Genomic DNA, 72,089 nt, shown 5'->3' on the forward strand with positions numbered 1-72,089 from the left:
CAGACCGCATTCTCATTGATTAAAAAGTCAGGTCTTTAATAATTTGCGAAAGTTAATAAGAGTGGATGCAGTTTTAATGTGCGAAGGAAGTAAATTCCAGAGCACAGGCGTTGCTACCAAAAATCCCCTGTCACCCCAGGTGACAGTTCTTGTGCGGGGGACAGTCAAAAGATGGCTAGCTGATGATCTTAGATTTTTTTTAGGGATATACACCTGAAAAGCCTCTTTTAAAAACTTAGGTCCTTTTTGATGAATGGCCTTATAGGCTATACAAAGGGCCTTAAATTTAATCCTGCTCTCAACCCTTAGCCAGTGAAGATGGCGTATGGCTGCAGAAATGGAATGTCGCCTAGGGATGTTAAGCAGGATCCGTGCTGCCATGTTTTGGACGGACTGAAGCTTATTTAAGATGTATTTGTGTGTGCCAAGGAAAAGAGCATTCCCATAATCTAACTTTGAGAAAGCTAGTGTGGTAACTAGCGTTTTTCCTGCAGAGACTGGTAAGTACGGCAGTGATATTGCACATGTCTCCTCATGTATTTGCACAATTGATGTGTGATGACCTGTGTACACATGTCATGTGTGATGGGGCACTATGTGGCAGACTTCCCCTTCACACTTTGCACATGTGTGCATGTAGTACAAACGTGTCAAGCACAGAATCACTGGCATGGGACAGTCACCACCACCCGCAACTGTCCCCTGATGCCAGGGACAGGGACACTAACAACTGACATTTAACGACCAGCGTGCAACGATGTGACTATGTCATGTGTGTGTCATGTGTTCCATGTGTTCCCATGAGCTTGCTGTTGGTGTCCCGTCAACTGCATCTGCTGTTGCTGCATCCAACATGTGTCTGTGTCTAGATGGGTATGGCACACATCTACGCACACCATGCCACATGTGGATTTCCATGTAACGTGTGTCTGTATGCATCGAACTTGATATTTTGACATGAGGACATATCTGCGTCGTCTCAGTGTCTGTGTTTTCTGTTTTCACGTGTACCCCTTCATCGCAATGTGTATGATCTGTACATTTGACATTCCATGTGATCTGTGCATCTAGCTTGCTGTCAGCTGTCTGTATGAGATGACATCCTTAAAATGCTGAAATGTGGATGTATGTCACTCTTGTGATTTCTCTGGCTACTCACTGACACTGGCCCACAGCTTGTTTCAGGGCATGTCATGTACACTTGCCAATCAACGGGTGTAGCTGGCTTTTTGTAGGAGTATCACCTGGCTGGCATACGTGTCCTGGATGTATTGCACAGACCAGACTCTGTATTTAGCAGATGTGTATTAGCAGTTGAGCATGTGCTCAGTTCATTGACATTGATGTTGTTATGTTCTCACTCTTCGTTATTTATTCCCAATTTCTGCAGGGCACCACCTGTCCCCAGACCAATGCCAGACTTGGGTGCCATGAGGGAACGTGACTGCATACGCCGTTACAGATTCACCCAACAGTTGATTGAGGACCTGACAAACAGGCTGGCACCACACCTCCAACCGCGACACAGTTATCCTACTGCGCTGACCCCCAAGATGAAGGTGATGGCAGCCCTACATTTTTTTGCCACTGGTACGTTTCAATTCACCATAGCTGATGTTGGTGGCATGTCCCAGATGATGTTCAGCCGTGTCCTGCATGTTGTTTTGGCAGCCATGTTGGAGCACCTGGATGAATTCATCCATTTTCCCACTCCTGAGGAGTTGACAGGTGTCAAGGGTGATTTCTATGCCCTGGGAGGGATGCCCCATGTCATTGGGTCCATTGATGGGACACATGTGGCTTTTGTACCACCACAGGCACAGGAGGTCACCTATCGCAACCGTAAACATTACCACTCTATAAATGCCCTTTTGGTGTGTCTTGCTAACATGCTGATTTCCCATGTCTGTGCACGTTTTCCAGGGTCAGCACACGATGCCTACATCATGAGGCGTAGCAGGGTGCCAGAAATGATGCTGCGACTGCGCAACGAACGCGCATGTCTTGTTGGTGGGTATACTCTGTTTGTCCTGTGTTTTGCGGTATCTTTGTATCTTACGGCATCTCCTGACCCACTTTTTTACATGATGTTTCCATGTAGGGGACTCTGGCTATCCCAACATGCCATGGCTGATGACGCCTCTACGCAACCCAAGATCAGCTGCTGATCACCGTTACAACGATGCACACGGGCATACCAGGGGAGTGATTGAGAGGACGTTTGGCCTCCTGAAGAGCCGATTCCGTTGCCTTCACAAGACAGGCAGGTCCCTCCCATATGCACCGGTGAAGGTCTGCAAAATCTTCCTCATGTGCTGTATGCTGCACAACATGGCAGTGGAGAAGGCAGTGCCACTCATCCTGGAGCAGCATGAGCAGGAACATCCACCCGTGGAGGATGAAGGGCTTGGTCACGAGGCAAGTGAGGAGGAGGAGGAGGAGGAGGAGGATATCCGGAGTCAGCTCATACGCAACTTCTTCTCATAATGGTGAGTCACTGGGTCTGAGTGTGCACGCTTGGAGCCTTGTGTGGCATGTGTTGCAATGTGTGTGTCCAGCTGACTGTATGCTAAGTGACTTAGATGTGTGTTCTGATGTGTCACTCGAGTGATGATGTCATTCCAATCATTTTAGCTGTGACCCTAATTTTTCTAACCGCATGGTGACAACATTATTCCTGTAGAGTAAATGACCATGTATGCGGATAACAATCTTTTAGCTGACTGCTTGTGTGTCTGTCGTCCACAGGTTCTTGCGCATGTTGTCTGGTCGTGTCTTCGTTGGCCTCCTGCTATTCCTCATGTGTATTGCAACGTGTGCTGAATCAGCGTTCCATGCACGGACATGTGGAAAAGTCATTTTGGGTGAGGATTGCAGCAAGGCATTTTGGGGTTGTTAGGTGTTTGGAATGTGTGGGGAATGCTCCTGTGCATGTTGGGTTACCATGCATACATGCCGACTCACCATGGGGCACATGACATGTAGCATGACTCCCATGAATTGATAGTCTACCTTCGTGACAGTCATCTCTAATGGTTTGTGGATTCTGATGAAGGCATCAATGTGTGTATGACTTCCCTCAGAAACTTATGGGATGCTACGGGTGGACATGGTGTGGGACATCCCCATAACAGGCTCAATGGGGAATTGCAGCCTTTCCGTGTGCAGAAGGGGGTGTTTGGCTCATCCCCTTAACTTGTGTGCCAGGCCATTAGGATTTACTACATCTGTGTTGTGAAGGGGGTGTCCAGTGTAGGTCCCACATGTTCAGCCAAATGACCTGTGTGTCTGATCATATTGATGCTTTTCCCTTAGTGTGAGCCTGAGTAATAAAGGGGTTCCTCACCCTCCAAGGTGCCTCATCTCTGTCAATGCAGGTCTCTTGCCACTTTGCATGCGGCATCTCTGGCATAGTTGTCAAAGATTGTGCATATGAGTCTATGTATAGTTTGGCTACATGCATGCAGGTCTTCATGGGTCAGAATCTCGATTGTGCATGAAGTCCATGGTTGTGTATGTATTTGGGCATGTTGGTCCCCACGACGGGCCGTCAACGCCTGCTGAGGGTGTGTCTCCTGTGCGCGGCTCGGCCTTCTGTTTCCTGATCCTGTGTCAGTCATCTTTGGTGATTGTGCATCCATTTTCTCTGGGTGTTCCATGGGTAACCGGACACTCCTTCCTTTACTTACGCCTGTTGCATTTGTCATTTCTGACATCCTTGTCTTTGTGTGCTACTTTTGGCATAGTTTCAAGGACATGCCGCCTGCTGCTGCGGCCCCTGCAGCAAGGGCTCACAAATTGGCGGGATTCGGCAACACACACGCCTCAAAGATGCTCCTCCCTGCCTACCTCCAGCCATTCATTTGGCTGTCATCATCTTGTCTGTGCCACTGTTGGGTCCACGCGGTGCCAAAGGCAGGACCGTCAGCACATGCAACGTGCACATTGCACGACCCTCATGTCCTTGCATGACCCACATCACTCTACAGTCTGATGTTGTAGCCACCCTCCAAGCAATGTCTATCCGAAACTCAACCGCCTGCTCTCAGCCATACCCTAAGCGCACACATGACACCTTTGCATGCTGAGTGTGCAACTCCAACTGCCTACGCAGCGCTGCCTCACCTTCCAGGCCCTGTCACACCAACCAGCTAATGTCCCTCCTGCTCCACACCGGCTCTGTACACCAGCAAGGCCATGGGAGTGGGACTCAGGCCTTCAGCATGTGGTATAGTGGTGTCATCTGGCATATGGCCCAGGGATCATCTCTCAGCGTGTCAAACTTCAATGTGTCCAGGACCCCCCTCTACACCATCACATGCGCACACAACCTCATTCATCATGTCGTATGCCATTGACAGCCAGGTGATCCTCCCCCTCACCAAAGACCCAGCCATTGCCAGTTCCAACATTCAAGAAGGCATGAGGTCTGTGGATGAATGGCTGAACATCAGCCACCTGAGGCTGGACTTGTACAGGACTGAGGTAAGCATAGGAGGATTGTCCCCTTACAGCTGGCTCAACTCCTTGTGTCCCACCCACAGGGGCCCTACACAAGCACCCAGTGGCCACGCACACAAGATGTTGTGCATCATGGATTTGTCACTCACATTTGCCATGCAAATCACCATCATCTGTACCTCATGCTGCAGCACCCTCTGCATGATGCACATGATCGTCTGATAGATCCACTCCAAGGAAAGACAGACCATCCCCCAGGTCCACGACACCAGCCATGTCAACTACTGCCCCGCCCTCTACGGAGCAAGTACATCCTAACTCACGGGAAACTTGTCCACATCCAGGGTGCATCTGCACAACTCAGCTTCAACATCCCGCATCCCATCAACATCACCGTCCACCTGAGATAGCTGCAAGGGATCACTGTGTGCTGCAGGATGACCTTCACACTCCTCACACACACTCAGGAGGCAGTCAACAACCCCAGACCCCAAAACCAACCTTGTACGTCTGTCATCCAAGACCCCGTTGGCCCAACTCAATGCATCCGAACTTGGCCTGGCCACCATTCTTCACATCCACAACACTCCAGCATGAAGGAGATGGTTCTCCCACCTGGCCAAACATACCTGGGACTCACTCCCCGGGAACCTCCACATGAGCCATGACCTCTAGGCCTTCATCATCCTCTTCCTGATTGGTGTGTGCGCACAGTATTTCAAGCCCTCCCTCAGCAGCATGAGGCCATCACGGGTGATTATTGGGCTCCCAGGCTGTATTGGATGATACATTGTGACCCATGTGTGTCCTGTACCGGACTCAGATCCCAGTGTATGGATGGCTGGAGTTAGTTCAACACTCAGGCATAGTTTGACATTAACACACACGTATGTTGTGGACTAATGCAAAATGACGGCAACGCAACATCTCATGACAAAAAAATTGTTTTATTCTCGGTGGGGTGCGTGTTTTGGTAGATAAAATAAGGTACTCTACCGGGTGCATAGAATCCAAAGTTCACAGGGGAGATGCTATCCTTGGCATTTGAAGTCATCAGAGTCCAGACCACAGTGTTGGTCATCATTGGTCAGACTGTGACCAGCAAGTCCATGTGGCAGAGAATGTCAGTGAATGATGTGCTGCTGTTGCGCATGAAGGCCAGGTGCCAGGCCAGGTGACCTGGGAGATGTGGATGGTCCGCTGCCTCTCACGGTCTTTTACGTGGACGACCCACCTTCCTCTGGGGACCCTCAGATGCAGGCCTTGACGATGTTTGGGATGCTCCGTCGGACGAATCCTCCTCCTCCCTCCCTGTGGCTGGTTCTGGTCTGCGCCTGGTGTCACAGGGAGGGTTGCCCATGTTGTCGGCGATCCGACGGAGTGAATGGCTTATGTCCCTTTGCACCGCCACGAGCTCAGCCAGTCTTGCCTCCATCCGTCCTTGGTGTTGTTGTTGACTGGTGTGTTGCTCGGCCTGCTGATTCTTAATGTCTGTGAGGGTCGCCACTACCTGACTGATGGCCCTGGTGTCACGCCGGTATGCCTCCATGATGTTGCGGACGTGTGACATACCGGTCTCCTCAGCTGGCTGGTCAGATTCTCGCCTCCGCCTGCCTCCACTCCCACCACCCCTGCCCACACGAGCCTGGCTTGCCGTTGTGGGCACATCAGGTCTACGGGACCCCTGAGGGATAGCAGTGTCGGTGTTGGCTGCCTCCTCCTGGGTGCCCGGCGAACCTTGTCCCTCCAGGTCAGACTGGCTCAGTTGTTCAGTGTGGGCAGGGCTCCTGGGTGTCTCCTGAGATGTGGCAGGAATGGGGGTGGTGGTTGGCACAGATGTACCGGAAGCAGGTGCTGCAGGGGCTTGGACACCAGAGGGGCCAGGTGGGTTGGGGTCATCCGCGGAGTGTTGTGAGGTGTCGCTGCCGATGGGATCCAGTTCCTCCAGAGCCTGTGACTGTGGTTCTTCTCCCCCATTGTTGCCCTGTGTGTGAGAGAGAGACAATATTAATGCTGTTTAATGCGCCATCCATGTTTCACACATATTCTATTTGCCACAGTTCCTCCAGGTAGTTGTATGTGCCTAGCATTCACATCAATGTTCACTTGTGGATGGGTATGTTGCAGGGGACTGATTGAAATGTTCTCCAGGGTGTTTGACATGTCAAATTTGGGCTTGGATGCTTCTTTGGCTGTGGCTTGATCTTGTTGTGTCACATGTCCATTGTGAGAGTGGGTAACTCCATTGGCTGCCCCGGGGGTGTGTGCTTGTGTAAGGGGTGAGTGATCATCCCTCAGCCCGACACTGTTCAACATCCACATGGCCCCCTCACACAAGTGGCTCGCCCCCACCACCTCAAAACCATCACCTACTCCAACGACACCCAGCTCATCCTCTCCCTCACCAAGGACCCTCACACCGCCAAAACAAACATCCACAAGGGCTGAGGTCCATCGCCGACTGGATGCGGAGCGGCCATCTGAAACAGAACTCGGACAAGAGGGAGGTCCTCATCCTGGAACACACACCCTCAGCCTGGGACGACTCCTGGTGGCCGATCGCTCTGGTCACAGCACTGACACCCACCCACCACGCACGCAACCTAGGATTGATCCTCGCATCCTCCCTCTCCATATCCAAGCAGGTCAACGCCGTCCCCTCCTCCTGCTACGACACCCTACGCACGCTCCGCCGGATCTACTGGTGGATCCCGACCAAAACAAGTAGAACAGTGACACAGGCCCTCGTCAGCAGCTGACTGGACTACGGCAATGCACTCTATGCAGGACTCCTATCCAAACACCAACGTCGGATACAATGCTTCCGAAAAGCCTCCGCACGACTGATCGTCAACGCCCCCCGCCACAGCCACATCACCCCCCTCCTGAGTGACCTGCACTGGCTCCACATCGACAAGAGGATCACCTTCAAGCTCCACACCAACTCACACAAGGCATTCCACAATGCCAGACAAGCCTACCTGAACATCAGACTCAGCTTCTACACCCCCACCCGCCAGCTCTGCTCCGGCAGCCTCGCCCTCGCAGCTATCCCCCGCATCCAACGTACGACCACCTGCGGGAGATACTTCTCCTTCCTCGCAGCCAAGACCTGGAACACCCTCCCAACCCACCTACGACTGACCCAAGACCTACTTGCCTTCAGATGACTCCTCAAGACCTGGCTCTTCGAGCAGTAGTGGAACCCCCCCCCCCTCAGCACCTTGAGACCCTCACAGGTAAGTAGCGCACCTTACAAGTACCCTGATCGATTGTTGATTGATTGACAGTGCCTGCTGGTGGGTGTAGTGTGATTTGGCAGTGGGTCTCCCAGGTAATGTATCTGTCCCCCCATGGAGCATGCTGCCATGTCAGTGAGTGTGAGTTCCTGTCCTAGATATCTGAGCTGATTGTGTTTGTGTTAGATTTTGCAGTTGTCACAGGAGGGCCTTGTGCTGCCTACAGCAGGGCCAAGTGTCAGCTACCTTGTCAGTACTTTGCCAGTCCCTGTGCATTGCGCATGGTGCATGGGTATGTACCTGGGCCATATGGGCTGAGGGCAATGGTGTCTGTTTCTGAGTTGTACAATATGTTTAGTGATCCCCACCCTCCCAGCACCCCGGACATCCAGTCTTGGGTTTGTGGTTTGTGTAGACTGGGACATGGCATGGCCTTGCTTTGGGAATGGGGCATACACATGTTAGTGGCATGAGTATTGTTTTTGAGTGTGGTTGTGTCCAGTGAGGGCTTGGGGGTAGGTGAGTGCATTTGTTGTAGTTGGGGTGTGGATGCCATTACCCCCATGTTACGTAAGTTGTTTGTGTACTCACCAGGCTCGGCAACTCCTTCGACTCCGTGTACTACCACCGGCGGAATCAGGGCCATCACCTTCTCCTCCCAGGGATAGTAATGTACCGGTCTGCGGGGCAGCCCACCTCCTGTGATGTTACTCTGGACGTAGTCCTCGTTCATTTTGTGCTTGACTGCCCTCCGCAGATCGTACCACCTGGCTTGGCATTCATTCCAGTCCTTCTGATGGGCGCAACAGCATTCACCCAATCGACGATCCTCTGCCACAGGCGTGATTCTTCTGCTATGCTGGTCTGTCTGACCAATGTTCCAAAGAGCTGTGGCTCGACTCTGATGACTTCGTTGACAAGGATGTCCAGCTCCTCCCTTGTGAACTTTGGATTCTTGTCTGTGGGCATGGTGTAGGGTGTGGGTGTGGATGGTTGTGGGTGTGTGGGTGTGAATGTGTAGGTGTGTGTGTGAATGTGTAGAGGGGGTATGTGTGAAGAAGGTTGTGTGATGGTGTGTAAGTTAAGGTGTATGGGTGCTGTTGTTTATGTGTGGTGTCTGTCAGCAGTGGGTCTGTTGCAAAGGCTCATGGTTTGTGAGTGTGTGTCCTTTTATTGGTCCATTTGTGGGTGTGGCTGGGTTTGAAATTTTGGTGGGTGTGTTATAAGAGGTGGTTGTGAGTTTGGGCCTCTGTTTGCCTGTTTGGGTGTGCCAGGTCAGTCTTTTAGATGTTTTTAGTACTGTAGATGTGTTTTGTGGTGTTGTGCGATTCGAATTGACCCTCCTTGTGCTGTTTTGCAGTGTCCTGGTTCTGTACGAGTCGTTTTAGCGTATGTAACGTGCGTACATACGCGATGTTTTTGTACAGTGCTCACATATGCAATGTTGTTGTACGGTTCGTACATACGGGATGCTGGGATACGGTGGTGGGGTACGGTGCGTCCAAGTATGTGGCTGGGGTACGGTGGTGGGGTACGGTGCGTGCAAGTAAGGGGCTGTGGGACGTGTTGGGGTACGGTGCGTGCAAGTAAGGGGCTGGGGTAGGGTGCGTACATGTACGGGGCTGGGGTAAGGTGGTGGGGTACGGTGCATCCAAGTACGCGGCTGGGGTACGGTGGTGGGATACGGTGCGTACAAGTAAGGGGCTGGGGGACGGTGGTGGGGTACGGTGCGTACATGTACGGGGCTGGAGTACGGTGGTGGGGTACGGTGGTGGGGTATGGTGCGTCCAAGTACGCAGCTGGGGTACGGTGGTGGGGTACGGTGTGTACAAGTAAGGGGCTGGGGGACGGTGTTGGGGTACGGTGCGTACAAGTAAGGGGCTGGGGTAGGGTGGTGGAGTACGGTGCATACATGTACGGGGCTGGGGTATGGTGGTGGGGTACGGTGGTGGGGTACAGTGCATCCAAGTACGCGGCTGGGGTACGGTGGTGGGGTACGGTGCGTACATGTAAGGGGCTGGGGGACGGTGGTGGGGTACGGTGCATACAAGTTAGGTGCTGGGGTAGGGTGGTGGGGTACGGTGCGTACATGTACGGGGCTGGGGTTCTGGGCTGGGGTACAGTGGTGGGGTACGGTGCGTACATGTACGGGGCTGGGGTACAGTGCAGACATGGGGGGTACGATGCAGACATGTGGGGGGAGAGGGGGGGGCTATACGACTCGTATCCCGGGCACAAGTTTACCTTGATACGAGTGGTACGGCGTTCGATCCGTACGGAGCCTTTTCCATGCGCTTGTGTTTTCGGACGGCCGGTACGGATCATACTTAAGCGCTCGGACTTCAGTTTTACAATTTGTATGTAAAAATGTCCGGGGACGTCTCGTATACTTTACCCGAAGTCATTCGTATGGATTTTTCACGTCCGAATCATACTTCGCCGTTTGTACGGGACTTGTAAGATTCGTACATAAAAAAATACGGATGCGAGTCGGACGGTAATTTTTTTTAACGGATCGGAATCGGCACCTTTATGTCTTGCACAAAATGTCACACTTTTGTACCTCCTATCTTTTTGAGGATCACGGCTTCTGATTGATTGGTTTTGTTGGTCGCCCCATAAGGGGGAAAGGTATGAAAATAGTGGGGGAGGGGGCGAGAAAAGAAAAGGGATGGGAGGGGAAAGAAAAAAAAAGAAGGGGGGTTGTCGCCTAATTATTGTAACCAGGTGTGGTTTGGTGATAGGAGTTCACACATGCTAACCATGATTCAGGTTTGTCCTGACTGCTTATTTTGGGGGAGGGTTGGGGGGAGGGGTAGGGGTCTGGACTGCAAGTAGTGGTAGTAGAATTGTTGGACTGGCTTATATTTTTTCCTTGCTGGCTATTTTTGGAACGATCACAGGAAAACTGTCAGGAATGATGAGGGGTGGTGACAATAAGGGGATTGCATGGTGGGTGCAGGGATGGGGGTTGGGAGGGCTGAGGGGGAGGGGGTGGTCAGTGGGGTGGGCGAAGGCTATTTAATTCGTGTTGGGATGTTGATAGATGTTGGTAGGATGATGATGATGTTTATTGATGAAGCTACCGGGTTAAGGCATTTAAACTCTAGTCACTAACAATTAATATGTTAAACAAACTTAGAATTGTTTCGCTCAATATTTGCGGTTTAAACGATCCCTCGAAAAGGCATAAAACTGCTCAAATCTTGCGAACAATGGGGGCAGACTTTGTCTGCTTACAGGAGACACATGTTGAAGGAGCCCAGAAATCCTTGTTGAATACTTTGGGTTATAAGGTTATTGGAGCGACCTCTCAAGGTGCCAGGGTTAAAGGAGTCGTGATTTTGGTCTCAAAAAGATTGCCCCTAGTTGTCAACCAGGTAAAATCTGACTCACTAGGGTGGTGGGTGATTGCAGGATGCTCTATTTCCTCTCCGCCAATTAATTCTGTTTTTACAATCTGCTCCGTCTATGGAAGTAATCTCGACGATCCAGGGGTAATTCATGGTGTGAACGAGGAACTGGTACATTGGCCATTGCCAATTATACTGTGCGGCGATTTAAATTTAAATCTCCCTAGCGCCTGGCTTTCAGATGGGTCCTGGGTCTATAGGGGCAGAAAACTTAAGGTTTTTCAGGCCGTATTAAATTTGATCCAGACTCATGGCCTGAAAGATGTGTGGGCCAAGACGAAACCCAGCCAGGATGGGTATACCTTCTTCTCCGCTCCCCATCTGTCATTTGCTCGGCTGGACTATTTTTTAGTTTCTGCATCCCTGGTGCATGACTGTGCTATTGATACCGCTCCTCGCTTTTTATCAGATCATAACCCTCTTATTATCAACATAGCGGGACTGGTAAATAGTAGGTCAAGCTCTAATTGGACCTTTGAAAAACCTCTCCTGTACGATAATGAATACCGAGAAAATATGAAAAAATGGATACAGGAATTTTTAGAGATTAACTCCGGGTCTGCCCCGGTAATGGTTGTCTGGGACACACTAAAAGCAGGCATAAGGGGAGAGATGCTTAGATTTTCCATTAGAAGGAATAAAAAGGAGAAAATACAGGCTGATTCCCTATTTAATCAAATGATAGAAGCTGAAAGAAAATGAATAAGGGCTGTCCAGCTGGGCTCTAGAATTGAGGAAGCACAGACTAACGTGGCGGTCGCTAAAGCAGAAATGGGGACCGTATTAGCAGAAAGAACTGCTGCAAAATGGGCCTCGGCTCGTGAAAGGCTCTATGAATGCAGCAAACTTATTGGGCATCAATTGGCCATTTCCACCAGGCAACAGGTCACCGCTAATTTAATCTCTTCTATTCAAACTGTTTCTGAAGGGATAACTAATGATCCTGTAAAAATAGAGGAGTCTTTCAGAGCCTTCTATGAAAAATTATACACAGACGAAATTACTAAATTTAGCGAACTTAGAGAATCCAAGATTAATATCTACTTAGATGCTATTCCGGTAGCGGAACTTGATAGAGAGAGTAGCATTCAAATAGAAATCTCCCCTGTCTGGGAGGAAATTGCAACCGCTTTGGCTAGCCTCCCCGGTGGTAAGGCCACTGGAGATGACAATATTCCAGTGGAATTTTATAAAATATTCTCGCTACGAATAAAAGACTTATTTACTAATGTAATTTTTTCCATTTTTAATGGCTCATCTCCACCGCAGTCTTGGTCCTCTGCAAAAATAGTAATATTTCTCAAAAAAGATAAACCCGCATTGAAAATGTGCTCATATAGACCAATAACTCTCATAAATACCGATTATAAGATTTTTTCTAAAATTCTTGCATTTAGACTGTCCTCAAAAATTGAGTCTCTGGTTTCAAACTGGCAACATGGATTTATACCAAAGAAGGGCACCACTGAACACGTTCGCTGGACTATCACCCTATTTGACGCCGCCAAGGTGACAGGAGACCCGATTGCACTAATACTCTTAGATGCCGAAAAAGCATTCGATCGGGTCTCCTGGCAATACTTGTGGAGGGTTATGAGGCGGATAGGCTTCGGTCCCAGGATCCTGCAGGCACTACAGGCTCTATATCAGGGCCCGACTGCTAGAATTGTGATCAACGGACATCTGACAAGACAGATAGGAATAACCCGCGGAACAAGACAAGGATGTCCCTGCTCACCGCTACTATTTGCTTTATATATTGATCCTCTGATCAAAAATTTTTTATGTAATCCCGAAGTGGTAGCGGTGAGCAGGTTTGGAATTAACACGAAGATCATGGCTTATGCTGATGATCTAGCCTTAGTAACCCCAGAACCCGAAAGAGCCATTAGGGCTATTGAACAGGAGGCTCAAGAATTTGGGAAGATATCCGGTTATGCCATCAATAAAACCAAAACTCAGATCGTGTTAAATGGTCATATAAATTGGAAGGACGATAGACTAACAGAGAAGGCTAAATATCTTGGGGTCAATATAACCGCGAATTTAGATCAAATCGTTAAAGAAAATCTGACACCGCTTGCAGCCGATATGAAAAAGGCTCTTAAAAGAATTGACAATATGCATTTAACAATAGTGGGGAGGTGCAATGTTTTAAAGATGACCTTTTTCCCAAAACTTCTATATTTTTTTAGGACTATCCCGCTAGAATTTAATAATACAATGTTTCAGACATTCAATCGAATATTTTCCCAGTTTATCTGGGCATACGCACAGCCAAGAAGAGCCTTAAAACTTCTTTCATTACCCAGAGAGAGAGGAGGGTGGGCTCTCCCTAACCTAAAACTTTATTACTGGGCTATTGTTTCGCATTATAGTCCCGAGTTATTGCAAGACTCTCCTATAGTGAACCCCTCAGGCCTTCCATCTCCCTATACTATACTATTAGGGGAAAGAGTAAGAGGATGTCTCTGGCGTCAACTGGATTATCGTTATTTCAAACGGGTTAGATTTAAGACTCTTATGAATGCCTATAGTGTATTCTTTAATATACGAAAATTATTTGGACTGTCCAAATTTAATTATTATACCCCTACTCGGAATAACAGCAATTTACCACTTATTTTTCAAAATTCATACCTTCCACAGTGGTACCTAGCGGGCCTCTATAAACTGGGGGACTTGATTACCACAGAAGGCATTTTGCCTTTTAATACTTTGAAAACCCAGTATAATTTAGACAATAGCCAGCTATTTCAGTATAACGCAATTACCAGATATCTAGCTAAAAAAAACAGTGGCCCAGCTGGCTTTGCTAAGCTGGCCCTCATAGATAAAATCCTGGAGCCCAGCATACCACAGATCGGAAGCATTTATAAAATGCTAAACGAGCGTAGGCCCGATGATATTAGTAAAATTGATGAAAAGTGGCAGCAGAAACTGAATACACCCCCGAACACCTTTTGCCATGCCCTAAGCCTTGCACAAACACACCTACTGTCATCAAAGTTGCAAGCTCAATTCTTTAAAACTGGCTTCTTCTTATATATTACACCAAGTAGAGTGGCCAAATGGGGTACTGGCAGTGGAACAACTTGCCCGAGATGTGCTGAGTATAGTGCTGACTCTATACACATGTTTGCCACATGCTCAAAATTGGCCCCATTATTTGAAAGGGTGCAATCATTTATCAGTAGAGTGCTTCTTCAAGATATACAACTGCTGCCTGTCACTGTAATGTTAGGATTAAACAACACGCTCAATATGAAATCCGGGGGTGCCTTTCTGTTTCTGGCTATGATCATTCTCCGGATTTGTATTGCCTCTTATTGGAAGGACCCGAACCCTCCCTCCTTTGCTCAATGGCAGGTTCGACTGCTCTCTACTTACAAACTTGAGACAGCTATATATGCTAGACAAGGTAGGGTCGGGAAAAAAAGGGGATTAGAGATCTGGGCACCTCTAACCAAGTGGCTCAGCACATTGAATATACAGGAGGCGTAGTTACGCTGGGTTATTTGGATGTGTATTATATTTTTCACCTCTTTTTCTTTTCTTTGCCTTCTGTCCTCCCACTCGCCTGCCCTCGCCCCCTCTCTCAGCTCCTGCTCTTTCCTCCATCCGCTTGGATTTGCTATCCCTCTCTTCTCTTTTATTTTTGGTCATGAGTTGTACTGTGCTGCATCATTATTTCTTATGTACTTATTTGTTGCTTATTGATTCTCGGTTAACTTGGTCAGTGATCCCACTGCTTGCAAATACATATTGTTATGGTTTCCAGACGTGGGGTGGGGGGTGGGGGGTTCTTCTTGGTCCGGAATTGAAGCTCTATTTTGTACTGTAACTCTTTGTTTCAAAATAAGAAAAAAAAATATTTAAAAAAAGAAATCTGGAGTGTGCTTCAGACATTTCATACAGGGTATATGTGCATCTAGGACTACAACAGTGTTGATTTTAGCATTTCTTAATTTGTGATAAAATATGCCGAAATATTTTATTCCGGAAAAGTATTTGATCACATCCCCAGAATATATGTACCAATGGTTCACAAACTGCCTTATATGAACAAAAAAATTCCTTATCCTTCATCTGATATCTGATAGATTTCACTGCGTCATTTTTACTAGGCTTTTTAGTGGAGAATGCCACCCTGCTTAGATGCGACACTTTGTAAATAGGGCACAACATGGCACATTTTTTATGCCGCCAGTGAGTCACAAAAAGTGACGCGATGGCAGCGCAAAAGTGTCACATGGCCTCATAAATAAGGCCCGAGTGTAGATTGTTCTCAAGTATCTTTCCAAAGATATATAATTTTACTTGAAGCTGCAATAATGTTTGCTCTGGCACGTCGAGTAGCTAGACAGGATGATTTTGTTTAGACTCCTGTTCGCACGGTATACAGATATTACTCCATTCAGATGTCCCAAAGGATGGAGAAGACGTTGAAGACACTTAAAGAGCACTGAAACATACCAACAATGACCATTTGGGAGAGAATCACTGTAGACATGTTTTAATCATGTACAGGTTGTTAAAATATTTTTTGTGTTTCTGAAACATTTGTACCTGTTTTTTCCCCTTCCTTCTTATAATTCTTTTGCTATTCTGGAACAGATTGGGTGTATGCTGTAATTAATATGACCCCCCCTCACATATCTTTTCAGTGAGGCGCCTGGCACGTTATATAATTGAATACTTTGTACATTATATCGCAGGTTCATTGCCTCAACCTTGTGAGTTCACGCCCATTTGCCAGCATCAAATATCTTTTATCTTAGTGATTTAGGTTGAACAGGATAAATCCATAAGCCACTCATTATAAATGGTGTCTTATTATTAATGATTGTCTGGGTAGGGAAAAAGGGTTGGCTATCCCGTGGTTAAAATATGTCAAAGAGTCCTTTGAGGTGTTGGGCCATTCTGAATTCTATTTTCACCCAACAAAATTGCGGGTGAGGGACAAGGAATTTGTGAAGGGAGAGATGCTGAATCAATTGGGCTCCTGTAGAGAAGACAATGAGAATATTAAACCAACAGTGCGGGCCCACCTGCTAACCAGATCAGCCTTGCATATGGAACCTTATTTATCTCTCATTCACAATGCCCAAGACAGGTTTTTAATGACACGTTTTAGGTTGTATCTAGTACACCATTGCTTGGCTGTCCCAGCAGGTTTTACGAGGACTCTGGAGATGAAGGGTCCCCTTCGGCTGCGATCTCCGATCTCCGAAGGATACCCTTCACTTCGTATTGTTATGTCCTTTGTATAGGCATCCAAGAAAGCTTTATTTGAAAAGCATTTTAAAAAAACAAGGGTTTAGGCAGGCAAAAGTGGCCCTCTTGTATCTTAAAATATCATCTGAGATATTAACCATGCATTGCATTATAAAGTTTCTTCGACTGGCGATGCGCCTTAGAAACACTTTAGGGACGTCTTGAATAGAATTAGTTTAATGGGGCGTGGAAAATGATTTATTAATTTTGTGTTTTAAATGATTTTTAACTGGGAAAATATTAATTATTAATGTATTGTTTTTTTTTAATTGTATTAACTTGTGCTTTTATGGTATTGTGTTATGATGCCGAATAAAGTATTAATAATAATAATAATAATAAAATAGTGTCTTAATTCCAAAGATGCTGTTAACAGCAGTTACAGGTCACACTGAAATTAGGGGATCTGTGGAACATAGCGGATTTATTTATTTCTATCCCGATTTCCAATGCTTAAAGTAGCTGAAATTTCTGGGTAAAACGTGGGGAGAAATTAGGACTAATCACCGGTATCCTTCCCTAAATTATATTTTCCTGCAGTCATTCCTCATTTCTCAGTAGAACCTCAGACTTCCAACTGTAATCCATGTTAATTCTACTCGGGGTTACTCAACTCAAAATGACAATTTCCCCAAGTACTTCCTGATTTCTCAGCAGAGCCACTGAGTTCCACCTGTAATCCTCTGTAATTCTACATGGTATCCCCGATATTGCTAACCTCGGGGTGGGGGTGGGGTTAAATCTCGGGCTGTGCAATCCAGCCCTCTCATAATCAGGACATTACTAAGCAAGAAGATTTTGCGTCTGTTGTTAGACATTTTGAGGGCTTCACCGTTACTTGTTTCCCTTGGCCTCCCTTGTTGGTTGTGTGAAATTAGGAACCCAAGAGGTGTTGACTTGGAAAACACAATGAGTGACTATAATAGAACTGACATAATACTGACCAGAAACAAACCAGTAGCTACTACGAGTCTGTTAGTCTTCCTAAAGTTATATTCTTAACCTTTTTATGAACTGTCATGGATGTAAGTTCATACACAAACATATTATTACGGGTTAATCAGGAGTCATTGTGCATTCATCGGGGCAGATTTACAAGCCCCTTGCGCCTCATTTACGCTGCCGTTGCGTCACTTTTGTAACGCAGCGGCGGCGCAAATCCTGCGGCATGGTGCGGGTTTCTTACAACGGAGATGCGTCACGTTGTAAAGCCCTGCACCACATGTAGGCATTCCTGCGCAGGGGGGGGCGATCCGGCGCAGGAACGCCTCCTACAAGTGGCTGAGTGAAATCTACAAGATTTCACTCAGTCACTTTTAGGCCCATGCTGCGTCAAAACCCTGCGCCTGCCTGAAGCAGACGTAAGGATTGACGCAGCATTAACAAGATAGGGCCCCCCAGAGCATTGCTGGAGCTGCGTCGCGCTTGCGACGCAACTCCAGCCATGCGCCACTTTTACGGCACAGATGCGTTACGCATCTGTGCTGTTTTTGCCCCATGGTGCGCCGCATTGTAAATGCGGCGCATCCATGGTGGCGGAGCTGTGGCGCACAATAACTGGCGCAACCCTGCTTAAATGCAGGAATGCGCCAGTTATTGTAAATATGCCCATCTTTAAAAATGAAGTAACCACAGAGCATTAGAAAACTCCTACCCACACTGTCAGGAAACTAAACTAGGACTATACCCACATAATGACCACTTTAAAGATGGCGACCAAAACGAAAGCCAAACTCGGCATGAGAAAAAGACAAGCAGTGACTTTACTCCCTAAGGGAGGACTAAAAGGCTTAACCCGAGTGCACCGTAGAATGCATTTATATGTTCTTACATGGAGTTACTTAGATTATTTTTAATAGACGTGTAATTACAACCCCAACAGTAAAATGTAATTTAATTTCCTTTGATACCAACAAAATGCACGCTTCCCGACCCACAGCATCGAAAGAAGCAACTCGAGTAGCAATGTTTTCACATAATAATCTCAAATGCTGTGTTATGTCATTTTTTAGCCACATGGCACTCTTTCCTGAGAAGTGCCCAACTGTTGCCCGATAGCTACGTGGCTTTGCGACCGACAGCGTTGAATGAAGGTATGCGAGAAGCAATGTCCTGAATCAACAATTTCAATGCTGCTTTATGTCCTTTCTATGTCCATAATTTTTTGCCTCAGCACCTTTCACTCTAAGTGGGATGGATATGCCCAGACGTGGGCCCCTTGCTATATGTGCCACTGGATTAAAGCCAACCTGGCTGATTAGGGGTAATACCCCAAAATCAGTCCAAGGATGCTTGTTTCTGGACCAAGGAGAACCTGCCTTGGGCATTTGGGCTGGACTGTTCCCATGAGTAACATGGTCAAGACTGATTTACATATGGCTGGGTCTAAACTGGGGTGGCATGCTGAGCAAAAGAACGCTGGATTCAACCCAGATCTCTTGACTGGGGGTGAATGTTTGATTGATTTAGCTTTCCATCCATCATTTGTTGCCTCAGCACTTTCTGAGTCGCATGGCACTTTTTTTTGAGAAGTGACCAACTGTTATCCGATAGCTACGGGGCTTTAATAATGTTACCCATTGCCATGACAGTACTGCTCTCCTAAGCCATCAAATACACAACTAGGAATGTCAGTATTTGTGTTTTGTGGATTCAGTAAATATACTGTGAGTGCTGATTTATACATAGTTTCAAACTGAGCTTAATAATTTCCTCCACAGATTTTTGGGGCATAATTAGAGATCTGATATTTGCACTCTGACACTGGAAAAAAGGTACAGAATAATACGTCACTAGGGAGTGCCTGTGTTTCACAGCCTTCCTTTCTTCTTTCTCTTCTATCTTACTTAACTCTGAGCTTCGTTCTAAATAATCAATGACCCACATGAGCTCTAAACATGCCGACCCACATGAGCTCTAAACATGCCGATATTCTTTATATGTGCAAATTAACTCAGTCTATAATTTCCTTAAATACCAACAAAAAAACTTCTCTCTCAAAGGGACTGTATAGTTATTCTAATGATGTTTCATTTGAGCAGAGCACGATTTCATATGATGATAGTCTACAAACACTTTTTCTTTATCCTTTTGGGCACTATACTTCACAAGAGGTGTTATATCTTGTGAAGAAGATTGTATAACGTTACCAAATGATGTGTTATCTATATTATTATTTTTTAGCCTTGAAGAAGCCACTGCATTGCAGGCATTGAATGGAGTGAAACATGTGATGGCTACAAAAAGAAAATGAGAAGTAATAGTAATAAAAGTCTCAAAACAGACTGCACAGTTATCCTGAATTTCTTTTTCACTAAGATCACGCTACAATTGTTGACAATGACTGTCTTATAAATAACAATAAAGGAGAATTAGACACTCAACACTATGAGGACCCATATATGAGGAGGAGTTAGCCCTACTCCTAAGGAGTGTTGTCAGAGAATTCCACAAAAAATAACAAAAGCTATCAAACAAACAAGGCATTATAAGGCTGGATGAGGTAAGGGTTGGGCCTGCAATTTATACCAACATAGTAGTGAGAGGTGTTTATTCTAAGGCTGCTATGATATGCAATTCCAGTATTTTGGCAACATTTTGCAGTTAGAGAACCCTGTACTGCATGCCCACAACATGAGTCATGTCAAAGCCTTTCCTGCGGCCTAACATTCGGTTTTGTAATTTCCCATCTGTTCCTAATTCTCTACAAAATCCTACATTTTGCCTGTGGAAGAGGTGGTTTAAATGTTGAGTCTCAAGGCATTTTGTTTTAGCAATAATAACTTCAGACAGGGGGAATTGCAGTTCCTCAGATATGTCCTTCCACTTATGAAAGAGTTTCAAGACAAGTTACTGCCAAAACTCGGTTTAACATTTGTTCCTAAGATTGCTTCATCTATGAATATTGACATAAATCCATGACATTGACCTTGCATCATTTTCTCAGAATATGTTCTCGAAGGTGTAAACCCTAATTCATTCTTAGTCTGCACACAGACCACTGAACATATCTTTATCAAGATGAAAAACAATATCGAGGTGTTGTAACTTCCTTCTTAATGATTTTACGAATACCCCAGAGGGCTGTGGTACTTCAGTAAAATTATCATTACAATTGCTGTTGCCTCAGTAGATAGAGGACCACCTGCTCGTGGTGTGTCACCGCATGAGATATCTAATAGATATGGTATACAATGTCATATATCGCAGTGGTGGCTCCTCTGCTAAGGCGGAGGAGTGTCACCCCACTGCCAGGAGCAGCAAAGAAAGGAACAAATAAAATGATAATAAGGGAACGCTATTATCATTTTATTTATTCCTCCTGCTGCGGCAGTGTGCGAGTGGGCGGGGTGGGATATGCAGACGAGGAGTGGTAGAGCACTCCTGTGCGCAATGACTGTTTGGTTGGCCCTTTTGGGTTGCCCAAACCAGTCATGCACACTCCCTTGTTTTGCATGCTGGCCGCATGGCAGCCCCTGGCTGAGCACCGTGTCACGGCACTCAGACCAATCACAACGCTCCATTGGAGCGAGCCTGGCTGCCTGCTTCCTGTTCCGACCTGGTGTCGGAAACAGGCGAGCAGGAGAGAAGACGCGGGACCCGGGGGCGGCCGCAGCAAGGTACGGTTTTTTTCTTTTTCTTCAAGCAGCCCGCGCCCCCATTCTTTCCCCCTCCTCTGCACCCGCGAGCCATGCCGGCCACCCCTGGATATCTGTAGCACCCCTACGTGGGCAGCAGTGCAGCAAGATGTCTTGCTGTGTTGTGTGAAAGTTTAATAAATCTGGGTCCTGGTCTCCAGAGTTCAAGGCCAGGCAACAGTGCACAGTCTCTGTAGGCTGTGCAGCAACATGAGGAACCATGGAAGAAAATATTGCATTGTTCTTATTACCATACAATGTCCACTCTAAATCCTGTTTATGTGGGAAAATATCACAAAAAGGAACTTGGAGCATGTCCTGATATGGATCATACCAAGCTGTTTAAAACATGAAATTATGTAAACTGACTTTTTCAAAAATCTAAGCATCGCCACCTCCTTGCTCAACTTCTTTATTCACTTCTGTGGTTATGTTTAATGCAGCACAGAGTGTGCAGCAGCTTCATGCTGTCTGTGTAACACAAGCTGCGCGAGAGCTGATGTAATTGTACTGTCATGTTCAGGTGATCAGTTGTCTTTCAGGGAAAACGCATTCTGACAGGTTCTGTAACACCAGCCAGGTGTGTATTAATGCCCCACCCCTAGTTTCTCCGGTCCTTTATCCTGCCACGTCCTGATGTCACCTTCCCACTGACACTCGATCCTCTCTTTGCTGGTCGCAAGGTGTGCTCGATTATTTTCCTTCACAGGTGCCTGGACAAAAAAAGAAAATGGGACAACATTCTGTTATAAGCTATTCTGTTCTGAGCAAAGGGGAAGGCTGGGCGAAGAAAAGAAAAGCGAATGCATAGTACACAATCGCAAAATTCCCACATAGAGTATCACTAACAAAATACTGTGAAGTGTCGTACTGAGTGTATTTCTTCTTTGTTAAGTGCAAAATGCACTTTTGTACATCATTCCTAAAGTTGTACTAGGCGAAGTACACTAAGAATGAAGCATACGAGGGAGGGAATTTTCTCTCTTGTTGGTATGACTGAGCGAATTTCTGGTGGTTGGACACAAAATCACGCAAGTGTGTGTGTGTGAGAGAGAGAGAGATAGAGAGAGGGAGGGAGAGATACATTGTAATGATTAAGGACATCTGCACCAACATCCGCAGCAAAAACACAAAATTCATACAAATATTTGTAGAGCCCTAAACGCAGTTTGGCCATAGACTACACACTAAGGGGCAGATTTACAAGCCCCTTGCGCCACTTTTGCGTCACTTTTAACATGGGGAAAGTGACGCAAAAGTGGCGCAAGGGGCTTGTAAATCTGCCCCTAAGAGAGATGTTCAGACTGATGTAAACAATGACCACTCACCAAAAGACAAGGGAGCTCCTTTAGCTAAAACCAGCCTTTAGCCCTGAGGGGGTTTGCGGATTATTGTCAGCCTTAGGAATGCCACGGCAAGCAGCTTTTGACTCTGGGAAGAGGCCTGCCCTTTGGAATGTCCTAGAAGAACCGGGAGTTAACAACAAGCTCCTGCCAGCCTTAAAGATGCTGCATCAAAATACCACAGCTGTGGTGAGATTTGGTCCCAAAGGGGAGTGCACTCAAAGTTTTGACCTAAAATTGGGTGGGTACTCGCCCTGCTGTTATTTAGTTTATTATGGAATGATGTAGTCAACTTCTAGCCTTGAATGCGGCTGCTCCCAGCCCACACAGGGGGCCACCCTAAAAGTGCAGCCCTCTTAGTGCAAATTAGGCACGTACACCATCCCCCCTAGTGGCGGGACTCGGGAAGGAGTCCCCCCCTTGCCTTGGCGCGCTTGGCACGTCACTTCCAGCGCACAGAGGTCGGGGGAGGGTACTTATACCGCCTCTCTGGTGTCCTCTTCGCTGCTGTCTTGGAGCCCTGAGGTCGTGCTTTGGCGTTTTGGAAGCTAGGTTAGTGCTATCGAATACCCCCTACCCACCGCCTCCCCCTTTATGTCCCAGCATGCCGACCATGGTCCGTGTGGGACCCCGTCCCAGTAGCAAGTTAGCTGGCCCGACCCTGCAGGAGGCCCACTGGGTTGTGCCTGTGGGTGAGGCCGTGGAGAGGGATCAGGATGGGGCAGGGTAAGAGGTTCATGCTCCACGGGCTCACGCCATGCAGCCTTGTCCCAACCGAGGAGTTTTTCTAGCTCCTCTTGCTTTCATCCAGGTACGGCCCTTCACCGGCACCCGCAGGGCCATAGAAGCCATCCGGCAAGGGGCAGCAGGCAGGCAGTGGGCCCGATTGAGAGGTCGTCCCGTCTCACATCTTCCCCGCTTCATATCCGACAGTGAGCCGTCGGGTCGGGCCCTCCTCAACCCCTCCCGCCTCCACTCCCATGCCTCGGCCTTCTTTATCCGAGTCATCGGTGCTCAGCCGGACTTGGGGCGCGGGTGCTGGATGCCAGCCAGTGTGTTCGCGGCCTGGTAATTCAGTTGGGGGCTGCAAGGCCAAGCGTGGGTCCTCGTCCGAGCCCCCCCTCTGGAACTCTGGGGAAGCTGCAAAGGGTTGCGGTTTAAAACCATCCGCGGGGCAGCGCGCACTTGGGAACCATTGTCCCCGTTGCAGGGGTGGAAGTCCGTTGTGGGCGTCCTTCCTGGGAGGCACCCTTAGGGCAGGGAGGGCGCGTGTTGTCTCAGGCTAGGCCCGCATGTATCCGAAGCTGCTTGCTGCAGAAAGATTGCTCTACAATCAGCAGGTCGGGCGGGAGCTACCATAGGCTCCTTCCCTTATCCGGGTGGCGGATCAGTCGTCGGCCCAGGGGCCTCGCGGCATGGTACTTTGGGGGGGGGACCAACTGGGGGGTTGTGGGCCAGCCACCTAGGAACCCTTACCTATGTCGCTCGGGGAGTGTGAGTTGCTGGACCTCCATTGGTGGCCAGCTATGCTCCTCATTCAGGGACCACGTGGGAGGCGGGGGAGCACCGCTCGGGTCTAGACAATGTGTTGCCAGGGCATCTCCCTGCTCAGCTCCCCTCCCCTCCCCTCCTTGGTTTCATTCCACTCCATGTGACACCATCGCGCAGCAGAATGTGATGCAGATTCAGCTGGGGCTCCGTGATAGAGAGGGAGAAGTCAGCTGCTAATTGGTCCAGGGGAGAGGGCTGTTCGAGACACACCCGGCTCTCGGGCCGAGTTGAACCTCTAATAGGCATCCCGGCCTGGTCCTCTGCGCAGGGACAGAGCGCGAGTGACCTGTCCACCCCGGGGGAGGAGTGGGCATGGCCATGAGCACTTGAAGGTGGTTTCAACTGCAGGCAAGGGGTTCCTCATCCAGAGGGTCACTGCAGAGACTACCTCCCAGGGGAGGGGGGTGCACAGAGTATCTAGAATGGGCCACACTAGAAGGATAACACACTGTGTGCAAGGAATGGGTAGTTGAGGACAGAAAACCAAGAGTGGGTGCTCATGGTGCAGGCAAACATGCATGGCTGGAGGTACCTGGCAGAGATATTATGCTGGGGCGCCAATATGAGGGGGGCACCACTGAGGTGATGCCCACTAGGGGAAATAACCGTTTTGTAATTTTTCATCCCCAGAGGTTTTTATTTTTCTTAAAGATTTGGCTCCCACGCCCCGGTCACGGCTCAATAGGGAGCTAGGGGGCCCAAAAAAAGGTGTAATTAGCCACGGGTGGGGGGCCTTTGCCTAGCAGGATGGGCATGGCCACTTCGAGGGGACATCTTGGAGCAGTATGAGCATACCAAAGCGGGGGGCGCGCTGGCACGAATGTGGTGGACCGTATTAACACTAATGTTGTTGTGCGATATTTCACCTACTGTCATTTCCCCCCCAGAGATTTCTGCGAGGTTCAGTCACCCCGGATCTGTCCTGGACCTGCTCATGGCTACGGGGCGATGTAAGCAACTGTCTTTGATGTACCTGGCAGAGATATCATGCTGGTGTGTCCAAATATGGGGGGGCACCACTGAGGTGATGCTCACGAGGAGAAATAACAGTTTTTGTCATTTCATCCCGAGGGTTATTAAAGATTTAACTTCCACGCCCCCATCGGAAGGACGGATGAGGGCCAATGGGCCACTCAAGCGATTCAGAATCAGTGAGTTGGTTAGCGCCGTGCCCAGTCGAAGCTGGGAGGGGAAGGGTTTGGGTGGATGGTACCAAATTGTTATTGAATGTGCGTGATAACCGTTGTTCTTTCCAGGAAGCGGAACAGACACTAGTTAGACAGTCGCTTCAGGCAGGAGCAAGTCACTGCGGATTTGGAAGATAGGTAACAACAACCACTCCACCTCCCCCCCTCTCCCTGGTCCAGTACCTGGTGCACTGATCCCTCAAAGGCAACAAAGTGTCTTAGCTCCCACTTTTATTTGCAGCAAATAGTGGTCCCCTTGGCTACAAGCATGGATACCTGTCCCCACAATCTAACCCATTGATGAGGAAACGTAGGGTAAACAAGTCTGCGTGCAAAGAAGGGAGGGTGATTTGAGGGAACAAGGGGTCCAGGCCCAAGGGCCCGAGCAGCGTGCGCTATCCTACCCCACCCATAACCGTTGCTTATCTCTCTTCAGAATCGCCGAAAAGCGCTTCAACAGGTTACGTGGAGCCGGGAATCAAGGAGAGAAGTAAGTACTGGCGAACTCTGGGGATGGTAACGGGGTGAGGGGAGCCCGTGGTACAACAGCATTGCCTCATTAGTGGGACACCTATTTACAATTCTCTATCCCCGCAGGACCTGTGTTGAGGTTTCTGCCCTATAGTCTGGAGACATGGATAGCCAAGGATACCCCCTCCTGTTCTCCCAAATCACCACAGTGAATGAGTCCCAACCCGGCATGTGGCAGGAGGCCATCTGGGAAAACTTTATGGAGATGGGGCAAAAGGAATCCTTGACTCTCGGGAGCATGAAGACTCTAGGGTAGTAGTGGACATACCTTTTGCGGCCATAGCTGGGCCAGTTGAGTTGGGACCCAGAAGGTCCAAACGGTCTCGCCGGCCAACGAACAAAGAGTTCCCGGCAGAGCTCCCGGCACCGAAGGTAAGGGTAACTTCTCCTCCTCACGAAGCAGGGCCCGCGGCCACCCCGGCCTGCCCCTCAAACCCCACCGCAGCTAGCGGCGAGAACACTGATAAAATGGGTAAGATGATGGACTCCATGTTGAGCATCTTGGCTGACTTTAGATCACGTTTTTATAACACTGTACCGACACCCATGCCTGCGGCCTCTGCGCTTGGGGAAGCGGGAGCAACGTCAATTGCACAAGTTTGGGTGGAATAGGTCAGCAGTGCAAGCGCACAAAAACCTCCGGGTCAGCAGCCACCAGCGTAGCACCGGGGGCACACCGGGAGCACCTGTTACAGCCTACAATAGGACTCTGCACCAGGAGCGCCTCGGCCGGCAGCGGCCACCCAGCAGCCGGCGGGCAACCGCCGGCTGCACCTTTCCCACAGGTAATATCAGCAGGCTCCCCCAGTTCCAGTATGTCAGGCGGGGTGGTGCCCCCGTTGGGCGGCTCTCAAGATGTCCACAACCCCGCAATACCAGCAGAGGCAGCCAAAGCAGGAGCACCGGCAGTAGCACAGGCAGCAGCACCACCGCCGCTTGTCACAGTGGCACCCCTAGCAATGGGGCGCTGCTCGCTGGCTTGGCAGGTGCCGTTGGCTGCTAAGGAGTGTATTTTGTAGACATTTTTTCCTTGTTAATGCATGGGGCTGATGGACAAGACACTAGAAAGATGGGGGGTAAGGACGATGAGAAGAAAGTAAAATACCAGGCCTGGCTAGAGAAAACTATTCGGTACTGGGGGAGGCTTTTGCTATTCTAGCAGCGGTGGTAATGGAGAAAGACTCAGAACAGGGTCCTGTGTTGTGGCAGTACTCCCGTTTAATCCACAATGAGGCAGAAAAGTTGGGGGGTATTGGTTGGTATAATTACAACTGAGATTTCCGAAAGAAAATGTCAATGTGTCCAGAACTGGGATGGGACCAAAAGGAAATCCAGTTCTGGATAGAGCACATGGGGAAGTTCGCTGCAGACCCCAAGGAGTCCACAAAGAGTCAGAAAGGGCAGGGCAATTCTAGGGGACAGAGGCAATCAGGGAAATGCCCTTTCAAGCGGCCCTTTCGGGAAGGTCAGGGAAAAGGGGGCAAACGGTTTAATTCTGGCACATGCAGATTGTGCAATGCAGGGTCCTGCTCCTAAACATAAAGAATTTTTCCAACTGCAGAACCAGAAATGTGGTATATGCAATACGATGTACATGCTAGAAGATTTACAATGGCAAAACCAACCAAGAAGTAAAATAACGCATCATACAACCTCGATCCAGGATTAAAACTAAAATGCTTACTGCCCCCATGGTGAATCATTTCATCTCAAAAAGTCATTCAGACAAAGATTTGAAGTGGACAGTACTCTGCGCTATCACGCCCAACCCTCAAGGGGGCGATCTAGAAACCTGTTATTAGAGAAAGAAGCATATTTCATCATGAAATTTGACACAGTAATGAATGGGTTAAACGAAATGACTGAGATAGCAAGGATATAGATGACATCTCGAAAAAAAAACCACAAAGGACTCACTTGCCCACAATGCACCAGCAGCCAAATTGGTGTGCATTCCAATCTGCAAGTCCATTCCGGGGTTTGCCACAACACCAGAAGTTACAAACATTTTACTTTTCAAGTCATCCTCAAAGTTTCAAACACGACCTTTCCGGAATGCTTTCGCAAGAAGTTGCTTAACCTTTGTTGTTTGTTTAGCGTGTAGCGGGTAATTACTAAACACCATGAACGCACTGCAATCTGTTAAAGAATCGTCAGGGTAACAGAACCGTTGTTTCTTAAGCGCGCAGCGGACAACATCACGAACGCACTTCAATCTGCACCAGAAGCGTTAGTGCAAAGAAAATGGTACTATTTAAACTGGGCTGCATGTAATACTGTTTATAGACCTCGTGCTTCACGCGCAATTTCATATTTAACTAGGTCACACCAATCACTCGGTGCCACGCATCTGCTTTACAATTTAAAAATATAAGTTCTAAAAACACGGGTCTCTTCGCAACCTGTGATATTCTTTTCCACAGGCACACTTAGTAAACAACCAATCGGTGCCTTTTCAATACATAATTACAGGTTTTTTCACCCTTCCACAGATAATCAGTTTACCGAGGACTTGATTACACAACTCAAACGACTAATAACAGCAGAGTTAGGCAAGTTTTTCCAGATATTAACCCGTTCTTCTTAGCTATAATTGCCATACTGCAAAGTAAAACATGCAAACTTTCCCTTACAAATCTTCTCCCGACAGGTGACCACCTGGCCCCTCACCCCCCACCAAAGACATTTGGGCAGAGCAGATTCCACACAAGGTACATTAATTATTACTGTAAGGTACCACAGTGGACATACTAAGGTGTCAGATAGGTACTAGTAACCTACACCTCCCCTACTTTTTGTTCCCCCTGTAAATAGATACCATGAAGTCCAAGTCCTGACGAAAACCCCATAATGAATACAGGGTTGGAAACGCGTTGACCCCAGCATCTGGGACAAGATACCCCCACGAGTGCCCGAGGAGAAAAGTAAAAAAAATAATAACTCTCCTAGTGTGAACACTCAAACTCAAAGTCCCAGGGCTGCACACACAGGCAGGAGATTGTAGATTGTTGATGTCTGTACATCTAAGATGACCTCCGCCCCAGTTGGACTACTTTTCAATATAGGATTGGTGATTCATGTTTGATTCCTTTATTAATTTTTGAATGTCTTTCATGTATTGTCACACAAATTTGTCTGTAATGTTAAACTGTCGAAATTGTGTTCTTTAAGATGACATGGTGTTAATATATGTATTGTTTTTCAAAATATGAGAATAATAGTTATATAAATCACACAAGCTTGTGGATTGAAAACTGTGTATTTAACCTATGCCACTAGAAACCTTTTTTGCATAAAAAGTGTATTTATTTATGTCATCATGCATGCTCTGACAGGGGGTGTGGAGTGTTGCTAATAATGGCACTATGCGGCTACCCGCGGCCCACTCAGGGGGCCACCCTAAAAGGGCGGCCTTCTTAGTGCCAATTAGGCACGTACACCCCCCCCCAGTGGTGGGACTCAGGGAGGAGTCCCCCCCTTGCCTTGGCGCGCTAGGCGCATCACTTCCGGCGCACAGAGGTCGGGGGAGGGTACTTATACCTCCACCCGCCTCTCTGGCATCCTCTTTGCGCCGGACACGCCGTCTCCCACCCTACAGCTTACCTGGCGTGGGGCTGGCAGGCAAAGTACATAAAACGTTGTAATGTTTTCTTTTTCGTTGCAGGTGTACTTACAGGGCGATCTGGAAGCAGATGGGTACAGAAGGGTACCTATGCAGGAACACACTAGGGGTGCCAGCGGTAAATCCCAGGAGCATCAGGGGAGGTTCCTGGAAGAATTACGTCAGTGCCCCATTAGTCCTTCGGGTGGTTGTGGGCCTGAACAACCGAGGGCTTGCCTTGCTATGCTCTGCCCTGAAAGGGGCGTGAGTAATAAGGGAACAATGTGTCACGTGATCCGGAAAGAGGATCACCCCAAAAGGTAGCACCGATTGGGTTCTCCACAGTGCTTGGCTCATCAGGCGGGCAGGGCAGCATAGGTTGGTTACAACTGCCTGCCCTTGGATCGCCCGTAAGATAACCCACCATATTGCATAGTTTGTATGAAATAAACCTGCAGCAATATTTTTCACAAACAAAAGTTGTGTTGTATATTTATTTATGTTATCATGCATGCTCTGACAGGGGGTCGGGAGTGTTGCCTATAATGGCACTATGTCCCCACAATTGTGGGGATCTAATCACTGATCCTGCTGCTCGCCGATGACACTGTTTTATATGCCTGCACTGAACTTTCCATGCACAAACTGCTTAAATGTTTCAAAACGTATTGTTCCGATAGGAATCTTAAAATAAATATATCCAGAACAAAATATATGATAGTCAATTCACGGCACAATTTGACAAATTTAGAGTATATAATCGCCCGTTTGATCGATTATCTAGAGATGAGATTCTACGCCAATTTTAATCTTGAGCAAACTGCAGGAGGAGAGTGAAATGGGCATGCTCCAGCAGGCAAACGCTGTTCTCTGCTTCTGTATGGCGCAGAGATTTGGGGGGTCGGCAAGGAATCCGGTTTCCAGAAAATCTAAAAATAATGTACATGTCGCATGTTACAACTTGGCACGGGCACCATAAGTGGAGCTTTTATACACAAGTTGGGCTTGAATAATATCTAAACTACCGCAGCATTAAAGCCATCTCTGATCTGGCATCGAATTTGCACCCAATCGAAGGTATCGACTTATCTCAAGCTGATTTGCGAGCTTTGGGAGAGCAGTAACTCTTATAAACGACCATGTCTTAGGCACATTGCAAGTACTCTCAACAGCATTAGTTGCTATAAGTACTGGCCCAACCCAGAAGCCACGGGAACCTCAAGCCTAGAAAGACCAAAAGGGGATTATTGTTTGTGGCACTCTGACCAGCTGCATGGCAAATTGCTGTTCACTTTATGGGAAATTAAACCCATATTTGGTTTTGGGTATTACATTGACCATTTATTTCCACCTTTAAAGAAAGCATTGTTTATGAAACTCAGGCCAGGGTGTCTCCTTGTAAAGTTCTTTACACTGAAGTGATCCAACTCTGTTGGCGATTCCATCCCCCCCTGCTCACAGGGCGGTGAAGAGGTTCTCATGCACGTTATGCCACAATGCTCCCTTTCTTTGCCAGCAAGGAGAAGATTTATTCGTCCTCTTTTTAAAAAGTATTGTATCAGACAATGCAATGCCGCCATACACTTATGTAACCCTGGGCGTAGTTCGCGAAGTAGCACTTCGCGAAGCTAGTCAAAGTGCAGTTTGCACTACGCGAGCTACGCGTAGCACTTCGTGAACTGCGTAGTACCTTGTTCGCACTGTGCCAGATGTCGTTTTCAATGATTGCACAGGGCGGACAAGCAACCGGCACTGTGCAATCATTGAAAATGGCATCTTGCACAGTGCGAGCTGTAGTTTTCTGCTGCTCGAGTAGATTTTTACTCGAGCGGCAGCTTTCTCAACGCGAACTGGTAGTTTCTCATCGCGAGCGGTCGCGAGCATACGCGACCACTCGCAATGAGAAACCTGGCCTCCTCGCGTTGGGAATCCCGCCGGGAGGTTTATTTTCCATGCTCGCGATAGCCAACTTGATGTTGCTGATCGCGAACAAGGAAAATGTCTTGCCGGGATGTCATTTTGCTTGCTCGCGGTCGCCAACTTGACGTTGAGGACCGCGAGCAAGCAAAAAATGACCGCAGCACTATGCAACACTACGCTACGCGTGTTCGCACTGTGCTACGTGCAGTTCGCGTAGTGCGAAGTAGCGCGAACTTCGCAAACTACGCGAGCGTAGCGTAGTGCTTTGCCCAGGCTTACACTTATGTTGAGGAACTGATATAGACTCTTTTTTTTAACCCAATGGCTTCTTATATTGATGCCGCATGAAAAGTCAGGCAGCCTTGTACTACACAGCATAGTACCCGAGTTCTAGGAGTGCCTTAATTTTAAATAGCTCCCTGTTGCTATATAATTTTTTAACTGCACCCGTTTTAACGTCGAAAAGGCACTTTATTTAACCTGCACTGCCTTACTTAAGGTATTTTACCTGGGCCCATTGGCATCACCCTAACGGTGCTGCCTTGACCTTAGAATGTCTGATGGTTTAGTTGTTTATTGTATTTATCTATTTTTAACGTTTAACTATTTTGATTCACCCCAGTGTTTTTATCTTTATGTATGTAATCAAAGTGTATGCACTTGGCACTTATGACAGTTTTGTATTTAAGTAGCGCTTAGCCATCGCCCTGCGAACGCCTCTAGGTCATGTACACTGTCTTTGTGAGTGACTTCTGATCATCATTCTAAGAAGAGCAGCAGCTCACTGACCATCATTGCCTCTTTAGTGCTGTCTAAAAAGCCGCAAACGTGTTCCTCTTGTAACTTGCTACTAGGTTCTCTGTTGAGTTAACAAATTAGCGTTCATGGTACGCAAGCAAGGATCCTTGGGGACTGTTTGGGACGAGAGCTGCACTTACTATATTATAGGCCAGTATTTGAATATCTGCCCCGTGTGGTACTCCTGAGGGTCAAAAGCACACTGCCATTATTTACCACTTTCACTGAGCACTTTGTCAGTTTTATTGGAAGTTTTAGTCTTTTGGAAGAGTGTGCAATTTGCCTAAATTGATATTTTGCCTCTCTATTCTTTTCTTTGAATGGTGTCAATTTACTGTTTTTATCCATTGCTGTTGTATTATGCTTGAGAAGGTGAATTTAAATATTTGAACATTGTATGGTTTATGTTTATAAGCTGACACACTAAATAAATAATAATAATAATGCATATGCTCAGTCAGCCCCTGCGGGCTGGGGGAGATGGAAGGCCACTAGCATACCAGGGAATTCTTAAATAAAGAAAATGCCCCTGCCCCCTGATGGGCCCAGCAGAGTTTCTGGCCCCTGGAACAGCAGATTAGGGGGGTCACCTCCAATAGAAATTTCACTAAAACGAAGGAGTTTTATTTTTTAGAATAAGGTGGGGGCGGCCTGCCCTAGAATCTGGCCATACCCCCTCACCATCAAGGATATCACAGTCTTTCTGCCCCCTACCCCCGCAAGCGGCAGAAATTACACTAGAAACTAGGAAGTAGTTAAAAAAAATTAGGTCTTTATCCCCCCAATGACCCAACAGTTTTTTACCCCCTAAGATTACAAATGTGTGATTTTAGCCAAAGTTTGACTTTTGCAGGGCTTTCTGTGAAGAACAATGTAGTGGGATCCACACAAAACACACCACCTTGCCTTCCTCTGGGTATCCAGTTTGCACAGATTTCTTGGTTTGGTAGGTTTCCCTAGATGGCAGCTGAGTTCTTGCCTAAATATTGCAGCCAGCCATATCCCTCACATCAATGTGAGGAAAAAGGCTTGATTTTAGTCAAAATTTGACTTTTAACAGTTTGTGATAAGGCAAAGGGAGAGATGGGAAGGATACGAGATTAGAAGGACGGGTAAAGATCTGATATAGGATGGAATAGAGCGTAGCTTAGGTCTATTGCTGACAGACTGCAGAGGAAAGTAATGGTGGATCAATAACAAGGAATAGGGAATAAAAGTTTATAGATAAACTTGCTAAAGTAGTCAATGTTAAAAAGCAGGGAGACTTTAGAGCCTTAAGGGGCAAATAATGTTATGGGGAAGGAGTGATCAGTTATAGCTTGATGTTAGAATGATGTTTATTGTTATTTATTATGTGTGTCTAAACCCAAGGCTTGTCAGCGTTTTTGAGCTATAATTGCCTCTATGCAAAGTATGGGCATTAAGAGTGCTCCCTCTCCCAAGGTTGCAAGTAAAGCATTTTTTTGGCAGGTGTGATACATTTCCTTGCAACATGATGCAGAAACTTGGGGGCATATTATCAAGGACGGCGTTAAAATTATCGCCGGTTTAGCGGCCGAAAACTGCAGCTAAAGCGGCGATAATGGGCTTGCTAATATGCCCTAGAGAATTCCAATAGAAACCCATGTTCACACCAGAACATGGACTTCTATTGGAATTCTCTAGGGCATATTATCACGCCCATTATCGCCGTCCTTGATAATATGCCCCTAAATTGTCTGGGCTAAGTTGCACAAGAGGACAACACAGTACAGTGTCATCTCTTCTAAGATTGGTTAACCGCTGCTGTCCCCTGTGCTAGTGCCCTTAAAAGCTGTCTTGCACAATGCACAACCTCACAGGATTTATACTGGAAGCATAGCCTCCCAGGACCAATTTCTTCGTCTTGACAAACATAGACAGATCCCAGGCACTGGATGTGTGATGTGAACGTCTGCACACATACGATGTATGGGTTTTTTTGAGCATGAAAACAGGTCTCTGTCAATGTCTACTTCAAGGATTTGGTAATTTGTGATGCAAAACCTGTTCTGGCTATCTCAGTAGATAGAGCTTTGTACATCAAAAACTATGGGTGTTTTGACTGTAATGCACCAGCTACGTTCCTTTGAGGCATAGTGGTGACATTTTGTGCTGAACTAAGGTCACCATTCACGAGAAGAATAACTTTTGCACCATAAAGTAAATATCAATGTGCTGCTTTGCACTTCTTTGCGTCACTTTGTGATGGTGCAAAGTGTTAGTATATCTGGGACTTTGTGTCCATTGAAGTAAGGAGTGTGAGACCGCCTTCTGATTCTTAAACGCTCCAAAGAATGCTGATTTACATTGGTTAGTACAATTATTTGATAATGGTTTAGCAGTGAAATGGAGATGTATATGCCATTGCCTTTTATTTAGGTTTCTGTCCATTTGATGATTAGAACTGTCAAAAATATAGAAAAGTTTGAGTGTTATGTTATTTATTTTATTTTATCATGCATTTGTGTTATATCATAAGTAATGTACCCGGAACCAACTCTGAACTAAACATAGCCTACTCAAAATAATTAGTAACTATTTTCATACAAAACCAAGCAAGCCATGCCAAGTCTCCAGGGAAATTTTAAGGTGCGCAGCCTGGTGCCCAAACATTGGATTTTATAATACATTTGTTAATAAATTTGCTAAATTGCCACAAATGTTGCAGGCACTTATGAATTTGAAAGAGTTAAACACTTCAATACTTCAGTGTCAGTCAGGATATACTCTCTGCAGCAATGAACCATGTATGTGTGTATAACAAATACATGCACTTAGTGTAAGTAAGTATTGGCAAAAACCAATAGGTCTTGCCTTAGTAAGCTGTTGCTATTTTTAAAGATATTTATGAATTGAAGCATATGCCACAAAACACCAAAAATAAAAAAGATACCACCTACAAGTAGTAACTATATGCATGTAATTGAGATTTTAAATAAACAAAATAACCATTGCAAGTTCCTGCCGATAAATTGAGGAATTGTAAGGAAAAGTGTTGCAGTCACACTTAGCGGTCCCCGTTAGCTCTCCACAGCATGTTAGAAGCTTCTAATTTATCTGCGATAACTTCCTTTTTAGAATTGATTTGACTTTTGCCCTAAGGGGTCTGGGATCTTCACATGAAACATCTTGTCCTGATAATGGTCTCATAAATTCAGCTGAGAAGAGACCAAAACGTTGACGCTCTAATCTATTTCCTTTGGTCTCTGTTAAGATTAAAGCCTGAGAGATTTTGTTCCTATGTCTAGGATATTCTCCAAACTATATATCCTTTGGAATGTGCTACTGAGCATTAATAACTAGTAAAATTTAACCATTAACAATTTCTTTTCTGTTCTGATCTGTTATCAATGTTGTTGAAGTATTTCATCACGTTCCTAATGAAACCACTTTTCTATGATTGAACTACAGGGATTTAGGAGTTACGCCAGGTTGTATTGATACATTTTTTTGCTTAAGTAATATAAACTAATCTGCCTTGAATTGGTTTTTTCCAATCATGATTAGACGTTAAATAAGTAATTTGAGATTCTTTAATTAAATATTTCCTCGAGTACATCCCTTGTAGGCATCATTACTTGACACGACTTTCTAAAAGTGGCATTTTCGTAATTATGATCAAAAACCCAAATGTATCACTAAATAGGGCTCCTAGCCACAATTCCAAAGACCCCAAACATGTAATAGTTACCAACTCTCAATTGAAAATTACAGCTTATTAAAAGTAATAAGGAATACCCAATGTTACCCTAAAGGAGGGGTAGGCCTCACAGTAGTGAAAAATGAATGTAGGAGTTTTACCAAGACATGTAAAACTTAAAAGCACATGTGCAACCTTTTAATTACACAGCCCCCTGCCCTTTGGTCTTCCTAGGGCCTACCTTAGGGGTGACATATGTAAGAAAAGGGTAATTTAAGGCTCGGGAAGAGGGTTTTAATGCCAAGTCATCAAGGCAGTTTAATACTGCAATAGCAGGCCTGGGAGATGTTTTAAAGGGCTACTGAAGTGGGTAGAGCAATAAGTGTGACAGGCCCACTAGTAGCATTTAATTGACAGGCCCTGGGTATATGGTACACCACTCTACAAGGGACTTATAAGTTAATAAAATATGCCAATTAGGTATAAGCCAATTTATTCATGCTATAGGGGAGGGAGAACAAGCACTTTAGCACTGGTTAGCAGAGGTAAAGTGCACATTGTCCTAAGGTCAACAAAAATAGGCTCAGCAAAATGGAGGCAGAGAGGCAAAATGTTTTGGGGGAAGACCACCCTAAGGCTGACAGGTCTAACAACAGCTAAATTTAACTAAAACATTGCACCCTTGTTCATTTGAAGTATTAAGCAGTTTCATGCAGACCTGTAAAAGTAACAGATACACTTATCTATAAAGAATGATACCTTTTAAAAATCATTTTAATGCCTCCCTTGTCTTTCTTTACTTTTTTAAAAAATACATTTTAGTGTTTGTTCTGTATCTATGAAGTACCATGGAATAGTAGATCTTTTTGGCTATGTTTGCATACATTTAAGTATCATTTTATATTTGTTTTTGAGCTGATGTGACACAGAATTGTGTATTCCTTTACTTTTAATGTCAAATTGCCAGAATATGAATAGAATGACAACAATAACATATTTATTTTAAAAAGCATTGATCAGATCTCTTCCAAACTCCTAGGTCAAGCAATCCTCCAAGGCCTTCCTGCCAACCCCTTACATTTACAGGGCACTAGCAACACACACCTCACTCTTTGAGACCACAAAGTGACAAACTTGCATGGCATTAGTAATGAATGGAAATTTGTAGTCACATGCAACTTTTTTTCAATTCAGTAGGCCATGAAATAGGGGCCCACTTTTCATCTCGCTCATAGAAATTGATGAATAAGTCTGTATGGCAGGGAGAATATGGTGCTTTCTGCCCTACACTTTCTTGCAGGTTGGACGTATGCACCCAGTGATGTGCAAATGATCATCTTGGATATACAAAGCATTGTAGAGTATGTAAATTAGTATTCCTTTAGTACTCTTTTACGTTCTCTTAGATGCCTTTGTGATGTAACCCAAAATATCTAAAATGTGAATATTATGAGAATATTCAGGGACAATATATTTGCAATTAGTACAAATGGAAGGGACCATGCACTCTTTGCACATTTGCTAATAAGGGATTGGACATTTGAGGGACAAATTCACAAAGGCATGAATGAGTACATAAAAGAGTATTGCTGTAGGTGTACTTCCCATACTCATAAATACTTTTGTGAATCGGCCTCCTCGTAAGGCAATAATAAGATGGTATTTTAATATAGTTTTTCTGCCACCAGTATCATTGGTACATAATTTGGCTGTGAGTTGATCCTGAGATTTAAAAAAACTGCCCTTTTGCCATTTAACTGAAAGAAGAGCACGATAGGACGTTGTCCTCAAAGCTACAAGTATAAACTGTGAAGTACTTTACAACAGGTATCCTAAAACTTTTATTTCTGTGGCGTGATTAACTTTAAAATTCATAGAGATCACATTTAAAGTCAGGACTGTCTCTGAGGATTGCTCTCAATTAAGATAAGATGGTTTTTCACCACGGTTTTTGATTTTTGTGTTTATCCCGTGTCACAAACTTTTTAAAGTTCTAAAAAAATGTCAATACCATAGAGCTACTTAGCAGCTTCAGATTATGAAAATACTGAAGCATTTGTATGGCAGTGGATCATTTTAGAAGTGACATCATACTGTATTCATTTTTATGATGTGGCATAGTTATTTAATGATTGGAGTTACAATGCTCATGGTGAAGACAAACTTTTGAGAAAAGTTTATTGAAATGAGTTTAGAGCAAAATAAGTATTTATTAAATATAGGTATGGAAAGTTCAGTTTCACTGACCTTCTTGTAAAATATAAACCATCATACTCAATAGGACACACTAGAGATCTCTAATCTGTAAACATATGAAAAGAATCAGTGTGCATAGGCACACATTTGATATTTCAATTTTCCTAAAATGACTGACTTGCACACATGAAGAATACAAGTTCAAAATGTATAATTGTTACATAAAAAACGATTTCAGTTTATTCAGTACTGCATATATCATAATTAATTTTGCTTGGTGTTTTATTTGTGTGTTTGAGTGTATGGTGTGCAACTTGTTGGAGCAAGTTGAGCAATCAGACATAGTTCTATGTTAGGAAGAAAACTGGTGGAGACAGAAAGCGCATCAAGGCAGGTAGGATGGTTGCCTGTAGCTAATGTACTGTGATTGCAGCACTTGGTGATCCAGACATTCTTGGAACATCCAAATAGTTCTGTTTTCAAGAGTTTCCGAAAACACATATGGTTGGGAGCAGATCCTATAGGGGTAAAGGACGTTCCACTTTCCACAGTTTTAAGCAATGCATTCCCAGCGATCTACTTCTGTATTTCATCTGCTTGAATTAATGTTAATGAATTAAGTTATTGTTGTATGTAACAACAGAAGTATAACCCATAGACCACGTTGAGATGTGGGTAGGTACGAGAGGTAAAAAAAAACAATTCTCAACTGGTATGATTATACAGGACAATTAGAAATGCATGTCCAACACATTGCAAGGAAGAAAAGGGAGACTCAGTCCAAATTTTTGAATAGTGCACTTGGCATCATATATTTGCAAAACACAATAAAGTACAGTTGTAGCAGCACTGTAGGCATGAAATGCGAAAAACAACCCGAATTGGACTTGGTGCTCAATTGTGTAAGTGACACAAAAAGTGGCGACGCAAGTGACAATGTGCAATCAGCGGAAAACGGCGCAACCTAAAATTTGTGTAGTTTATATATACAGTGAGTGTTGGTGGTTCTAGCAATTATTTAACAAGTTTGTTCAATGAAGACAATTATTCGGTTGAACCACAGAGAGTAATGCGCTATTATTTGCACTGAATGGTCGACGACTTTTCGATCCTTTAACTCAGGATCATCTTCAGGACCGGGTTACTGAAATTAGAGCGGTGCTGAGGAGGACACGGTCCCGTGTCCCTGGAGGGCGAGGTAGCAATAATTGAAACGTGGTGGGTCAGATTCCCAGTCAGGATATCCTGGATTAGAAACACGGTAGCGTGTAGAGAGCGTGGCCGTGTCATGGAGGGAACATCGGCAGGTTGGAAGGTTATGGTGTTGGAAACTCTTCATAGTACCACGGATCGGTACCGGTGGGGGAGCTTTCATCGATATGGAGTGAATCCAAGGAATTCCCGGGGGCGTCGGGGGTGACGACTCCTTGATGCGTGCGTGTTTCATCACCCCTGACGCCCCGCAAAACCCTTGGATTCACTCCATATCGACGAAAGCTCACTGTATATATTTATCCACCAATTTTATGTTGCGCTGTTTTCCGCTGATTACACATTGTCACTTGCGTTGCCACTTTTTGTGTCACTTACACAATTGAGCACCAAGTCCAATTCGGGTTGTTTTTCGCATTTCATGCCTACAGTGCTGCTACAACTGTACTTTATTGCGTTTTGTAAATATATGATGCCAAGTGCACTATTAAAAAATTTGGACTGAGTCTCCCTTTTCTTCCTTGCAAGGTGTTGTACATGCATTTCTAATTGTCCTGTATAATCATACCAGTTGAGAATTGTTGTTTTTTACCTAATAAATTAAGTTAGCCACTGATGAGCGGAAGTATCTTCTGATTATCCTACGGTAGCCATTTCTGTGTATCTTATAGCAGTCTTTATACTCTTCCTACTTTGACCCGTGCCTTTGAAGTTGCTGTCACTATTCACACATTCCAGTTTGAGCCGTTCTTTACTGAACTACTTGTTCCATGCTTTAATGTCTTGCATGTGTTTGAGATTTTAGAGAGAATTTACATTACCAATGATGTCTAGGGCATAAACATTTTTTTTGTAGAGATTGGGGAAGTGAAGTCAGTAGCGTTTCATTGCAATATTTTACTTTGCCATACATCGACACAAAGATCGCAATTGGGATATTTTTTAAAAGCCTGTAAAGGCTGTTGAGCGGAGTCATCAGAGTTACATTCAAAGGGTTATATGTAGAGCTGGACTCACGCGGAACACCAGAGTTTACATGTGAAAGAAAAAAACGAGAAAAAATGCAGCCGACATTGATGAAAGCAGGGCGCCCGTGCATATTTAAGATATGTGCAGGGCGGCCCATGAAGCGGGCGCCATGGTGATAGATTTAAAAAAAACATGAAATCAGGGGCCACGCTTGGCGCCCCGGTGAAAGTTTCACTTCCGGGTCATGGAAGTTGCCAGTGCCCGCCCCTCTTGAGGGGCGAGCACTCGCCGCTAATAAAAGGCTGGGGAGCAGAGGAATCTTCCTCTGTGACCTTCCGCACTCCCCAGCCTTATTGTGCGACCTCATTAGGAGGTCGTTGGATAATATCTGTCCTTTTCTTTTTACAGGTGCTGCAGTCGGTTTTCGTGGCGAAGCGATCGACAACGAGGCGGTAGCACGACTTCGGGGAGCAGCATCCACGCGTGCGAATCGGGCGGCGAGAAGTGTTCCAGCGGCGAGGAGCGTATCCAGCAGCGAGAAGTGTATCCAGTGGGAAAGCGGCTTCAAAGGGACGATTGCGTGAGAACATCGTCGCAGTGCTGGTGGTCCGTTGTCACGGGAAAAGGTCGGGTAAGCGCGCGCTTTCACAGGTCGATCCCCGTGCTGGTTGGTGTTTTGAAGTGCACCGGAAAGTATTTCTTCCGGTTTAAGAAGCCCGGGCGGTCTTATTACGGAGGTAGGCGTCGTGTAAGGGGAATCACCGTGGCATAATAGTTAAGGTCTGAGACCCGTGTGAGGGCGCTGCATCGCAGCAGCGTGTCGTCTCCCCCAGCCTCTCTTCACCGCCTCAGCTTTCACTTGCCTTGCTCACTCCCCCCATTATATATGTTGAGTTTTCGGTTTGCATGTCATATATCTGTTTTGAAGGTATTATATACAGAGTCACTGTAACGTGCTGGCATCGTGGTTAGCACTCGTGAAACCCCAAGCAGCGGGCACAGGCATCTGAGATTCGTACTCTCAAGGGTACAGGTTCAAGCCCCATTGATGCTGGTCAATTGATTTCAAAGAGTTCTGCATGCTGCTAAGTGCCAAATTAGAAAGGTGTTTTTTGTAGGGGGTGTTTTCTACATGCTGCTAATTTGAAACGCAAAGGAGTTTGAAGGTACCAAGTGACCTGGGTTTTTTCATGTGAGTGTTAAGAGTGGGAGTAAAAAATATACCAGCATATATTTAATACTGTAAGGCGCATGTGCATGCTTGTATACGTAGGAATATAACTGATTTGGAGTTTTCAAGCAATTGGGCGGTCGACACGTGCTGCGCAAATTAGGTATACTGTTTATGTAGCATTCAGTCAAGGGACAGCATGTGGGGTCATTAAAGAGTGTTTTTTGATTATATGTTGGAGGGGCACAGTGTGGACCATTAAGTGACAAAGTGAGCGTTCTTACGTTATACTTTAAGACAGGTGGGATCAACACTGGGGGTGGGCACTAAGCTAGCATTGTACACGCGGTGTTAGTCTAGGGTCATAGCCTTTCGCTCCTAAGTGGCAATGGCAGGAAAAATGAGGCGGGGCGACAAGCGCTCGCGCATGGAATTGATGATGGAAACAATGATGCGAAAAATGGTTAGCATGGACAAAAAATGGAAGAAGGTGGATAGATTAGGGAAGAATTTGGCGGATCTCAAGGAGAGGGTTGAAGGTCAGGAAGGGACCGGCGAAACACCTAGGCGCACCATAGTACCGCCCAAACCCAGAGGCGAATTGGATCCACTTCCAAGGAGGGTCAGGCCAAAGAAAGCGGGGAGTAAGCCTAAAGCGTCAGCGCCTAATTCGCATCCTAAGGAGGGCGGGGAGCTGGACCATCGGGGGGGGGGGGGGTCCCCGTGAGTCCACCGGTCCCGTCATTGCCGCTGGGAGGAGTTCCCGGAGGCGAACCAATAGCTGAGCCATTGCCGGTAGCCCCGGTAGAGGCAGTTCCAGTAGCCATCACACCTCAGGAGGCAGGGGTGCCAAATCCTGGGGTCCTTACATATAGTACCATAAATCCGGTTCCAACAGATTTGGTCGCGCATTTAGCGGCGGTTCTGCCTTGGTTGGGGAAGGCAGGGATATTGTCACCAGCTGTAGGGAGGAAGGACCTGCAGGGCGACCCCGAGGCAGAGGCTAGACAGTTGATTGCACAGTTTGTAGGGCCATTAGGAACAGGGCAGGTGCCTCTTTCTCTCTCCACCCTGCTTAATGAGGTTTCTACAGGGGGCGCCAACAAGGAAGTACCGGTGGTGAGCCAAGTGAAAGAGAAGCTGGCCGAACCCGCGGGCGTGACCGCAGCAGGTAAACAGGAAACACTGCCTATGCTGGGGGTGTGGGAATCTCGTACCGGGAGGGAGAATGTGGCTAGGCATATGTCACGCGATATGAAGGAGCTTATTTGGTCAGGGTGCTATGTGAGCATGTTTTCTTTACTAGTAGATGAGAGGGAGAGGGAAGAAGCTAAGAAACAGAAAGACTGGATGCTCCCCAGGGAATGGGCCAGCGAGTTGTTACGATTCAGAGTTGAGGAGAACCTGAGAAATTGGATCAGGGCTTTCTCAGTATTTATGGCGGTAATGGCGGAACGTTTCCCCAACATTCAGGCTGAAATGGCATGTTACCAGAACCGCATTACCATAGCACATGATAAATACGGGGGATGGGGTTGGAAACTCTATGACATTAACTTCAGGAGCGCAAAAGCATCAGACCCTGCTCTGTCTTGGAACATGGTGGACACGATATCTTGGATGGATCAGTTTGGTGCACCTCAGACCGGCTTTCAGTTTAGCACAGCGCAAGCGAGCAGAGGACAAGTTGGGCAAGCGTTTCAGCCTCACCAACCTTATCAGCCCTTTTGGGCGGCACATAACTCAGGTCCGTCACATAGCTCAGGTGGCGGAGGGGGGAGAAAGGGCACATGTTGGGATTTTAACCGAAGAACATGTACGAGGGCACCAGGCACATGTAAGTTTAAGCATGCCTGCTCTATTTGCGCAAACCCTTCCCACCCAGAATCTAAGTGTCTCAAAAAATCAAGAGACAAAGGTAAGAGAAAGCAGGATTGACAGCATGGGCCACCGAGTAACACATTCCCCCATTGACGTCCTGGCCATGAACCCTTGGCTGAACAAATACCCCTGTCATGCTACTGCCAGGGCACTGCAAGAAGGTTTCACATATGGGTTTAGGATTCCTGCCTGGGGTTTTGTGGGGACGGCTGACTGCAAAAACCAGTTGTCAGTGAGAGCTAACCCTGGAGTGGCGGTAAATAAAATTGCTAAAGAGCTACGCTTGGGCAGAATAATGGGCCCTTTTGACCGCATTCCGGTACATAACTTTGTTTGTTCACCACTGGGGGTTGTTCCCAAAAAAGAAAAGGGAGAGTTCCAGTTGATCCAAAACCTGTCTGCACCCAGGGGTAATTCACTGAATGATGCCATCAGTGAGGAGTATTGTAGTGTGAAATACGCGTCTTTTGATCAGGCTGTTGAAATGCTCAGGGAGCTGGGCCCGGGCGCCTTGATGGCAAAGTCTGACATTGAATCGTCATTCCGCCTTTTACCAGTGCACCCAGAGGATTCTCACTTGCTTGGTTTCAAGTTCCAAGACAAATTCTACATGGATAAGTGTATGCCCATGGGTTGCTCAATCTCCTGTGCCATTTTTGAGAAGTTCAGTTCATTCTTGGAATGGGTTCTTAGACGTGTGACAGGGCACCAGTTTATCATGCACTATCTAGACGACTTTCTTCTCCTAGGGTCAGTGGGCTCCAGGAAGTGCGCGTGGGCATTGCAGGAATTCTGTACACTCATGCAGGTTTTTGGGGTCCCACTGGCTCCGGGAAAGACGGTTGGACCAACAACTAGGAGAGAATTCTTGGGGATCGAGCTAGATTCTGTTCAGGGGTGTTTCCACTTGCCGGCAGATAAGATTAGGAAATTCAAAGAAACCTTACAACAGTGCTTGGCTAAGGAGAAGGTGACATTGCACCAATTGCAGCAAACTGTAAGGCAGTTGAACTTTGCCCTCAGGGTGAGCCCAATCTCTCGCTCTATCGCCAAGCCATGATTGGACTTCAGGATAAACATCATCATACCAGATTGTTAGCTGAGGTCAAGCATGACATGCGGATTTGGATTGCATTCTGCAAGATTTCAATGGCAGGGTGGTCTGGCCCAGTCCACCCACTACCTCTGCAGAGCTGGGTTTATGGACTGACTCCGCGGGAAGTGTGGGGTTTGGCGCCATACTTGGCAATGAGTGGGTGGCGCCCAGGTGGCCAGACGCATGGGTACAGACTGGTTTAACGTCTAACATTGGTTTCTTAGAATTGTTCCCTATTTGGGTCGCCTTAACGGTATGGCCGGACAGGTTGCGTAACCATTCGGTAATATTTTGGTCTGACAACATGACTGTGGTAGAATGCATCAACCAGCAGGCTGCAAGATGTAAGATGATCCTCCGCCTGTTAAAAGAGATTGTCCTTTTGTGTATGAAGGAGAATATACTGTTTAGGGCTAAACATGTCCCAGGTGTGTTGAATAATGCTGCTGATGCACTCTCTCGCTCCAAGATGCAGGTTTTCAGGACACACCTCCCTTCTGCAGACGCGAACCCAACACCCTTCCCAGAAGTACTTTGGCTGATTGGTGCCCCCAACTACCGAACCTCGTGGCAGCTAGCCTAGCCCCCTGGACCAAGAAAGCCTATGAGGGGGTGTTTTGGGTATATTGCACCTTTTTGGGGAAGGATTGGGTGGAGGAGTGGCACACCACTAGGGCATTGCAGCGCTATTTAGGCACATTGCACGATGAGGGACGCACAGTGGCGGCAGCCAGACGACACGTGGCGGCGATATATTTCTTTGCCCAAGCCAAGGAAAAAGGGGACCCCACTGATAGTTTCACAGTCAGAAAGGCCTTGAAAGGTTGGCAGCGCATTCAGGGGACTACACCCGATTCAAGGCGTCCCATTGGGATGGAGGTACTAGCCGCCCTACTAGGGGCATTGGACGCTATCTGCATGTCAAGGTAGGAAGCTTTATTATTCAGGGCGGCCTTTTCCTTAGCTTTTTATGGCGCATTTCGCATAAGTGAATTGGTCGCGCAGAAAAAGCGGGATGCTCATGGGGGTTTACAGGTGGACTATGTAAAAATTCAGGGCGATGCCATATTGATCTGCATAAAAAAGTCCAAGAAGGATCAGGAGGCCCAGGGTGAAGGGTTGGTTCTACACAGAGCACAGGGCAACCCATGCTGCCCAGTAACACAAGTGGAAGCATTTTTGAGTCAGAGATCTGCTATGGGAGGTGGGAATCTATTAACTCATGCAGATGGTACACCTCTCACCCGGTTCCAGTTTAAGAGGGTCATGGACATGGCAATTCTGCGGATAGGTTTGGATCCTACGCACTTGTTTAGGATAGGGGCTGCGACCGAGGCTACAGCAAGAGGGCTACACAGCCGCAGTGTCAAGAGAATTGGGAGGTGGTCCTCCAATAGTTACAAACGTTATGTGCGGCTGCACATGTTGTAGGTAGCCCGTCTCTGTTTCTGATGCAGGTCTTTTTTGTTTGAATCTCTACAGTTTCTCGAGCCTGTTACGCAGGGGGGAAACTCGCGTCGGATCATCCAAGAACAAACGAAAGACATGCGACGATTCCGGCATCAGGAACTCGGGTGGTTTGGATTATTGTCCATTCCTATGTGACACGTTTAAAGAAATTTTTCTGTTCAGGGAATTACAGGCGCAGGGCAGAGCAGGCTGGTCTAGAAATTGCCTTTCATGGGAAGGGGGTCCTGTGTTTGAGTCAGTCCAGGGTTTTTATAAGGGATTTGCTGAAGAAAGAGGGTCCCCGTCCTGATATCATTATCCTACATCTGGGAGGGAATGATCTGGTGAAGATAGGGAAAAGGGGTTTGGTAGAATCCTTAATCACAGAAATTGGCTGGTTAGCAAGAACATGCCAAGGATGCATCATCGCATGGTCACAAATGGTACCTAGATGTCAAAGGAGGGGGGGGAGTCTGTGAAGGCACTGAATCACTCAGTAAAATGTATCAACAACAAGATAGAGAGGTTGTTTAGGTCTCCCCAGTTGCAGACCATCGCCCACGGGTGTATTAGGGGGACCCGTGCTTCTTAAAAGACGGTGTCCATTTATCAACTGTGGGGAATGCAATCCTATCAGAGAATCTGTTGGCATGGTTGTTGGGCTTGAGAAGGGGGGGCATGACTTCCTAGTGTTAGGGGGGGCCAGATAGTCGGGCAACTATGCTGGCCCGTGGCGGTAAGGTCATGATTGGTGAGCAGTAAATTTAAGGTCCTTAGGGGGCAGCGCCATTTCTTGAATGGGGTTGCCCAAGGGAGTCCCCTCCTAGAACTCTCCAGGGGCAGTTACAGCCGTCGTGGCTGTATGGGTGCGGGGGAGGGGCGAGTTACGCTTTTCCTAGGCTGTTGGCCATCCCGCATGTGCACAATGGTGCCAGTAAAGGGCGCAGAACTGCAAGGGCCCCTGATGGAGAGAGTATACAGGGCGTACAGGGGTAACTGGGGGGGGAAGTACCCTCACGGTGAACGGGCCCTCTGCGCATGCGCACTCAGGCGGGAGGGCGGGTTTTAAGGGATAAGAATCTGACACCAGTTATTGACCTTGTCGTAGGCTCAAACATGGATACGCAGAAAATGATTGCCATTATGATTATGAATGATGTATGCTTAGATTCGGATAGGAATAACTTGTATTAGAGTGATGTTAAGGTTAGCCATCTGATATCTGTACATATCAAATGTAATCAAATGTCAATAATATGATTGTCTGCGTAAAGATTTGTTTTGTAAAAAATTAATATTTAATGTTTGATTAATTTTGTTAATAAATACGGCCGGGGGTTATCTACGACCTCCTTTTCCAACTAAACCCTTGTTCCTGATATTCTGTGGGTCTGAACAAGGGAGGAGGGGGTATAGGTAGTACCAGACCATATATCCCTAGGACAAAACAAAGTAAGTAGTCCCCAAACGAAAGAGTTAAACTCTTACTGCGTAACAAAACCGTAGTTGGTCGGTGCTGCTTCTGATACAATGGAAGTGATGTATCGGAAGAGCCAACCAATAAAGAGCCAGGGAAGAAGAGCAACGGAGGAGTTACCCAATGGCAAGCAGCAAGCGGGATTACCCTCCGTATACTGTTTACCCCAGGTCTTTCACACAGCACATGCGCTGCCTAGGGTCGACCTGAAAATGTGGCAGCTGCCATTACAACACATAGAGAGTTGGTTCCTGTGTCCAGAAAAAAAGGCTAAAAGGGCACATAAGGGGCAAGGTAAACACAGTGAGCCATAGGCAGATGTGGGGGCATAAAGAGACTCCCTCTGTTTGAAATTAAAAAGTACATTTTGCAATGGGGCATACTTATCTAGTTAGTGGATCCACACACCTATGCGAGAGCCCTAGTACCACACTCCTTGGATGGGAACTGCGAATCCAAAACAATTTTCAAAACCCCAGAGTAAGTTTCAAGGACCCCGGTTCAACTACTGGTAAATTTGTGGGTCTGGAACCATGGATTCATCCATAGGTTGTTGTGGGTTTGTGAATCCTAGCCTAGGGCTGTAGTACCAGTCTTTATAGCGTGTCCGTGATCGCAAATCCAACTTTTGGATCTATGTACCTTACAAGAAAGTTTTTAAAAACTAAAGCTACAAGCTGTGCACAATAAGAATTAGCTACCTGTGGAGGTTAGGGAACAGGAACTGACAAGAGGCTACGCCATGCAGCCAAATCATGAGATCGTGCAGCTAACCCCTGGCTGTGTATAGTGAGGGTTGGCTGCCCAAGGAGGTTGGACACAGGACCTGGACAGAGGCCATGTGCAATAGTGGTTGAGCACCCACAAAGAGTGGGGTGCTGCTGTGGTCGACCATTACTACACACAGCCAAAAGCCAAGCATAGCAGGGGTTGGCAGTCTGTGGAAGGTGGTATGCTCTAGCAGCCATCCTTCACTGCACATGATCGCTGACTGTGGGGTGCAAAATTGGCTGCTCGTAGAAGGTGGGGCGCAAGACCTGGCCTGTGCAACTGTCCAGAAATCACTGTTTTGACATTTTATGGGGGTTGTCAATTTGTGAAATTTATGAATGTAAAGAAACAGGAGTAATTGTGCTTGTGCAATTCCTTCCACAAAGCACAGTTATTACAATAGGTTGATCAATGTCAAAATGCTTTCCACCAAATGTAAGCGTTGATACTATTTCATTTCATGGATGACAATCCTTGTATTGCCCACCTGAGACAAACCCATGTCAGTAAAACGCATAGTCTGTACAGTAACTTGTTCAAACTGGTAAGGTAATTAGACCAGCTAGCAATGATTTTAAAGTTGCACTCCTCTGAACTACAAAGTCTGTACAGTGAGCAAATGGCCTGATAAGAAACTGATACAAATGCTCTATTCTGGTAATCTTGGAAACTTGAGGACAGCAGAAAGTTACCTTTTATTACTAGATAAAGATATAAAGGTTATGCCAAGTTCATCCAATGTCTTTATTTCCAAGAACAAATTAAAAAAGTCTATCTTTAAATGGCTATTACAGCCAAACCCCAGATATTCTATGACAGTAGCATTGCTCACTGACAAACAAAGGCAATTTCTGTGGTTGAATGTGCTTATCAAGGTTTTCATATGGAATTTTTAAATACTTTCTACAAACTGTAATGAAATCTATAGTTTCAGTACCACTTAGGTTTGGTGCCAGTGATTCATTTTCTTATCTATTATATGGTGTTAGAAATGGGGGTCTCTAGTCGGCAGTGGCTTGCACCCTGTACAAGTATGGACCCTTCCTTCTAGACTGGGTAAGGGAGTTACACACCCAAGTTAACCCCTGCTCACTTCCTTGGTAGCTTGGTACGAGCAATCAGGCTTATCTCAGAGGCAATGTGTGAAGTATTTGTACATAAACACACAGTAACACAGCGAAAATACCCCTGTTTAGAAAAATAACCAATTTGTATCCAAACCAAACAAGACTAAACATCCAACATACACAAATCAAGATATCACTTTTAAAAGGTTTAAAACAGTCCAGTCCTTATAAAACAATGGATGTGTCACTTTTAGCACAAAGTACCTTGGATGCGTCAAAATCAAAGATGAAACCAGTTGCAGGGGAAGTGAGGTGCCGAAAATCCCACCGGTGCATCAGTTCCTTACATGCAGGGAAACTGATGGCTTGCTCCCAGAGGAGGTGATGTATCAGTTTCTTACTGCTATGCAGGGGAGGTGATGGATTGGTTTCTTACTACGAAGGGAGCTGATGCGTCGTTTCTCCAGACACACATCCTCGGGTCCTCACTGAAGCCCAATGTCGATGTAGACTTGGCACACAGGTGTGATGCATGGAAAGTCTGGACGTGCTGGAGTCAAAGCGATGGCGGCGAAGCAGGCAGTGTGTCGATTCTCCCAGCCATGAGTAGGTGATGTGTCCAATCTTCAGCCGCACAGCAGGGCCTGTATCGGAGTCGGTGAGAGTCAGAGCGGGTGTCTCGGATGTTGGAGACACAGTGCTTGGGATTCGTGTTTCGGCAATTTTCAGGCTGCAGGGCAGGTGCTGCGTTGATTCTTTGGCCGCACCACAGCTATGCATTGGTTTTTCAAATGCACAGCAAGCTTGTTGTGGGAAAAATAGGCACTGAAGACTGGTGCATGGATTTTCTTCCTTTCTTGCTACAGAAAAGTACCCAGAACTGAAACTGAAATCTCTTGGCAGGTCAGAACTCCCAGCACGTGAGTCCAGGGGCTGCAGGTGAAGTCTTTGATGGCCCTGAGACTTCCAACAGGAGGTGAGGACACACAAGCCCTTGGAGAACCTTGATAGGCAGGATACAAAAGCAAAGTCCAGTCCTTGTACTGCTCCAAGACAGAACAACACAGCAACAAGCAGAGTGGCAGTTCCACTCCCACACGCTTCTCCAGCTCTTCTCTGCAAAATCTCCTCTTAGTCGAGAAGTGTTCTAAAAATATGGGGTTAGAGGTCCAATACTTATACTCCTTTTGGCCTTTGAAGTAGGCATACTTCAAAGGATAATCTGTGTAGTGCACATATCCTGCCTTAGCCTGTCCTGGCTCCAGGCACACTACATGGGGGTGGCAACAGCATTGTGAGAGGACAGACACAGCCCTACTCAAGTGTCAGTAAAAACTTCTCCCACCACTCTAGCTCAGGAAAGCCCATCATCCTGGTGATGGTCAATCTGAATATGCAGGCCACACCTCAGCTTCCTTTCTGTGACTGTTTAGTGTGAGTGAACAAACAATCCAACTGTCAGTCTATGCCAGACGTTGAATCCACAGACACGCCGAGGCACAGAATGGTAAAGCAAGAAAAATCCCACTTTCTAAAAGTGGCATTTTTTCAAACACACAATTTAAAAAACACTTTCAAAGAAAGATGTGTTTTTAAATACTGAGTTCAGGGCACCCAAACTCCAAATCTCTATCTATTCCCCACTGACAATTACACTTGTAAGATTGTACAAGGGAGCTCCAATGATAGTCTATGTAAGAGATAGCCATTGCAGTAGTGAAAAACGACATTGTCAATATTTCACTATCAGGACATGTAAAACACACCAGTACATGTCCTACCTTTGACATACACCAAATCCTGCCCATGGGGCTACCTTTGGCCTACATTAGGGGTGCCTTACATGTAGAAAATGGGAAGGTTTTGTGCCTTGCAAGTGGGTTTAAAACTGCATTTGCTTACACTGCAATGGCAGGCCTGCAATAGATTTGCAGGGCTACTTGTGTGGGTGGCACAACCAGTGCTGCAGGCCCACTAGTCACATTTGATTTACATGCCCTGGGCACACACAGTGCATTTTACTAGGGACTTACCAGTAAATATAATATGCCAACCACGGATAACCAATAATAATCACAATTTACACAGGGAGCACTTGCACTTTAGCACTGATCAGCAGTGGTAAAGTGCCCAAAGTGAAAATAACAGCAAAAATAAAGTCTAGCATTCAGTCAAAAATACAGGCGGTAGAGGCAAAAAGTCAGGGTAAACCAAGCCAAGGATGTCAGATCTAACATATGGCATACCTGATATAGTCTTAAGGTTACAGATCTTTAAGTGACAAGTTAATGAGGCAATAATTGGGAAATAAGTCATTCTAGGGAAACTCGGAAATGTACTTTTAAAGGGAAACTGTAGTGATGAGATTTCTTAAACTGTAAAAGTGATAAATAAAGAAGCAGATGTAATACCCATACAACAATTCTAGAAGGAAAGTTAAGAAAGATTGGGCATGTGTAAGTTTTAGGGGAATTCAATTATTATGTTTTTTAATTAAATACTATGCTGATGTGATTTTGCAATGTTCTACTATAGGCACGTTAATTATGGTAATTCAACTTCCACATACAGTGTCACACAACAGTAAGGCACATGCCCACTCATTGGAGTTGTACATTCAAGATGCAATAGCACATTATAGTACGCAGAGAAGGGAAAGTAAAATATATCTAGAGATTCCAGTTGTGGAACTTTTTAAGGAAGGTGTTCACATTGTGATTATTCAGTTAGTAGGAAGACAAACTAAGTTGCGTCAATGTATTGTGTGGTCTAATCATATGGTGTAAAGCTTCTGAAAATTAGAACAGGAGTAAAGCTGTATTGTAGGTGCATTAACCATTAACTAGGATTATAACTTCTACACAGAATAATGCATAACAGTTAACCAAATACCCATTATTAAGCCTGACATATTTGGTAGTCTATTCTGCCAGACTTTTTGCCTTCATCCCTGTTTTTTCTGAATTTAGTTTTGTTGACATTAGGACTCCTTGCACTTCACCCTGGCTAATCAGTGCTTAACTGCCTGTGCTCTTTCCACAAAACAAGGTAAAATTAGCCAACACCTGATTGCTCCATGTAATTTACTTACACAACCCTAGTCAATGGTACTACATGTAACCAGGGCCTGTAGTTTAAATGCTACAAGTGGGCTGCAACACATTTTGTAACACCCACTACAGTAGTCCTGGAAATCATTTCTCAGGCCTGCCACTACAGCTGCAGGGCAGTTTTAAATTGCCGTTCCAACCTTGCCATAGATACTTTTGCTATGCCAAAACCTTAATTTTCTAATAATTATAAGTCACCTTTAAGATAGTGCCTAAAGGCTAATAGGTTAGGGTGCATGGCATTTAAAAAGTGGGACATATGTACTTATGTTTGTACGTGTCATGACAGTAAAAAACTCCTGAAGTAGTTTTCCACTGTTATAAGGCTATCTCTCCCTTAGACTAACACTGGGTTAACTTAATACACTTAGGGGCCGATTATGACGTTGTGTGGAAAGCTTCCGACAGACAGTTGGATTCTCCTAGATCGTGTTGGAACCCATCCGCTGACTCGGTCAGAAACAATTATGAATGACTAATTATGATACTTGCTATTGGAAGGGAAACTATTTTGTCATTCTGAATCAGTTCCCACCAGCACTCGGACAATCTGAGTCAGTCAGAGCCAATTTGTACAGCTCTATGGGCAGCGTTTTCAAACGAGCGATTATAATGTCGGATTCTGACAGCCTTTCCAAGTCGGAAAGTCTGACATGAAAAAGGCTGTTGGAAGCTGACTTTGGGGACCCCTAGCAGGCCCCCCTTCATCCAGAGGCCTCCGGTTGGGGGCCATGGTGGTATCCAAGGGCCCCCCTTTAAAACTATGCCCTGTGTTTTCCGCAACACCCATTTTCCCCATAGGAGCCTGTGTTGTCAGTCAGAATACAGGCTCCCATAGAAGTCAATGGGTGTCCTTCCAAACAGTGTTCAAAGGCATCATATTGGATTGTGCTGAACCACCGACCTTGAGTTGGTCAGAACCAAATCCGACAAGGAGTCGGTGGAAAGTTTCCGCCTGACATCATAATGAGGCCATTAATACGTGATAACTTCAGGTTCGGGACAGATAGAGAAATACTTCTTCCACTCATTTGAATGGTAATTCAAAATCCTCTTTAATGGTAAAGTTGGATTTTAAGTTACTCTTCTGAAAATGCTTCTTTTAGAAAGTTTGCATTTTTCTGTTTAAACCAAATATGCCTTCATGCTAGTATCCACTGTCACACGACTGTGAATGGCTCTCCTGTGATGTTTTGAGTATTCCTTGCAGAAGTGGGGGCAAAAGAGCCTTGGATGTGGTGCAGGGTGTTCCTTCCCTGAACAGTATATTCTGGAGGGGGGTTGAACTCAGACTTCCTGAGCTACAGAGGGTAGCCTCAGGGCTCTGCCTACCCCCTTTCTGACTTCAAGGGCTGCTACCCTGCCACTGACAAATGTAGCTCACACGTAGGTGTGGCTGCCTTTGTTATAATATATGGTTTAGAACCAAACCCAGGTAAAGGAGAAGGTTAGAAAAAGGTTGCATTTGCCACCTGCAGGCTGGCACTGGGGATAAAAGTGGCACCCTCAAACCTTGCATCAAAACACTCCTGGAGCAGTGAAAGATTCAGAAGAAGTACTTTCCTGCTGTCTCAAGAAGGAACACTGGACCTTCTTGCCTTGAACTCAGACATCCTAGAAGTGACTCCAAGGGTCAGTTGGTTGACCTCATATTTGAACCCCAGTGACGCATCAAGCTTCCAGAGGCCTCCCTGCAACTGCCCATCTGACCAGCAAAAAATGTAACTGCCTGAGCCCTGCTACTGACCTCTGCTGGAGTGAGTCATGATCCCCAAGAGGGGGCCCCCAAGTCCTGGACTGTTGCCTTACATCGGAGTGTACTTCTCAAAACACAATGTGAAAATCCAGAAGGTTTAGGCTCCTCACAACCGTAAAACAACCACCCATTATTACTGCCAATGCAAATCTCCTGCAATGACTGCTTTTTGTGCATGCCATGACAGTTCTCATCAGCAGTGACAGTCCGCAGCGACCACCAACACAAAGCTCCAGAGGCGACTGGCTCTTTGTGCCGTAACAGCTGCTATCCACAATACGAGACCTGCTCACCACACTGACAACGGTCTCCTCGTGTCGACCCCCAATGTGAGCCTCTGCTGTAGTTTCCTGTGTGGACATTGATTCGGGAAAGGTAAACATCTTCACCGGGACGAACCTGGTCCCTGTATCCTAGCTCTGCTTCATGGAATTCAGCTTTGACTTGTGACTTTGACCTGATCCAGGGCGATCAGATAATCACAATTGGCACTTTAAACTTTTTGATGCTGTTTTCACTAGAAACTCTAAAAATGAATCACTCTAGGTCTACTGATAGGATTTTTGATATTTTGGTGTAATTTTATTTATTACTGTTTGTGTATTGCATAACTACTCTACACATTGCCTTTAAGTTAAGTCTGATTGCATTTTTGCAGTACTACCAGAGGTTTAACCACACATTTATTTGGTGACTTTTCTATTTCACCCCGACAAGGATTGTGTTTATTACTTGAGTGGGGCTCTCACCTCTCTGATCTAATAACCTAATTGCTTACACACTACTCACACAGTAAGGGTTGGCTACCTGCATATGGTGGCATGTTCTGGCTCCAACCCCTGCTGCACATGGCCACAGGCCATGCGTTGTGAGGGTTTGCTGCCCAGAAAGGGGTGGGGGCTCAGGTCCCTGATCTGCAGCCAACCACTGCCATGCATCACATTTGGCTGTGTGCAGCAGGAATTAGCTGCACATGGAGGGAAGGTACATCAGTATTTCCACAGAACCACCCATGGGTTTTGATGCAAAGCACTATCTACTATCTTTTGTAGACAGGGCTTTGCGTCAAATAGTTATACCTCCTCGATCCCCAGCTTTGGCCCTAATTCTAAGCACTGCAGAATATGGGGTGGTACTTAATCATCCAGAGATGAAGTATTCAGAGTTTGCACAGGGACCAGAATTTAGAGGTACACATGGAATTGCAGTCTAAATGTATTAGCTGTCTAGTAACACCAAATTCTGGTTTAGCCTTCAGGCACTCAACACTTTATCTGAAAAGAAGGTGGGTGTTAATGCCTAGTAACTCAGGGGCATATGTATCAAACCCTTTTCCCATTCGCAAACGGGCCGATTCTCAGAATCGGCCCGTTTGCGAACGGGAAAAGGCCTTTTGGGATGTATCATCCCAAAAGGGCATCGCAAATTAGAGAACCGCAAAATTCGCGGTTCTCTATTTTGCGATTGCATTTAAGGAATCGCAAATTGCGATTCCTTAAATGCAATGTATGAAGCCTAGAAAAATTGCAATTTGGCCGTAAGAAATCGCAAATTACCACCAACTTCAAGTTGGTGTTAATTTGCGATTTCATTGAAAAATGCACTTTTGGGCATTTTTCAAAGTGCCATGTGACGCATAGACATGCCCTTAGGGCATGTATGTGCGCCACATGTGTATAAATACATATTTCAGAGGTACAACAGGGTGTCCTTTTGACACCCTAGCACCCTTGGAATTGCATTCTCATTTTGCGATTCTCAAATTGCGAATCGCAAAATGAGAATGTCTTCCCATTCATTCCTATGGGCCTCCTAGCCCATAGGAATGAATGGGAAGGTTTTCCTTAATTGAGATTAGCAATTTTCTAATCGCAATTAAGGAATGCCAAGGAATCGCAAAACATTTGCGAATTTTTTATTACATTCCGTTTTGCAATTCTCAAATAGCGATTCCCTAAAAATCGCTATTTGAGAATTGCAAAAACGGAACTTGAAACATATGCCCCTTAGAGACATCTTTCCAGACTAGTTTGGTGATCTTGGACCCCTCTTCGGTATCACCACCACTGAGATCCTGCAGTAGATCACTCTTTGTTACAGAAGAGAGCTTGGAGTTAATAGAAATCATTTTAGGGGACAGATTAAAGAACTTGGCACTGTAGTGTAATGCCAGTGGACACCTAGCACTCAACATAGTAGAACACAAAATATAACAGCACCACACATTGCTGCATGGTTGTATGACAGAACCCGGCATGCTTTTACCACACATGCCTTTTCAGCACAGTCAGCACCCGACTGCGATGTTACCAAGTGTTCCCTTACCACGCAATTTGTTACACTAACTTGCCTTAGGGGGGAACTGGACTTCGGAATAGTATAAATTACCATCCCAACTCCAGTCAGTGTATCAGTAGGGAAGGTGTTGGACTTAAAATCCAACACCAATCCAACAACTCATACCCTAATACAAGTTGTTGTAATGACTTGCATGGTAAAGGAAAGCTTGGTAACGTCGTAGTTGGGGTACTAACTCTGGTGTACAGGCAGATCGTGGTATTGATTGCAGGGTAAAGGATGTTCCCCTGCTGCACTCATACTGCATTAAGTTAGTTTTTATCTGCACTCTCTCAACCCTAAACCAACGCCCACAGAGGTATTGCAATATAGAAAGATCTACTTGGGGACCAACAACCTACAATTCCATCCAGAGTTGTGTTGAGCAGGCACAAATACCTATCAGAGATATGGACGGTGCTGACTGCAAACTCTTTTTTAAATGAGAATCTGAAGATGCTGAAAAGAACCAGCATATTTGATTTCACATGAGGTGACAGCCTTCACCTGTCATAACACTGAATCATGTGACGATTGGGATAAGAATGTCCTCTACATGGTGTACAGTTGTGTACCACTGTCCTGAGGGCCTGACTGTGTGTATCTGGTATCCTGTTTTTTCATTTTGGCCCTAGATTCACATAAATCTATTGTGTGCACAGGGATAACCTAGATCTGTCTTTTGACATTAGTAAGGACCTGGACCTGTCCTGTGGCCTGAAGGGGGAAGCCAAGTGTGTTTTCATTGTACACAAAGTGGAATATTCTGCCTGTCATTGGTTTAGCAGATAAAGTGGTGGTTGTAGTGCCCCATGTTTTGTGAATACTAGTTGTGGCCAGACCTTTTCGTCTGTGCCTCTGGAGTATAGACCTACCGGCCCATTCATGTAAAGTTCCATTTCTATGCACTTGCACAAACACTAGTGCTAACATCGCAAGTGTACGTTGTATATGTTTATGTATGTGGGCTGTGTGATACGTGAAATGTGTATGAGTGAGACAAAATAATGGGTGGTTGCCTGATCCATTTTGGAATCTCATGCCTGATTTGCTGCACAAGATGAAGGTGAGGCTTATTTCCCAGTCAATGAAAGTGTATTTCTGATATTCCGGAAACTGGCAAGAGGAGACCTCAACACTGAAGCAAGGAGAGAGGGGACAAGGCTCTTTTGGGGGAAAGAGGAGACAAGGCTCTTTGGTGGAAGATTAGACAAGGTTCCTTCAGAAATTCCATAGCCTTTTTGCTGAGGAAGGTACAGCTGAATAGTCTTCTTGTAGCATGCCAATTGGTAGATGGTGGGAATGAACAGGTGGGACTGCAATCTCTGTGGTTCAAAGTGATGGGGACCTCTTAGGTGAGGCCATCAGTTTGTCTTTCCTGATCACTCCTTCCATGTGGCTGACAACAGCCAGATGCAGAAGCTGAAACTTCTTTGTGCATCTGCTATGAGTGTTGCAGGCTGGAGTGGACTCTGCAGTGAGAAGCATCAGTTTACACAAACACTGTGCATGGAGAGCAGCCTGGAGAGAAAAAATGAAAGAAGAAACACCCCCAAACTGGTTTTGTGAGTGCAAACAGTTGATCTTCATCATTTTTCTGCTTTGACTGTATAAAAGTGGGACCTACTGTTCCACTTATTCTTCCAGTTCCAGGTTCTCTATGACAAAGGAAGGAAGTGCTCTACAGTGTACAAAGAGGACTGCTGTGGATCCAAAACTGGAGTCTGCCTGATAGCCAGCTTCCAAAAGTTGAGGGGATATCACCAATGTCAACCCTTTGCTAAAGAGCTGTTCACCTGTTCTGAAGAACCTAGAAGTCATCCTGCCTGCTGGGAGAGGGAAAGAGTATGCTAAACCTGTAGAATGAGTGACTACCCAGAGGAGAGAGGTGCAGTGTGACCTTTGTGTGCTGAGTATACAGAACCAGAAAACTATGGAGAGCAATTTCCCTGATTTTGAAAGGCCCCAGGCTATGCCCTGTGCTTCTAATTGGGAATTGAGAATCTGCTGAGTGACCTCAACCACAGTGCCTGAAGTGTGAAGCTGTGGCCTGACCTCAGCTGGTGAACCCAAACTATAAAGCTACAACCTGAACTGTACTGCTGTGCTTAAAGCTTTAAGCTGCAGTGTGTCCTGAGCTGCTACGTGAAGCTGCTGCATTGCTTGAGCAGGTGCCCAAACTGAGAGCATGGTGTTGCCAGAGCTGTGGTCTCAATCAACTTACTGAGGCCCTTGTGAACCCCTACCTCTACTCACTCATGGCCTTTGCATGACCATGCCAATCCAGACCTAAACAGTACAAGTGGGGCTATACCGCACTCCCATTAAAAAAGTCATGAGAAAAGCAGCCCTGATGCGACCAATCACTGACAGCCCGATGCAGTTGCATCACTGCAGACCAAATCAACGATGAGGCCAAGTGGAACTACGGACTTGTGCCCTCCCCAAAAGAGAGTAAGTGGCCAACTCAAAGAGAAGCGGGTGGCCATCCAGTATACCAGGCAAAGCACAGATTGGGAGACTCGGGTGAGAAACAGTGACTGCAAAAGAGGAAGAGTGCAATTATTGGAGCATTAGGATTAATCTGCATCCTGAGCCTAATCTCGATAAGTATTGACCTAGGAATGGATGCACCTGGTCTAGAAGAGGAGAAATGGTGTTAGTACTGGGAAGAATTACAGACTTACTCCAGTATCTAGACATTAAATTTCATTGTGTACATTTTCATATGTGTAGTATTTAGTTGTAGTGTGCATCAAGCTTCACACCTTTCTTCTTGAAAGTCAAGCAGTTTGTTGTGAAATCATTTATAATGCACCCCCGCAATTCTTCACTGAGAAGTATGTTACTGCTCGCCATCATTAGCACCGAGAGTCAAGAGCAGAAGGGGCATACTTAGCCCAGTTTTGCAGAGCCATTGTAGGACAAATCCTAGGTAATCAGAGCCAAGCGACCTCAGCCCACAAGGATGAGGCCAGTAACCCCATTTTGTCCCACAGCCGAGCCCTCTGAACGGTCTGGCAATGACTTGTGTTGAAAATGGCAGAGCTCACCATTTTGAGGTCCTTTTTTGCCCATTATTTTTCTATTTTTTTGGGCTATCTCCCATTAAATATGTGGCTCACACATTACACCCAAGCCCATTTACAACTAAAAATGTTGCCAACATTAAAAAGTGACAAAGCAGTGTTCCAGTGAAAATACAACTTCAAACGATATTTTTGAAACAATTTTGGCTTTTCTTTGTAAATTGTATATTGTAAAAGTACAATGTATTACTGAATATAAAGGGTTATTGCAATCCAGATGAATTCAGTAGAGAAAAAGCCTGCTTTATTTTCATAATAAATACCTGTAACAAAAACAAAGTGGAATTGATTCACTGTTGTACCCCCAGCCTCGTCCTGCCACCGCAAATTTCCAAGCAACACTGTCATTCTTATATTTTGTATGCTTTAATTTTATTGGTTTAGAATTGGCATTGTTTTCCTAAAGCAAATATTTTCTTTCCGCAGGCACAGCAAGCTCTTTACAAAGTGTAGGCTGTACTGAACAGCATACGCCTGGCACCACATGCCGGAGCAGTAGCTGCCAATTCTCCAAAGACATCAGGGCTTTATGATGTATTGTGGACCTATGTGCTTCCTAAAGGAGCTCTTACCGAGGTTTTACAATCTTGTCACTTCCAATCAGCGTCACAGAGAAACCATAAAAAGAAAAGGAAAGGGAGAAAATAGGGACCAATAAAATCCGAGCAGCATCCATTCACAGCAGGAAAGGATTTGGAAAAACCGAAGTTACATTGGCTCTTGGCATGTGTGCAGAACACAAAACTCCTTAAAAGCAGAGAGAGTGTGTGTGTGTGTGTGTGTGTGTGTGTGGGTGGGTGTGTGTGTGAGCAAAAAGTGTGTTAGCAAAAAGTGTGTGTGTATGTATATATATATATTCACTGAAAAAACCATAGGTTTCAGGCACGTTATAGTTAGGAATTAGCATTTAAAAAACCTTACAAATTCACTGAAAAAGCCATAGGTTTCAGGGGCGTTATAGTTAGCTGGACTTTCACTCGTACAAAACCATTGAAATTCCACTGTTATAGTTAGTTCAGCTAACTATAACTCGCGCGCCCGCAATGCACTGCTGATGACGTCACATATTACATAACTCATGACATGGTCAGTGACATCACTCACGACATCACTGATGACATCTCAAATGACATCACTGATGGTGACATCATCCAGTGAATGTGTGTTTTTCTGAAAATTACATATGTTTTATATATGTATATCTCAAGGTCGATGGAAGAATAAATGGGTATATAAGTGTCTAAATGGATGATTTGTTTTTGAAAAATTGATTGTATAACTGACTGATTAAGTGTATCTTAGTGAATACATGGCTTAGTGAGTAATGTTTAAATATGTAAATATCTGTATCAGTCTCTCACTTTGTGTATAAGTGGCTGCATGGGTTGGTGAGTAGCTACATGAGTGTCTATATAGGTTATTAGTTGTTTTTTTGAGTATCAGTATGAGTGTCTGAGTGCCTGTATGGTTCGGTGGGGGGTATTACGTAGTGCATAGGTGCATGAATGAGTGACTCACGGTTTGTATGTGTTGAAGATAGCATGTGTTCAGGACTGTTTTGGTGGATGAGTGTGTGCATGGGTGTGTTAGTGAGTGAATGACTGTCTCAATAGTGTCTTTATGAGTAACTACATATGTTTTAAACTAGTATATGTGACTATTGGTGTATATAAGTGAGTATATGTGAGAGTGAGAGATTGAAAAAATTCCTGTATGAATAAGTATGTATTTCTATAAGTGATTGTTTAAAAAACTAAGTAGGTGTAAGTTTCCGTAGAAGTAAGTGTGGTGGTGTGTGTATAACTGTATATGCAAGTAAATGGATGTTTGATTCTTTATTAGCATGAGTGACTATGTGTGTGAGTAACTCTATGGATGAGTGGCATTGTGTAACAGGATGTATAGGTGTATGAGTACATATGATGAGTGAGTACATGTATGAGTGACTGTATAGGACTGTTGGTGAATGAGTGGATGTGTATGTGGATCTTAGAATTACTGAATAGGTTGTTGTAACTGATATTGGTATGTCCATTGTTTTGAAAATTTTAGTTTCTATTTTTAAATGTGTGAATCAAAGGTTATATTAGGGGGAGAGGAGGTCTGCCACTCTATCACAAGGATGATGTCATCAGTGATGTCATTTGAGATGTCATCAGTGATGTCATGAGTGATGTCACTGACCATGTCATGAGTGATGTAATATGTGACGTCATCAGCAGTGCATTGCGGGCGCACGAGTTATAGTTAGCTGAACTAACTCTAACGGGGGAATTTCAATGGTTTTGTACGAGTGAAAAGTCCAGCTAACTATAACGCCCCTGAAACCTATGGTTTTTTTCAGTGAATTTCTAAGGTTTTTTAAATGCTAATTCCTAACTATAACGTGCCTGAAACCTATGGATTTTTCAGTGAATTTCAAAGGTTTTTTAATTGCTAATTTCTAACTATGCCTACAGAGATAGGACATGTGAAGAAAGAAGAAAAAATGCACAGAAAGAAAAAAAAGAAATGCAGAAAGAAGCAACAGAAGTCCTCAAAGACGGAGAAAAGTGCAGGAAGAAGGATAACGTGCAGAAAGAACAAACAGAAGAGCAGAAAGAAGCCTTGTTGTAAATCATCATGTACCCTCAACATTTTCAGACGGATACTGGTGGCAACTGAGTCTGACTAACCAGTCCTAGAGCCAGTGCTATGTTAAAAGACACTCAGAATACAGTGAAAACACCTACAAACACTAGGGAACACTATGCGTTGGGGTCCCCCTGTGATCAGCATGACCTCCTCTGTAAGCCCCTAGTATATAACAGGCCAGGGGATTAAAACTACCTCTTAAAACGCGCCACAGGACGTGTTTGCACACGTCACCTCAGGCCCCATCCCCTCACTTCCCCACTGTGTAAACACGCCCTGTGGCCGTTTTAAGTTGGGAGATTAAGTCCCCTTGAATCCTGAGGGTCCCTAGGGTCCAACTAGACCACTAGGTACCTCCAGTAAGCTCCACAGAGCTGCGTTGCAGAGAGATGTAAAAAGGGGCACGGCCTAGACCACCTCTGTGAAACGCAGCGCAGTGGCGCTTACTGGAAGCACCTGGTGGGCTAGTTGGCCCCCAGGGTCCCTCAGGATTGAAGGGGAATTATTTCCCCAACTTAAAACGCGCCACAGGGCTTGTTTGCACACGTTAACTCAGGCCCCGTCCCCTCCCTTCACCACTGTGTAAACACGCCCTGTGGCCGTTTTTAGTTGGGAGATTAAGTTCATTTGTATCCTGAGGGTCCCTAGGGTCCAACTAGCCCACTAGGGACCTCCAGTAAGCGCCACAGAGCTGCGTTGCAGAGAGGTGTAAAAAGTGGCACGGCCTGGACCAACTCTCTGCAACGCAGCTCAGTATCGCTTACTGGAAGCACCTGGTGAGCTAGTTAGCCCCCAGGTGCACTCAGGATTGAAGGGGAATTATTTCCCAAACTTAAAACGCACCATAGGGCGTGTTTGCACACGTCAAAACAGGCCCCGTCCCCTCCCTTCCCCACTGTGTAAACACACCCTGTGGCCATTTTTTAAGTTGGGAGATTAAGTACCCTTGAATCCTGAGGATCCCTAGGGGCAAAATAGGCCACTAGGTACGTCCAGTAAGCGCCATTGCAGAGAGGTGTGAAAAGGGGCACCGCCTGCACCACCTCTCTGCAACGCAGAGCAGTGGCGCTTACTGGAAGTACCTGGTGGTCTAGTTGGCCCCCAGGGTCCCTCAGGATTGATAGGGAATTATTTCCCCAACTTAAAACGCGCCACAGGGCGTGTTTGCACACGTCACCTCAGGCCCCGTCCGCTCCCTTCACCACTGTGTAAATGCGCCCTGTGGCCGTTCTACATTGAGAGATTAAGTCCCCTTGAATCCTAAGGGTCCCTAGGGTCAAACTAGCCCACTAGGTACCTCCAGTAAGCGCCACAAAGCTGCGTTGCATAGAGGTGTAAAAAGGGGCGTGGCCTCAGAACACCTGTCTGCAACGCAGATCCCTGGCGCATACTGGAGATACCTGTTGGGCTAGTTGGCCCTCAGGGACCCTCAGTATTGAAGGGGAATTAATTCCCCAACTTATAACTGGCCAGGGGGCGCGTTTGCAGAGTGCTGCAAGGAGGGGGCGTGGCCTCCATCACGATGCCGGTCTTTTATTTATTTATTTTTTTAAGAAGGAGGGCTGTGTGGCCCCCCCTTTTTTTTCTAATTTACTGGCCCTGGGGACCCCATCCCCCAGGGCCTGCACCCTAATTGTTTTTGTTGAAAAAAATTAATTTGGCCCTGCCATGGCCTTAATCGGCCCCGGGGACCCCAAACCCCGGGTCATGGCCTTTGTTTAAAAAAATTCTTTAGGAGGGGGCTGCGTTGCCCCCCTCCTCAGGCCACTTATGGCCCGGGGACCCCATCCCCCGGGGCCGGCCTTTGTTTTTTATTATTTTAAAAAAATATATATTTATAGAAACACCTAGGACATGCTGGACAAACCGTATGTACCTATCACCATGATGATTTGTGTGATATTCATTAAAAGGCGACTATGCATAGAATGAATCCACATGGAATGTATTTACACCGCTAGTGAAGCTCTGACGTGTCTGACGCCCTACCGTGCCTAATCCCGGCTCCCCCGCTGGTGGGTACTCTCCAAGTAGACACCCTTGTCGTTTATTTATACAAACATGGGTAGCTATTGACGGGCACATTTAATATACACGCACACCAAGCCATTCAAAGGGGATTCGACAAAAATTCGACCAAACTATGCAAGAAATCCCCCTCACGGTTAATAAAACACACATCCACCGCCGGATGTGTAATACTTTTTATTTTACTCTCTGGAAAGGAGACGAACCTCACTCGAGAGTCACAGCGTGCTCCTGGCTGAGCCCAATGATGTGTTTCACCCACCAGTGCCCGCCGAGTGCCTCACACCTCTGTGTTGTATTCCACCAGCTAGTGCGTATGCTATGACACTCTCTAGCCCAGGGGTCTCCAACGAGTACCTCGGGAGCTACTGGTAGCTCGCCAGTACCTTCAAAGTAGCTCTCGGAGGTGAAGTCAAGCCCAATATCAAATTCAGAGAGTAGGTGCCTATGAAAGAAGGTAGCACTGATCATCTCAAGACCCTTAGAGTGACAGCCAGCCAAACTTATGACAGTAACTCATACTAACACACAAACACACACTGTCGGCTTATAGGGACTGCTACATGACAGTCTGTATTCAATCTCAATATAATTAGGCTACAAGGAGATTGACCATGTTGTAGTCCCTCCTTTATCAGTCACAACATGTGTGTGAACAGTGCACCATCAAAAATGTATGGCAGCAGTATTCTGAGCTGTAATCAGTGCTGACCCACCAAAGTTTGGGACTGCAGGAGTCAGAGCGAAAATGTGTCAGTTAGATGCATGATCAGCTGAAGACCTGAGGAGAACAGGGTATGATCCAGACCAGGAAAATTAAGAGATTCATCAACATTTATGTGTGTGCCCAAAATTAACACTATTGCTTCCTGAAACTATGCCTGGTGCCAAGAACTGCCATATATATATGCTAGCCCCCATCATAAGAGTATTATCTTTGGCATAATTGTCTCCATTCCTGGCATAATAGTGCCAATGGCATAATAATGGTCATCCTTGACTATTTTTGTATTTTTGATCTAGTTGTGGTATACCGGCAGCCATCATAGATCTACTAAGTTCATGACTGACCAATATTCACCAATTCCTGGCATATTAATGGTCATGACTAATATATGGTCTTATCCCTGATCCTTATGGATTTCAGCCTTGGCACAACTGTGGCCCTAGTATAATGGTGGGCATTACTGGCATAATCCTGGCATCCGTGGTGCTATGGTGATCACCCATTGCATATGACTGTAATACCTGGGAATTCAAAGTAGTCTGTCCATATTAGACATTTGTACATGGGAGTACATGATGAAAATGACAAGCTGATGTTTTGGGGCTGTGCAGTTCTCAAAAACAGAATACTGATATTTTAAAGGCAGTTTTAGTTTTCAAAAATGGGTTTTCTTCTGGAAAACTGAGTTTGTTTGCCCACAGTGGAAAGAGTTATTAGATAGGAAAATGTGCATTTTCAGAAACTGGTGACTGATAATTCAAGCTGAGCTGGGAAGACGTACTGCTGTGCTTATGTTCTTTGTGCCACTGGGCATGTGAAGATTTGAACGTTACTTCATAAGTCAAGTGGAGGCATTTAATTTCTGCTGGTAACCGCAAATCTTGCGTTGGGTGGTCATAGCGTAGTCACTATTTTACAGTTATAAAATGTACTAGTAGCTCGAGAAGACTTTCCTTGAGCAGAAGTAGCTCTCACCTTAGAAAAGGTTGGAGACCCCAGCTCTAGCCCATGTGCACTTTAACACCACCCCGTGAATATGTCATGCCACACTTGCCTTCGCACGGGTTTTATTGCCCCATCTAACGTGCCTTCCTCGATGCCTATGTTATAACGCACAGCGCTATGCCATACATATTACAATCTGGGATCCATATCTTTGTCACAGTGCATATGCAACGTTACACTCCGCAGCACATATTTTATATTACAACTTTAGAGACTAGTTAGGTTACACAACACTGCCCTGTGCATATTACAATCCAAGACACATATCGCATAGCACGCGCTAGTGCCTGTGCTATCTCGCACTCTCCAATGAATCTGTCATTGCGCACAATGTATTGCATATTATATTTCACGCCCCGGGTTCATCTTATATCACACTTTTTGGTGCATAGTTTATACCATATAATAAATCTAGTTTTCATTTTCAATCGTGCTCTCAGGACTATGTTCTATATAACACTGCGTCCACCTACCCTTTTCACGGGCATTACATTTTGCGATGGTGGGTGGAGGGTCAGGGGGTGTTTCTGCCAAGTGAGCCCGGAGTCACAGTCACAAACGTCGTCTTCTTCCTGAATAAAAGTGAGATTATGCTGCATACTTGTTCATATTTTAAGTAGTTCGCACAGACACACATTTTAAAAACAATAAAGTTCCTAATACCCACTGTTAGAATTCGTGTTCTCTGGTTGGCCCAGGTAGGTACTTGTGACAAGCAGGGAACCTTTCCTCTAGTGAGGATAAGGGGTTACACTCCTAAAACAACCCCTGCTCACCCTGTAGGTAGCTTGGCGCGAGCAGACAAGGCTTATCTCAGGCTTTATAGGTTAAGCATTTGTGAACACATACAGTAACCAAGTGACAACACTACAAATGGACACCACACAGGTTTTTATATTAAAAATAAGGATTCTTTATATAGAGTTACCACAAGACCATTAAACGACAAAAATACACCATACTGTTACTTTAGATGGTAGACTTTTGTTTAGTTCTCTTAAGTTCTTAAATGCGACACTTTAAGTCAATGTACCTGAGATGCGACACGCAGGGCAACGAAAGTGTTGCAACGATGCTGATGCGATGAAGTTTTTGGTGCAAAGAAATAAAGACGTGAAGATCTTCCAGATGCGTTACGCTTCTCCGATGTTGCGAGAAGACTCGACTTGATGCATCAGCTGCAGGGGCATCACCCTTTACGCGATGCGACAACAGCGGCCTTGGCAGCGGGACTCTTCTCTGACGTTTGCGAGACGCTTCCGCTCGATGCGATGATGCAGCGGCGACACCCCTTTACGCGATGCTACGACAGCAGCTCTGATGGCGGCACGCTTCTCCGTGGATGCAAGGTGCTTTTCTTGATGCGGTGCAATGCGACAGCTACGATGGCTGCGATGGCGACACGCTTCTTCCTCGATGCGAGACTCTTCTCTTGATGCGGTGCGATGCATCAGCTACGATGGCTGCGATGGCGACACGCTTCTTCAGCGTTGCGAGACACGTCTTGGATGATGCGAGACGCTTCCGCTTGATGCGATGCTGCAGCGGCGACACACTGTACGAGATGCGACGACAGCAGCTCCGACGGCGGCACGCTTCTCCTTCTTGAGTCACGCTTCCAGCTCCTTGCGACACGCAGTCCCTCAGAAGGCCCAACAACAGCAGCAGGCACTTCCAAAGAACTTTGGGGAGCTGGGGGGTGAAGTCTGTTGTCCTGAGACTTCAGCAGGAGGCAAGCTCTATTCCAAGCCCTTGGAGATCTTTTGAAGCACAAGTTGAAATAAAGTCTTTGTAGTCTTTCTCCTCTCCTTCAGCAGCAAGGCAACCACTGCAGGCCAATCCCCTAGGTCAGGGACAGTACTCCTCCTTACAGCTTTCCCAGTTCCTTCTCCTCAGGCAGAGGTTCTTCTTGTCAAGCAGGATCTAATTTCTTGGGAGCAGGGTCCCAATACTTATACCCCTAATTCCTTTGTTCCTCTGGGGTAGAGGGGCCTTTGCCCAGTCCAAACCAGTTCTTGAGCACTTTGTTGACATGACTCTGCCTTTATATTCAGGGTGCAGGGCAGAGACATCAGCCGCTCCACAGGAGGTGGATCCAGCATTGTGGTGGCAGAGCACAGCCCTATTCAGAGTCCAGGTGCACTCCTCCCAACCATCTGGATATCAATCTCTCTATTCACCACCAGGCTACCTAGCCCTGCCCCTCTGGGTTTCCCCAGCCCTGTCACTCACACAAACCAGACAGGCAGATACACATCATAGCAGAGGTGGGCTGAAATGGTTAGGCAAGCAAATACCAACTTTCTAAAAGTGGTATTTGCAAACACAGAATATTAAAATAAACTTTACTAAAAGATGTATTTTATTATTCTGAGTTCAGGCATACTAAACTCGAATTTCTACCATGTTCCCTGGGTCTGTTAGGATCATAGGATGTAACAATTCTAACAGCCCATTCTGGCCTATGGGAACAGGTAGCCTTGCAATAGTGAAAAACGAAAATGGCTGTAATTCACTATTAGGACATGCCACACCCATCAGGGCTTGTCCTACCTTATGCTTACAATGCACCCTGCCCTTGGGCCTACCATAGGGGTGACTAATATGAAGTTAAGAGAAGGTTTAGGGACTGGAAAGTGGGTGCACTTGCCCAGTCAGCATGACAGTACCAGACTGCACGCAGGTTCTGCAATGGAAGACCTTAGACACATTTTACTAGGCCGCTTCTGTGGGTGGCACAACCAGTGCTGCAAGCCCACCAGCAGCATTTGTATTTACAAGCCTTGGGCACTCCTGGTGCACTTTACTGGGGTCTGACAGTAAACCAAATAAGCCAATCATGGAATCCAACCAACATACACATTTTAAATAGGGAGCACTTGCACTGTGGCACTGGTTGGCAGTGGCACAGTGCTCTGAGCAGCTAACATCAGCACAACACATGAGGTACAGCGACAAAAAGTGGAAGGGAGACTCATGTCAAGGTGCCAGGTCTAACACCCACCTTCTGTGAACAGTTAGCTTGCTGCCCCATCCACCTCCTCCCTATACTCTGTTGTCTGAGTCCATGGACTAGCCTCCTCCCTCCTACCATGCATGGTCTGATGTGCTGCCACTGCCCTCCATTTAGCATGATGTACCAGTCCACTCCTCCTGCCCTCCATTGCCCAATTCTATGGCCCATCATTGACCTCCTGCTTAGCCTCTGTGCTTAGCTTGCTGCCCCTATTCTCCTTCCCCCTGCCCTCCAATGTCTTTGTGCATGCCCCTGCTCCATCCTTTTTGCCCACCATGTTCCATGGACCTGCCACTCCTATCTACTCTGAGTGTTCTGTTGAGCTGCCACTCCCCTCCCACCTGCCTAGCATTGTCAGATGACTGTAACCTGTCCCTGCCACCTCCACCCTGCCTGTCCACATGCCATGCCCCTATCCCCTTCCTCCTGTCCTCCATGGTCCATTTTACTGCCACACCCTTCTGCCCTCCCTGGTCTGTTGTGCTGCAACTGCTCCTCCTGCCTGCCCCGCGCGGTCTGTTGTGAGGCCCCTTTCCCTGAACTCTCTTGTCTGTGCCCAGGCCCTGACCCTCCCTTCTATCCTCCATGGTCCTTTGTGCATGCCCCTGCACCCTCCTTCTTGCCCATCATAGCCATTGTGCTGCCACTAACCCTCCCGCTTGCCATGCATGGTCTTCTGTGCTGCCATGGCCCCTCCCACCTTCCCTCCATGGTCTGTGTGTATGCCATCATAGTCTCATTGTTGCTCTCCATGGTGTGTCTTGTTTCTAGTGCCCATCCTGCCTGACCTCCATGGTCATGTTGCTGCTCCTGCCCTGCCCCCTTGCCCCCAGCCCTCTGTTTCCATGTGCAGACCCCTATTCCCTCCCTCCTGGCTTGTCTGTTCCATTTTAATGCCCCTGATCCATCCCTCCTGCCCTTTATGGTCTGTTATGCTGCAGCTTTCTCTCCTGTCTGTCCATTATGGTCAGCTAGCTACCATTGCCTCTTCCCCCTCTGTTCTCTGTTGTCCGCTCCTTATTGCTTTCTATGGATTGTTGTGCTGCACTCCCGTCCCGCATGCGCTGTGTGGTGTATTGTGCTGCTGCAAACCCTGATGCCTGCCCTGTAGGGTCAGTTTGGTGCACCTCTCCATGTCCCTCCTGTCCTCTGTTATCCGAGTCCATGTCCCTACCAAATTCCTCCTGCCTACCATGATCCAATGTACCATACTTGCGAACATTTTGAACTTGGTAAGAGGGAGATTTTGAAAAAAACTGGGGTATGGATTTTCCCCCTTGAGTTACATTGAAAAAGAGGAGATTGTAGACAGGAGACAGATCAAATAAAGCCCATTTGAGCTTAAAAACATTGGACGTTTCCTGGCTGAATTGGGTCTGTTGGCATGTATGGTTGTTCTACCACTGCCTCTTCCTTCTGCCCACAATGGTCTATTATATTGCCACAGCCTCTCTTGCCAGTCCTGTATTGTTGGTTTGTTGCCCCTGCCCCACTTTTCACTGCCCTCCATAGTCTGTTGTGCTGCCACTGCCCTTCCTGCCTGCCCAGTGTGGTCAAATTGTTGCCTCTGCACTCTCCTACCTGACTTCAATTTTCAGAGTCCGTGCCCCTGGCCTCTGCCTCTCAACAGTATCCCAATGAACAACTAGTTTGCTAACATTCTATATTTATTACAAAAGTGTGGAACGCCTGACGTCATCTTGATGTAATCAAAACTGTAATACCTAGAGTATTTCCTTTAGAAACTACATATATGAGAGGGTCTTATTTGCATCAAAATTATTGTTAGTGCTCTAAAAAAGTAAAATGAGGACATATTTTCTGAGTTTTCAAATAGCAACAAAGAACTTTTAAATTATTTGTAATCTTTATGTTTTTTTATCCAGTTGACCACTTGATTAAATAATGCACCTAGGGGAGAGGATGTGGTGTTACTTCCAGAGCTGCAGACTTTGCAACTGGGGAACCAGGTTGAAGTTTCTGCTTCAGCTCAACATTCTGTGATTCTGGTCAAATCACTTAATCTCCCCATGTCTACAACCAAAATGAATTTGATCTTGTGTGATGTAACCAATGCTCATGTAAAGCACTCCAATACCTGACAAGTCTGCACTATATAAAACTGCAAATACACACAAAATAAGTGTTTTCCATGGGCTACATGTGGGCTTCATCTAGGTGATATTTGTGCTGCATTTGGGCTCTTTTGTCTCTGGTGGCCATCTTGGGAGATTTATTTGTTATAAAGTTTCCTAATTTCCTCATTTACTGCACTCTCCTCAGTAGGAAATGCTTTCAGTTTTTTACTTTGATTCCATCAAGAAGGTATTCAGATATGTCACACATTTGCCATAAATTCTGAATGTTAGCACTCTAGTTGCTTATTAGATCACTGTAGTAAAGCCACTGCTCACCACGGAACTCTGCTGCTGGTATTAAAAGTGCATGTTTCAGTCTGCATATCAGAATTTTTTAATGAAATAGAAGAGGATTTGAGAAGTCACTCAAAATGTGCCCTAATTTTTCTTTCTTCAGCACTAATCATAATTTCTATGGCAAAATCAACCCCCTCATTGTGTTCCTTTTTAAATTAAATGTTTTAAGTGTTACCAGTTTATTCCAATCAAGATGGCTTCAGGTGTGCCATACTTTTGTCATAAGTAGGACAGTAAGCGCTCTAGTTGTTCTTAAGAACACTCTGGGACATTCTGTCATTGGGCTATACTTGGGCTACATCTGGGTGATATTTGGGCTACATTTGGGCTCTTTTGTCTCTGGTGGCCATCTTGGGAGATTTATTTGTTATGAAGTTTCCTAATTGCCTCATTTACTGCAGTCTCCTCAGTGGGAATACTTTCAGTTTTTTATTTTGGTTCCATCAAGAAGGCATTCAGATGTGTCACACATTTGCCATAAATTCTGAATGTTAGCACTCTAGTTGCTAATTAGATCACTGTAGTAAAACTACTGCTCACCAGGGAAGTCTGATGCTGGTATTCAAAGTGCATGTTTCAGTCTGCAATGTCAGAATTCGTTCATGAAATAGAAGAGGATTTGAGAAGTCAAAATGTGCCCTAATTTTTCTTTCTGCAGAACTAATCATAATTTCTATGGCAAAATGAACCTTCTAATTTTGTTCCTTTGTAAATTAAATGTTTAAAGTGTTACCACTTTATTCCAATCAAGATGGCTTCAGGTGCGCCATACTTTTGTCATAAGTAAGACTGTTAGCGCTCTAGTTGTTCGTTAGAACTCTCTGGGACATTCTGTCATTGGGCTTTACTTGGGCTACATCTGGGTGATATTTGGGCTACATTTGGGCTCGTTTGTCTCTGGTGGCCATCTTGGGAGATTTATTTGTTATGAAGTTTCCTAATTTCCTCATTTACTCCAGTGTCCTCAGTAGGAAATACCTTCAGTTTTTCACTTTGGTTCCATCAAGAAGGCATTCAGATGTGTCACAAATTTGCCATAAATTC

The sequence above is a fragment of the Triturus cristatus genome, chromosome 6 (assembly GCF_964204655.1).
Source record: "Triturus cristatus chromosome 6, aTriCri1.1, whole genome shotgun sequence".
Taxonomy (NCBI): Eukaryota; Metazoa; Chordata; class Amphibia; order Caudata; family Salamandridae; genus Triturus; species Triturus cristatus.